The 55,763-nt window shown below is 47.6% G+C and overlaps 1 protein-coding gene, 1 long non-coding RNA gene and 1 other non-coding gene across 3 annotated transcripts; all 3 read left to right on the top strand.

The window, feature by feature from the left end:
* The first annotated feature begins 12,661 nt into the window (after window positions 1-12,661).
* LOC100069758 (cytochrome P450 4F11-like) lies at window positions 12,662-26,726 on the top strand. The gene is made up of 9 exons (XM_070246084.1): window positions 12,662-12,990; window positions 15,029-15,173; window positions 18,543-18,596; window positions 18,687-18,814; window positions 20,652-20,773; window positions 21,581-21,851; window positions 22,853-22,919; window positions 23,101-23,230; window positions 26,546-26,726. The coding sequence occupies exons 1-9, from the start codon at window positions 12,793-12,795 to the stop codon at window positions 26,607-26,609; spliced, it is 1,179 nt and encodes a 392-aa protein (XP_070102185.1). The 5' UTR covers window positions 12,662-12,792; the 3' UTR covers window positions 26,610-26,726.
* Window positions 26,727-35,937: 9,211 nt separating this feature from the next.
* Window positions 35,938-47,999, top strand: LOC138919764 (uncharacterized). The gene is made up of 5 exons (XR_011430290.1): window positions 35,938-36,820; window positions 41,673-41,850; window positions 45,340-45,449; window positions 46,597-46,772; window positions 47,699-47,999. It is a non-coding gene; the product is annotated as an uncharacterized lncRNA (long non-coding RNA).
* On the top strand, window positions 36,763-36,865 carry MIR8959 (microRNA mir-8959). Its single transcript, NR_127962.1, has one exon. It is a non-coding gene; the product is annotated as a microRNA mir-8959 (primary transcript).
* Window positions 48,000-55,763: the final 7,764 nt, after the last annotated feature.

The raw sequence follows: 55,763 nt of genomic DNA, 5'->3' as shown, positions 1-55,763 counted from the left end.
GTCCTTGTGCCCATACTTCCAACTTAATTAGGTTCAATACATTTAGGAGAATCTCTTCCTTCTCACTTTGAATGACCTTTGACTAATGAACCCGGCTGGATATGCACCCTCCAGGAGAGCCAACTGCTCTGGAGATTTTATGACCCCTCCTTGTCTATTTACCTCCCAGCTGTGATAAGACAATAACTTTATTCTTTTGAGTTCCTTAGAAATGTGATGACCTATGAACAGAGAGTCTAACCTGACAGCCATCATCAATGACAACTGAAAGATCTGGTGTGGGGACTCCCAGTCTGTAACACCAGAGGGTCAACATGGTGGTGTATCTTGCAGGAGGGCCACGAGCTCAATTCCCCCACCTTTAGGAACTTGGATCTCTATTTTACCTTCTTCCCAGCTTATTGAGGCCCCTAACTTAGCATGCCCCTACCCAGGAGGGAACAGGACATTCTGATACATATAGAGAAGAATGCTTCAGCGTTTTCATTCTATGTCACTGGTCAAGGTTTCTGGAAATCTTTTCATCTCTTTTTCCTGATACCTTTTTATGTCACACTTTCCTTTAATGTGGCTCCAGTATTGAGCAAAAATTCAGCATGTTCTCCTCCCACTGCCAAGGTAAGCTGAGGCTCCTGGAGCCAACTGGGGAGTTCCATGGCCCCATCACATCTCATCTGTAGTCAAGGGATGTTGGCATGACCCCCTCCTGTTCAATGCCCTCCCTCTCTGGGGACAGTTCAGACAGTCCCACCACCAATGCTGATGCTGGGCAGTGGGCTCGCTCTGCTCACTTTGATCTGAGCCGATGAATCACAATGAGCTAGAGATCAAGAAAGGCAGCTTTAATTCAGTTGCCGGCGTAATTAGGAGGACGGCAGACTAATGTCTCCGAAACACCATCTTCAAGCATTATGGAATCATGAGGCAGTTATATACGGAAAATGGGCAGTAAGAGGGGCTTAGAAATGCCGGCCTTCAGGTATGACACATTCCGGGGTCTTTCATTGTTCTTTTCTTTTGTCAGTCATGATGAGTCTCTGGTAGGTGTGTTTCCTGCCTATGGTCAGCCTCTTCCGAGAGAGAAATTCACAGAAAAAAGTTTTAATTTATCAAGCTATAGGGGAGTACATACATAAGTGGAGGCCATAAATCTGGAGAGCATGTGAATTATTTTGGAGTACATGCAGAGCAGCGAGTGCTCACACAGAGGAGAGGCTGAGGTCATGCAGCCTAACAAGATGACCTCACTTATGTTCACTTACAATGCCCTTCCTGCCAGCAGTATGCACATGGATTAGCCTCAACTTTGTTGGTAGCCTTGTGGTCCATTGGTGGGGGCCGGGGTCACTCAACCATAGCATCTTCCTTTCCCTCAGGTCACCTTAAACAGTCTTGAGGGCCACAGCTAACAGGATGCTATGACTTCTCATCTTGCCTTCTTTTTCATCCTACGTTACATCCCAATTTTTAACACCCCAAAGGAGCCTCTGCTAGCTGTGCAGAATCAGTCTCAGGACCTGTGGCCGACTTGTGGAGTTTCCTAAGGACATCTGGAGCACTCTGAGATATGAAATAGGTATTAAGAATCACTGTACCACCCTGGGTCTCAGGGTATATCACCTGAGCAGTCCCCAGCCTCTAGAAAGAAAGGTGGAGGGGTTTTCCACAGGGCCTTGTTGGACCTCTCTTAATTTAGACCAGTTAATGGAAGGCTGGTTTCCTGTTTGCATGGCTTTCAAAAGCAGACCCTGAAATGTCCTAGGTTTAACAGCACAGCTGACTTTCCCTTGGCTTTGAGGAGGATGGGTAACAGCCTTTGACTATCTGCCCAGGTAGGAGCGTTTGTGGAAAAGCTTTGCTTTGTCAGGCTTATGAATTCCCATGGGTCAGCCCTCCATCTAGTGTGTGCTTTCCACTGTAAATAAAAGGGCTGGAAGGACCCCTGGCTTTACAAGCCTGCATGTACTGCACAGTGCTGACAGCTCTTCCAGCTCTAGCCTGATCTCGGTGTCCAGCCTGCAGAGAAGTGACTGGATGCCGAGCCCCCTCCACTGCCACTCTTGCTGCTCACGTCACTGGGGCTGAGCTGGGCCATGGGGAGTGCAGAGCCCCTGCAGCAGGGCACCTGCCTGGCCTCAGGCTGCCCCTCCCACTGCTGCCACCCCACTACTACTGCAGCTGGGACCCCACTCCCAGCCCTGGCATGATCTGTGCTTCCACCGTGGCTGCAGCGATGGGGCAGGGGGGCACCAGGCCACCTGGTGCTGCATCCTGGATGCTTTCCCTCTGTGCCACCACCTACGAGGGCTGTGTCAGAGATTGTCTGTAGAAGGGCGGAAAGAGCTATGGAGAGCCCCCACCCCCCATATGCTGGGGTCTTTTCTTTTCTTTTTTTTTTTTTAAAGATTTTATTTTTTCCTTTTTCTCCCCAAAGCCCCCCAGTACATAGTTGTCTATTCTTCATTGTGGGTCCTTCTGGTTGTGGCATGTGGGACGCTGCCTCAGCGTGGTCTGACGAGCAGTGCCATGTCCGCGCCCAGGATTCGAACCAACGAAACACTGGGCCGCCTGCAGCGGAGCGCGCGAACTTAACCACTCGGCCATGGGGCCAGCCCCTGGGGTCTTTTCTTATGGTCCTGTTCCAACCTCCCAGGAGCAGCTTATAATGGTTAGTGGTGATGGAGATGCTACCAAATTTTGCTAATAGGAGGTTTAGCACTGTAGTATCCTGAAAGCAGACCCAAGCCAAGTAACAAAATCCTTAAATGGAAAAGAAAAGTGATAGAAGCTGGGTTTTACCCAGGGACTACCCATAAAGAGGACAAGGAAAAGAGGGGAACATAGCAGTTTGGAAAGCCAGACACAAAAAAACTAGATCAACATCAGGCATCCCCAAACTCAAAGACAGACTCAACTACTCGAGAGGGAGTTTAACCCCACCTAAGAGGACCCCTCCTCCTGTCACAGACATAACACAAGAGGGACTTGACCTCATGCTCAGTGATTACACAAACTCAGCAGTTCCAAGCGGCCTCAAGCCCACATAAGACAGACTCAGAGTCTCCAGGGGCACCTCGAATCCACACCTCATCACTCCAGAGGGGACTCAACCTCTAGAGGGGACTCAAACCCTACTAATGACTCATCAAGGGTTAGATTGCTCCCATTTTGCCAGATCCCAAGTACTGGGCCTCTCCAATGACCGGGTCGTGCAATCCCTCAATTACTTCAGAGGAGACTCGAACCCCGAAAAGACAGCCAGAGTGGACTTGAACCCCGCAAAGACAGAGCCAGTATTGGTAACGCCCATAACAGAACACCTAAGGATAAATTCCCTTTCCTGGACATCAGCGTCATGTAGACCTGCTAATTTGCAACTGAAAATCTACTTGAAACTTTGATGAATATGTATTCTGGGCATGTTTCATGTATGTTCTTTGTTCTAAAAATGTATAAAACTATACTGAAAACCATGTTTCTCTGGAACACTTTCTTTATCGAGACTGCCTTCCTGGATTATAGTCCTCAGCCTGGGTCAAGTAAATGTCACCTTATCTCTCTTATCTGTAGAATGGTCATTGGTTATTTGCAGTGACACCAAGCTGTAGTAGATTTTCTTGAACAATGTTTCATTTGTCTCTAGGACCATTTCCAGAGATCTAAAATGGATTTGCATTTATAATTTTCACTCTGCTCACAAGAGAATAGGTACACAGAGTTCTTCATGCTATCATGCCAGAGGTCAACCTTTATGTCTGATATTTTTAAAACCAGGTTTCACATATTGCTAAATTAAAATGAATATGAAATCTAAGGTTATGGAAAAGAGGAAGGAAGTCAATTAAAACAGAAAGTGTGAAAAAAAAAAACAGCCCAGAAAAGTGGTAGATCAAGTTATCTCCCAATGAAACGAAATTGAGTAACACCTGCAGTGTGTCATAATAGGACATCTAGCATTTCCACCCTAGAGAGAAGGCAGAGGGCAGCAGGGTCTTGATCAGCCCAGTAAAGGCTGCTATGGGACTTCTCCTATGGGAATTCAAATAGGAAACTCAGACTCAATACGTCTAAACTGAACTCCTAATTTCCACCCAAGACTTGCCCCTCTGCTGGTTCCAAAATGATTCCATTGACCTATTTTCCAGTCATGCATATTTTTGAAGTTTGTTGTTATTTTTCAATATACTTCATTGCAGTCAGAGTATAGGTACTATGGTATGGATCCTTTGGGATCTGTTGAGTGATTCTTTGGCCTCATACAGGAATACTACTTTCAAAGAGTCAATATATATTAAATATGAATAAACATTTATGAAATACTCATAATTAAAAAATTTAAAATAAATATGTATTATAAATAGTGATATAAAATTTATATGCATTATAAAATTTATACAGTTTTATTAAAACTATATACATTTAGTATAAAAATATACTTTTTAAATGTTTCTATTTTTTTTAAGAAAATTGTTTTATTGAGGTCATATTGGTTCATAATATTGTGCACATTTCAGGTACACATTATTATGTTTCAGTTTCCGTATAGACCGCATTGTGTTCACGACCAAGAGTCTAGTTTTTACCCATCAGCCAGCGTGTGTGTCCCTTTACCCCTTTCATCCTCCCCCTCCCCCTTCCACTCTGGTAACCACTAACCTGTTCTCATCTATGTGTTTGTTTATCTTCTAATATATGAGTGAATTCATACCGTATTTGTCTTTCTCTGTCTGACTTATTTCACTTAGCATAATACCTTCAAGGTCCATTGATATTGTCATAAACAGCACAATTTTGCCTTTTATGGCTAGTAGTACACCATTGTGTGTATACATGTATACACACCTTCTTTATCCATTCATCCATTGATGGGAGATTGGGTTGCTTTCACATCTTGACTATTGTGAATAATGCTGTGATGAACATAGGGGTGCATAAATATTCTTGAATTATTGATTTCGTGTTCTTTGGTTATTCAGTAGTGGAATAGTTGGATCATATGGTATTTTAATTTTTAATTTTTTGATAAATTTCCATACTGTTTTCCATAGTGGCTGCACCAGTTTGCATTCCCACCAGCAGTGTATGAGAGCTCCCTTTTCCCCACATCCTCTCCAACACTTGTTATTTCCTGTCTTGTTAATTATAGCCATTCTGACAGTTGTGAGGTGACATCTCATTTGTAGTTTTGAATTGCCTTTCCCTAATAATTATTGATGTTGAATATCTTTTCACTTGTTTGTTGGCCATCTGTATATCTTCTTAGAGAAGTGTTCATATCCTCCACTCTTTTTTTGATTGAGTTCTTTTTTTTTGAGATGTGTATGTACTGGAGATTATATATTTTGAAAATTAATCCCTTGTCCCATATAAGATTTGCAAATATTCTCTCCCATTTGGTGAACTTTCTTTTCATTCTGCTAATGGTTTCCTTTCCCTTGCAGAAGGTTTTTAGTCTGATCTAGTCCCATTTGTTTACTTTTCCTTCAGTTTCCCTTGCCTGAGTAGACATGGTATTTGAAAACTTACTGCTAATTCTGACAGCAAAAAGTGAACTGCCTGTGTTATCTTTCTTTCTTTTTTTCTTATGTTTTCAGGTCTTACATTCAAGTCTTTAATTCATTTTGAGTTAATTTTTGTGTATGGTGTAAGATAATGGTCTGCTTTCATTATTTTGCACGTGGCTGTCCAGTTTTCTCAACACCATATTGAAGAGACTTTCTTTTCTCCATTATTTGTCCTCGATTCCTTTGTGAAGGATGAACTGACTGTAGATGTGTGATTTTATTTCTGGGTTCTCAATTCTTCCATTGATCTGCATGTCTGTTTTTCTGCCAGTACCATGATGTTTTTTTGACTACCATAGCTTTGCAGCATATTTTGAATTCAGGAAGTGTGATATCTCCAACATTGTTCTTTTTTCTCAGGATTGCTTTGTCTATTCAGGGTCTTTTGCTGTTCCATTAGAGTTTTAAGATTCTTTGTTCTATTTCTGTGAAGAAGGTCATTGGGATTCTGACTGGAATTGCACTGAATCTGTAGTTTGCTTTAGGTGATATGGACATTTTAACTTATGTTTGCTCTTCCAGTCCATGAGCATGGAACATCCTTCTGCTTCTTGATGTCTTCTTTGATTTCTTTCAATCGTATCTTATATTTTTCAGTGTATAGGTCTTTCACCTCCTTGGTTAAACTTATTCCTAGGGATTTTATTCTTTTTGTTGTGATTGTAAATGGGATTGTATTCTTGAGTTCCCTTTCTACAAGTCTGTCGTTAGTGTATAGAAACAGAACTGATTTTTGTATGTTGATTTTGTACCAAGCAACTTTACTGTATTCATTGCTTATTTCTAAAAGTTTTTCTGGTGAATTCTTTAGGAGTTTCTATATATAGAATTCTGTCATCCATAAATAGTGCCAGTTTTCCTTCTTCTTTTCCAATTTGGATCTCTTTTATTTCTTTTTCTTGCCTAATTGCTCTGGCTAGGACTTCTATTACTTGTTAAATAAACGTGGCAAGAGTGGACATGCTTACCTTTCCCCTCATTTTAAAGGAACAGCTTTCACTTTTTCACCATGGAGTATGATGTTGGCTGTGAGTTTTTCATATATGGCCTTTATTATGTTCAGGCATTTTCCTTCTATACCCAGTTTATCAAGAGTTTGTATCGTAAATGGTTATTTGATCTTGTCAAATGCTTTCACTACGTCTGTTGAGATGATCATGTGATTTTTATTCTTCATTTTGCTAATGTGGTGTATCACATAGATTGATTTGCAGATGTTGCACCCCCGTTGCATCCCTAGAATAAATCCCAGTTGATTGTGGTGTATGATCCTTTTAATGTATGGTCGTATTCAATTTGATTATATTATGTTGAGGCTTTTTGCATATATGTCCATTAGCTATATTGGCCAGTAATTTTCCTTCTTTGTGTTGTCCTTGTCTGGTTTTAGTATCCAGGTAATGTTGGCTTTGTAAAATGAGGTAGGAAGCATCCTCTCCTCTTTAATTTTTTGAATGGTTTGAGTAGAACAGATGCTAAACCTTATTTGAATGTTTGGTGGAATTCACTAGAGAAGGTATCTGGCCCAGGACTTTTATTTTTTTGGAGGTTTTTGATGACGGTTTCAGTCTCTTTACTTGTGATTGGCCTATTCAGAGTCTCGATTTCTTCTTGATTTAGTTTTGGGAGATTGTATGATGATAAGAATTTATCCAATTCTTTTAGGTTATCCAATTTGTTGGCATATAGGTTTTCATAATATTTTCTTTTATAATCCTTTGTATTTCTGTGGTGTCCATTGTGATTTCTCCTCTTCATTTCTGATTTTATTTATTTGAGTCTTTTCTCTTTGTTTCTTAGGGAGTCTTGCTAAAGGTTTGTCAATTTTGTGTATCGTCTCGAAGAACCAGCTCTTAGTTTCATTGATCCTTTCTACTGTATTTTTGGTCTGTATTTCATTAATTTCTGCTCATATTTTTATTATTTCCTTCCTTCTACTGACTTTGGGCTTCATTTGTTCTTCTTTTTCTAGTTCTTTTAGGTACGGTGTAAGATTTTTTTATTTGCGATGTTTCTTGTTTCTTGATGGAGGCCTGTATTGGTATAAACTTCCCACTTCGTAGCACTTTTGCTGCATCTCTTAAGTTTTGGCATGCTGTGTTTTCATCTTCATAGATCCAACAGTTGTTAAGTAGCACGTTGCTTAGTCTCCACTTATTTGTGACTTTTTCAGCTTTTTTCTTGTCATTGATTTCTACTTTCATAGCATTGTGGTTGAAAAAGATGCTTTATATGATTTCAATCTTCTTAAATTTATTGAGGCTTGGCTTGTTTCCCAACATATGGTCTATCTTTGAGAATGTTCCATGTGCACTTGAGAAGAATGTGTTTTCTGCTCTTTTTGGATGGAATGTTTTATATGTGTATCTATTAAGTCTTTCTGGTCTAGTGTTTCATTTAAGGCCACTGTTTCCTTGTTGACTTTCTGTCTGGATGATCTATCCATTGACATAAGTGGGGTCTTAGGATCCCCTACTACTATTGTGTTGCTGTCAACTTCTCCCTTTAGGTCTGCTAATATTTGCTTTATACTTTGGTGCTCCCGTGTTAGGTACATATATATTAATAAGTGTTATGTCTTCTTTGTGGAATGTCCCTTTTATAATTATATAATGCTCAACTTTGTCTCTTGTCATCTTTTTTATCTTAAAGTTTGCTTTGTCTGATGTAAATGTGGCAACACTTGCTTTCTTTTGCTTGCCGTTTGCCCTGAGTAGCATCTTCCATCTCTTCACTTTGAGCCTGTGTTTGTCTTTAGAGCTGAGATGTGTTTCCCGGATGCAGCATGTTGTTGGTTCTTGTTTTTCAGTCCATCTACTCCTCTGTGTCGTTTGATTGGCGCATTCAACCTGTTTATATTTAGAATGATTATTGATTTGTGCAGGCTTAATACTGCTATTTTATCGTTTATTTTCTGGTTGTTCTATATTTCCACTGTTTGTTTTCCCTTGTATTTCTGTCAGCCATTTCAGTTTTGTGTTTTTTTGTGATGTTTTTCTCAGTTTCCTCTTTACTTATGATTTGTGACTCTGCTCTGATTTTTTGCTTTCTGGTTACCATGAAGATCGTATACAGATCTCATAGATGGGATAGTCCATTTTCTGACAGCTTCTTATCTCCATCAGCCTAGCTGGTTCCTTTACATTCCTCTTCACCTTCTTTGTTTTTGTTGTCACAAATCATTCTTTTTCTGTTGATGCTTTGTGACCAAATTGAGGTGGCTATATTTATTTTTGATGCTTTCTTTCCCTTTATCCTTTATTTTATAATTAAATCTTTGCTAACCTATTCTGACATACAGCTGCACTTTTCTGATTTTTTGTGTCTATTCATCTCCTTGCTCAATGCTTTGTAAACATTTGCCTTTCTGTTTCAGGTGGGAGGGCATCCTTCATCATTTCTTTTAAAGCAGGACTAATGGCAATTAACTCCCTCAGCTTTTGTTTATCTGTGAAAGATTTTATTTCTCTGTCATATTTGGAGGATAATTTCACTGGATAGATTATTCTTCGCTGATAGTTTCCGTCTTTCAGTATTTTGAATATATCATTCCACTGTCTTCTCACCTTCAAGGTTTCTGCTGAGAAATCTACTGAGAGCCTGATAGGTGTTCCTTGGTAGGTTATTTTCTTCTCTCTTGCTGCCCTCAATATTTTTTCTTTGTCATTGACTTTTGGCAGTTTTAATATTAAATGCCTTGGAGAAGGCCTATTTGCATTGATTTAATTAGGAGTTCTATTGGCTTTGTGTACTTGTAATTTCACCCCAGGTGTGGGAAGTTCTCAGCTTTTATTTTCTTGAATACATTCTCTGCTCCTTTCTCCTTCTCATCTTCCTCTAGGATGCCTATAATCCTTATGTCATGTTTCCTAATTGGGTTGGTATTTCACAAAGAATTTCTTCCTTTTTTAAAAGTCTTAGTTCTCTCTCCCTTTCCACTTGGATCATTTGTAGGTTTCCATCCTCTAGCTCACTGGTTCTCTCCTCCATAATGTCTGCATCATTGTTTATGCCTTCTACATCATTTTATTCCTCATAATTGTCTTCTTCATATCCAGAATTTCTGTTTGGCTTCTTTTTAGAGTTTCAAACTCTTTGTTGAAGTGTTCCTTCTGTTCACTAATTTTATTCCTGAGCTCATTGAAGTGTCTATCTGACTTTTCTTGTAACTCATCGAGTTTCTTTATGACAGCTATTTTGAATTCTCTTGAGGTAGATTATAATCGTCTTTGACTTCAATTTTATTTTTTTAGGAACTGTTGTTCTTCTTTCTGCAGTTTTACTGTAGTTTCTTCATGGTGTTGATGAATAGGTCCTCTGCCTGTGCATTTGTCCTAGTAACCATCTTTCTTATTTGGGCATGGCTGTGGTTGCTTTGGATCTAAGCTGTTCTGGTTGTATTTCAGAGTCTGCACTTTCCACCTTCCACTGCCTCTACTAGAATGCTGGTGGTGGCCACCATTCCTGCTCTAGGCTGCCTGCATATTCCTGGCACACAGTAGGTCCACAGTGAGCTGAAGACGTCTGGGCACTGGGGGCTCTTTCTGCTGTGTGTCCCAGGACTCTGCCTGGTTTATCATCGTCTGACCTTGTCCCCCTGATCCTGACATGGATGGACCTGCCAGCAAGTGGTCTGCCCCAGTGAGGGGGAGGATATTCTGGGGGCGATGGCACACCCCACTGCACTGAGGGCTCTAGGACCTGAATACCCCAGCCAGTGGGAGGGGAAGAAGGAGGTTTGGGGTCTCCCCAACATGCCACCAGTGTCAGGAAGACTGTCTTTCCCCCACTCTCCTGCTCAGTAGCTATGCCAGGAGCCCCATCCTTCAAGCTCCTCACCTGAGACCATCCCACAGGGCCATTCTGGACAGGATCGGGCAGGCCCAAGAGGGGAGAACTAGATCCTTTGGGTGGTGCCTCCTGGATGTGGGAGGGTGATCCGCGGGGTGACACAAGGTCCTCAAGATATCCCCTCTGGGGTCACCACATTGCCTGAGATTCCACCATCACAATGTCCCTGGGTTAATAGGGCATTGTTCCTTATGAGTGGGAGTGGAGCAGCACGGAAGAGGGAAAGGTTTGGACTTGGGGGCATGACCAGCCATGCAACTTGGGCTTGAGGCTTGCCCCCTCTGTGCCTCCATTCACTCTTCAGTTAAATAGGCATCTTCACTCCTGCAGATGCATCGCCTGGGTCTCTCTGCCTGATCCCAGGGGGCTGGCCCAGAGATTGAGGGGAGGGTGATGCTTTATCCTGCTGGCAGGACATCTGGCACACAGTAGGTTTACCTTATGTAGATCACCTGAAACACAGGAGGAGCATTTCACATATAGTACCCTGCACACAGTAGGCACACAATGTAGTATACCTGGTCCTCAATAGGCATGCTATATGTAGAACACCTGGCATGCAGTAGACAGGATTTATGTACAGTACTTGGCACATAGTTGGTACACTTTTGAAGAGTACTTGACACACAGTAGGCATGCTTTACATAATTTGAACAGAGTAGGTTTACTTTCTTTAGAGTACCTAACACAGATAATAGGCATACTTTACAGAGAGCATGCAACACCCAGTGGGGATGCTTTATGTTGAACACCTGGAATACAGTTGGCAGGATTTATGTAGCACACTTGGCACACAGTAGACACACTTTTTGGAGAGTACTTGGCACACAGTACATGCACTTTATATAGTATACCTGCCACACAGTAGGCATGCCTTATGTAGAGCTCCTGACTGGCTGTAGGGATGCTTTTTGAGGTACCCAGCACATGGTAGGCATCCTTTACATACTGTCCTCTGCACAGAGTAGGTCTACTTTATGTGGAGTATTGGCACACAGCAGCACAAGACTAGTTACTGGCCCTTTCCCTTCATTCTGTCTTTTTGGGGCCCCTGATCCTTCTCACCTTCCTGTGGAACCCTCCTCTGCCTCCCTCAGGCACTCATCTGACATCCCATTTTGCAGATGGAACCCTGAGCCCAGAGAGGGCCAGCACAGCCCACGGTCAGAGTGAGGATGAGCAGGACTCCACCCAGGCTCTCTCAGCTCTGCCCTCTGCTGTCTGCACCCAGTGCTTTCATGGCCCCCTGCAGCCTCACCTCACACTCCTCCATGTGACCTCGCCTGATGGGACTCCTTACCCCAGAGTCTGGTGTGAGTGATCCCCACGAGGCTGGTGTCTTTGTTCCTGCTCCCAGCACTCACGTCTCAGCCCAGGCCCTGGGCTGCCTGGAGGAAGGTCTTGAACTCCTGCCAGGCTGTGCTGTCCTGGGACCAGAGCCTCCCTGTCTCTGAGCTTCCCGATTCTGCTCCAAGAAACGGTGCATGACACCCACCTGGCCCCTCACGTGGACAAGAGCCCAGGAGATGTGTGGGGACAAGGCTTGGCCTGGCCTTGCTCACCTGGCACCTGAACTCTCAATTGCAACCTTTTACCTCCCACACCCTGGACTGGGAAGGCCAGGGGCAGCTGTAAACTTGGGGCCCAGAGTCACCTTTGCCCGCCCCGCAAGTTGCCCACTCCACCCCACAATGAAGGTGCTCAGTTCTGAGGATCCAGCATCCACACTGTGTGACCCTGAGCTGGTTCATAAGCCTCTCTTGCCAACACTGGCTCCCTTCCCCCACCTCCCTCTGGGCCTCCTGCCAGGTGGGGAGGAGGTAAGCAGACAGGTGGAGATAGGCTAGCCCAGCCTGGCCCTGCCAGCCTCCCAAGGTCAGGGCCCAGGGGCTGAGACTTCCCAGGAACAGGGGAGAGAAGGCTGTGTGCAGCTGCAGACAGGAGGTGCGGGCTGGGGTCCAGGGAAGGAGGTACTGGCTTGGAGTGGGGAGGGCACTGCCCATGACAGTCCAGAGCAAGCAGCCCTGGACTTCCTGTAACTGGAGGCTCTGGCGGCCTCCCACTGATTCCCTTTGGGCCTTTCCTCCTTTGTCTCTCTTCCTCTTTATCTCTTCTCCTCTGTCAGTCTCTGTGTCTCTGTCTGTCTGTCTTTCTGTTTGTCTCTCTCTCTCCCTCTGGATTTCCATGGACCCCCTCCCCTCTCTGAGCCCTTCTCTGAGCCCTCCCTGCCCTGGCCCCAGCCCACACCATTCCTGCCCCTCCCTCACACCCTTGGTCCTCGCCCTCTTTATGAGCTGTCTGTCTCTGCCTCGAGCTCACCAATACTCACTTTTCCTGGGCCCCAGGAGCTCGCCCTCCACCCTGTGTGCACGGCAGGATGCCACAGCTGAGCCTGTCCTGGCTGGGGCTCGGGCCTGTGGCAGCCTCCCCGTGGCTGCTCCTGCTGCTGGTCGGGGCCTCCTGGCTCCTGGCCCGCATCCGGGCCTGGACCTACACCTTCTATGACAACCTTCGTCACCTCCAATGTTTCCCGCAGCCCCCCAAACAGAACTGGTTTTGGGGTCACCTGGGCCTGGTGAGTGTGGCAGCAGGAGGGGTCTGGGGCATCAGGGTGTGTGGACTTCCTGAGGGGTTGGGAATGGGGGTTGGGGTTGGGCTGGGATCTAGGAGAGTGGAAGTGAGAGCGAGGATCAGGTGACCCCTCCTTGCTCCCTCACTCGTTCCTCTGCTCTGCCATCACACGCCTTTCCCATGTCCTTGTGCCCCACCCCAAACCTGCTCTGGATCCATCAATGCAGCTCTGAGGGGCTCCCAGGGCGGGCTGCACAGAGCTAGACCCCCTGTCATCCCCAGTCTCCACCAGTGAGCTTGAGATGGCCTTTGGGGCACTGTTCAGGGTCCGCTCTGCCTGGCCCGTTTCCTTGAGTCTGCTAACGCTGGGCTGCAGTTTCCCCACAGAAATTAGCTATGGCCTCCCCACCCCCACCCACTGGGCACAGCTCCCCACCCCTTCCTGGGACCCCTTCCTCTCATCTGACTCTTCCCCCCAAGGTGTCCCATTGGGCCCCGTTGTCCAACCTGGAGGAACTAGGCCACTCACTTCCCCTTTCAGAGGCCTGTTCCACTGTCTGCCCACACCCAGGCCTTGATGTTTACTTGGCCCTGCTCATGCTTAATTAAACGTTAATTGTCCAAGTACTTATTATCTATCTCTCCACCTTGATGGCAGCTCTGGGAGCAGACATGGCAGGGCCAGCCCAAGGGTGAGAGGACAGGGGGCGCTCACAACAAGCATTGACGACGTGAGTGGAGAACATGCCTTCGCCCCTCTCTGTCACGGCCACAGAGCTGACCGCCTACTCCTCCTGTCCTCTGGACCAGCTGAGGGATGAGCACAGCTTTCCTTCCCTCCCGGGGCGAGAGCTGCAGCTCAGTGGAGCACTTCCTGTGATTTCACTGTTCTCGTGACAAAGTTCAGAACGGGGATGTTCCAAAGCTCATCGTGAGGCATTCCTGGGATTCTGGGTCTTGGGATGTTCTCTGGGCCCTGGGGGCAGTGGGAATGCCGTGGTCCCTGCAAGTCTGCCTCCTGCTCTGAGGGCTAAGCTGTGAGGGCTCATCATGGACACTCTTCCCACCTCCAGCCCCTCTCTCTATGTTACCTTGGCTGAGTGACTATTCCTCTCTGGGTCAATTTGTTGAAATGCTTTGAGTCTTTGTCTCAGCATCCTTGGGAGCAGGGAGGGGTCACAGGTGAAAAGTTCAACTGCCTGGAGCACCGGGGGTATTTGTCAGGCTTGGGAATCCTGAAGGACTGGAGAGGACAATTTACCAGGAGCCAACCCTCCACTAGTTCGCATTTTAGAGGATATAGTCTCAGTTTTTTCACTTGTAAAGAGCACTATTTATGTGTGTGTCTACTGTTGAAAAGAGACAGTCAGGAGGCAAGGTGAGAAACAGAGACAGACAGGACCCACTGTGAGAGACAGAGAGACAGACAGGACCTACTGTGAGAGATAGAGAGACAGACAGGATGCACTGTGAGAGATGGAGAGACAGGACGCTCTGTGAGAGACAGAGAGACAGGCGCGAAGCTGTATGCACAGAGCCTGGCCATCAGAAGGGGTGGGAGATGCCCTCTGATTGATGGGCAGGTCTCAAGTGTGTTCCCTGGGGTCTGCCTGGCCTGGTACATCCTTTGTCTGCAAACCCATCACCACTGGGGCAACCAGAGACCCCCTAGGCATGTCAGGACTTGAAAAGGATGTGAGAATGAGCCCCTGGGTCTAGTCCTGAGTTCACTCTCCTGCCCACAAACCTCCCCCGTAATCACCTCCCGCTGTGGCCGCCCCGGGGCTGCAACCTCTCCCAGGATGAGGGAAATCCATCTTCTGGAGGCAAGGTCGGCCTCTGTGTGCAGAGCGTGTCTTCTCCCTGTGCCCTGGTTGCACCCTTGGGACTTGGAGAGGCCTCAGGAACCCTCCTGCCCTAAGAGGAAAGGAGCAGGAAGAAGCAGGGATTCCTCCATCCCTGCAGAATCTGGACACAGCAGAGGCGGCAGGGGGACAGGCAGTGGCTGCTTCTGGGGAGTGACGGCCCCTCCTTGCTTGCAGGTCACCTCCACTGAGCAAGGCATGGGAGTCGTTACTCAGCTGGTGGCCAACTACCCTCAGGGATTTGTGAACTGGATGGGCCCCGTCATGCCCCTTGTCACTCTCTGCCACCCCGACATGGTCCGGACTGTCCTCAGTGCCTCAGGTACCCATGCAGAGCTTGTGGTGGTGGCGCCGTGGTGCATCCGAGGGCTTCTAGCTGCTCCCTGCAAGCTTCTGTGTGGCCCCTCCAGGACCCCGGCCCTCTGCCCCTCTCCTCTCAGTTGTCTTCCTCTTTCCTTCCTGTTTTCACCAACCCCCATCTCACCAATCCTCCCTCCACTGCTGGTTGCCCCCTGTCCTGCTGTCCTGGGCACCCCTGGGGCCCCAAGAGGCCTGAATCCAAGGCCTTGTTCTAGGGGAATCCCCACTTGTAGAAGACAGATCTAGGCAGAGAGATCCCCGACCTCGAGTGGTGAGGAATGGGCTGGAAGGAGAGGAGTGAGGCAACCCAGAGGAGAAGCAAGGTCTCTGCTGGGCCAGGCTGGAAGGTTTCCTGGAGGAGGGGTTTCTGGAACTGGGTCTGAAACAATGAGCAGAAATTTTCTAAAGCAGAGGGCAGAGGGGTGCAGTGGGCAAGATAGCATCTGAGGCCCCCTGCCAGTCCTGGCCTCGGCCCCGCCCACCCCCAGGCCAGAGCTTGAGGGCTTGAGGCTGGTGCAGGATCTGGGCTGCTATTTTCATGGCGTCCGCCTTTGATGGGTTGATTCCTTCTACCCTCTCCTGTGGCTTGTCCTCTTAAAGCTCAACTCCCTCCTGCTCTAGGCCCCAGGAATCACCCCAAGCAGACCCCACCCCAGCCAGGCTCCCTTCTGCTGCCCTCCGCCTTTCTCGCTTCCAGATGGACCAGGCTGAACAGGGGAACAGGCAGCAGCCAACAGGGACCTTGGCTCCAACACTGAAATACTGGGTGACTCTGGGCAGGTCCCCAGCTCTCTGGCTGCCAGGGTCTCTTTCAGCTGTGAGTGGTGGAACGTCTACCCTGTATGGTCTAAGTAAAGAAAGGGAATTTACTGACTGTTCAGGCCAGGGATCTTGTCTTCAGGCATGGCTGGATCCAGGTCTCAGACAGTGTCATCAGGAGTCGGTCTTCGTCTGTTAGTTCTGTGTCCCTCTGTGCTGGCTTCACTCTCATGCTGGTCAAGATGAATCCCAGAAACGCAGCTCCCATGGAAACACAAGCTTATTCCCAACAGTTCCAGGAAGAGCTGCAGGACTCACTTTAGTTTGCCTGCTTAGGTCACAGGACCAGTTCCTCATGCAGTCACTGTGACTCCGATTGCCTGGATCGGCAGGCATAGGGTTCTCAGAGCTATTGTTCTGGGGTTCAAGGCAGTTCGATGGGTAAGAACTCAGGCCCTGGATTCAGACAGACCTGGGCTCAGGTCTCAGGCACACCACTTACGACCTGGAAGGCTGTGGGCAAGTGACTTCATATCGTTCAGAGCCTCAGTCTCCTTATCTGGAAAATGGGGATAGGAGAGAATTCAGGTGAACACGGATTCGGGATTCAAATGGGGAAGGACCCTTTCTGTCCCTGTAACTGAGGGACCTCAGTTGTCGTGTATGGAAGGTGTAGGGAGGGACCCCCAGAGCAGGATGAGCTGCTGGGTGGGATTCGCGGGGCTCAGGTCTGGGTCTGCCCTGCAGGTCCTTCCCTCTGGCCACCTGGAAGAGTAGTTCTGTTCCTCTTTGTTCCTCTCCAGATTCGGAGCTCGGAGGAAGGTCTCCTGTACACAGGGCCTGGTGAGGACTTATGGGGACGTGTGCTGCTGGTGGGTGGGGCCCTGGCATGCGGACATCAGCATCTCTCACCCCACCTGCATCAAGCCAGTGCTCTTTGTTTCCAGTAGACACCCTGCTGACCACAGCTTGCCTGCTGCTGAGGTCTCTGTGCCGCCCCCAGCTGGGCAGGTGACCCGGCGCAGACAGGAGAGGCTGTGGTGGAGATGACACTGCCTCTGTCTTACCTGGATCCCCACTTGCCTGACACCTGGTTGTGTCTGCTCACGCTGAGGCTGTGTCTGTGTGATGTCTGCTGTATGGCCATGCCTGGTCACATTTGAGTTTCCACCTGGGTCCTAGTTACAGCTGGTATATGTTACACTTATTACAGCTGGTGCATGTTACACTTGGTTACGGCTGGTGCGTGTTACACTTGATTATGGCTGGTGCGTGTTACACTTGGTTACGGCTGGTATATGTTATACTTGGTTACGGCTGGTGCATGTTACACTTGGTTATGGCTGGTGCATGTTACACTTGGTTATGGCTGGTGCATGTTGCATTTGGTTACGGCTGGTGCACCTTAAACTTTGTTACGACTGGTGCGTGTTACACTTTGTTACGGCTTGTATATGTTACACTTGGTTACACAGTTACAGATGGTATATGTTATGCTTGGTTACAGCTGGTGTATGTTACACTTGGTTACACCAGGTATGTGTTACACTTGGTTACAGCTGGTCTATGTTACCCTTGGTTACACCTGGTATATGTTACACTTGGTTACACAGTTACAGCTGGTGTATGTCACACTTGGTTACACCTGGTATGTGTTACACTTGGTCACAGCTGATCTATGCTACCCTTGGTTACACCTGGTGTATGTTACACTTTGTTATGGCTGGTATATGTTACACTTGGTTACAGTGGGTATATGTTTACTCCTCAGATCACATGGTGATGGTCTGAGTCACATCTTGGGCTTGGCTGTAGCCAAGGACATTCGAGGCATAGTGGAGTCTGTCTGGGTCTTGTCTGATGCCACCCGAGATTGTCTGGTTCTCCTGCTGGTCATGTCTGGGCCACATTTGGGGTTTGTCTGATCTCTGAGACCTGGGTCCTTCTGAGAAATGCCTGAGACCTTATGTGAGTCTTGTCTGAGGCAGGTCTTAGCATATTTCTGGGTCATGTCTGGTCCACCTCTGTAACATTAATGGGACTGCATTTCAGTCCTATCTGTGAGATACACTGAGGTTATCTTCAGGTCCATGTCAGAGCATGTTGTGTGATGTGAGGGTGTGTCATGCATGTTGTTTCATGTCAGGACATGTTAATGCATGGTGGGGTCATGTCAGATGTCCCAGGAGATCTGAGAGAGTGTTGGGCAGACACAGTGTCCTAGTTCCCTGTGAAGGCGTTTTGTAGAGTGCTGGGCTGTGCTCGGGTGTTTAGAACATGTTGGACCCTGTAGGAGCCATTCTGAGCCATACTGGGGCATGTTGTGCCATGTTGGGGTGCATCTAAGCACGTAGGGGTGTGTCTGTGGGCTCTGCCTTTGCTCGACTGTGTGCTTCTGCCTGGTCTTGGCCCCCTTTGCCTCGCCGCTCGTCCCAGCTTTGTCTGCCCTTGCCCCACTTCTGCTATGCTGCTCCTGGAGGGGGAGTGCAGACCCCTGGCTGAGGCTCCACCTTGCCTCAAAAGTCCCTCCCCTCCCCCTCTCCATGGCCCCTGATGGCTTATCTCTCGTCAGCTGCCATTGCACCCAAGGACATGATCCTCTCCAGATTCCTGAAGCCCTGGCTGGGTGAGTAACTGCGTGTGAGGGGATTGGGGACAACCTTGGGGGCCAGTGGAAGGCCCTCCCTTGCTCACTCTCTGTGGCTGCCCCTACCAGGGGATGGGCTCCTGCTGAGTGGCGGTGACAAGTGGAGCAGGCACCGCCGCATGCTGACACCCGCCTTCCACTTCAACATCCTGAAGTCCTACGTGAGGATTTTCAATGACAGTGTGAACATCATGCATGTGAGTCTCTTGAACCCAAGGTCCTACCTGGAGCCTTGGGAGCAATGGGGGCTCAGAGACATCTTGTCTGGAATTCTGGTTCTTCTGGGTAGCTTTGGGGCGATTGCTTCTCCTTTCTGAACCTCGGTTTCCTCAGCTGTAAACTGGGGATAATGAGCCTCACTTTACAGGGTGATCAAGATGATGTAATGGACTCATGTCCCTGGCACACAGTAGGTGCTCATGTGCTAGTTTCTATGTTTCCCTCTCAGAAGCCTTGGAATCCTGAGACACTGTTGATGATAGTGATGAATATTGCATGTTGAATACTGAATATGGAGTAACAAACCACTTTTCAATATATAAGGTTTTATTATTGCTAACAAGTCTACAAGTCAGTGAGCTGCTTCTTCTGGACGTGGATGGGGTCACTCATGTATCTGTGACCAGCTGTGGGTCAGGTACTTTGCTGTTCTGGGCTCAGTCCTCTCATGTGTTTGGGGCTTGGTTGGCTGCAGGCTGGTCTAGGATGCTCTCAGCTGGGACAATCCTCTCATGTGGTTCCCTCCCTCCAGAAGTCATTTCAGGCTGTTCACATAGCACAGGCCAGGTTCCAAGAGGCTGAGAGGAAGCTGCAATGCCTCTTGAACTCAAGGTTTAGGATGATCACTCATCATTTTTACCACATTGGCCAAAGCAAGTCCAAAGGCCAGCCCAGAATGAAAGGGTGATGAAATGGGCTCCTCCTGCTCATGGAAGCTCACAGACTCGTTGCAAAGGGTGGATGTAGGGAGGTGAAGCATTGGAGGTGGGGGTTTTGTGAAGTGCCTGGGACTTTTCCACACTTGCAAGCTGACAAGTAAGCTCATTACTGTTTTGTGGATCCTGCCAGAAGACATGAGACTCCTGAACCAGAGACAAAGGACAGTTTATTACTGATGGCTCGGCAAGCGGCATGTGCCCATTGTTGGTTTGCATTCTTTCTCCAAGTCACCAAATCCCATGAGGATGAAACAGGTGGGCTTCCACGGATGCCTGCTCATGCAGTATGTTGCAATGCACAGGAGGAGCACTAGGTTTAGGAGCTGTGTGAGTTTCATAGCAATTGGAAGCAAGCCTGATATGTGCCCAGGAGGAGACATTTCCTCTTCCCTCAATGTTGTTTGCTGCAAACACAACTCTGAGAAATGGCCCAGGTAAAGAACATCAGGGCCTTGTGTTTTTGGCATACCCAGCAAGAATGTGCAGGGTGCTCATGGCCCATGGAGGACTACCGCTACAAGCATAGGGGAGAGTATCCTAGCCAATTTATAACAATAGGATGATGAAAGCTGGCATTTATTGAGCACTTTCTATATGCCAGAAGTTACATGGCAATTCCATGACGTGTATTGTCTAATTTAATTTTCACGTCCCTATGAGGTGGATATCCTTTTTCCCCATTACAGATGGTGAAACTGAGGCTGAGAGAGGTTAGGGTGTTGCTCAAGTTCACACGGCAAGTGAGCTAACAAGTGGAGCTGGGATTCCAACCTGGTTTGTCTGAAACAGAAGCAGGTCATCCGACCTGTCACTGAGGATTTGACAAGTGGAGCCCAGAGGTGGGCCATGAGCTGGCCAAGGGCACACAGAGTGTAGCAGGTGGAGCCAGGACTAGAATGGAGGTCGCCTGACTCCCAGCCGTGGGGTCTTCATGTCCTCACAGTAACAGTGTCCACTTCCGCTCATGCCTGTTCCTCCATAGGACAGGTGCCTGGGGCCAAGAGGCTGGGTCTGGGGTGCCCCATCCTGGTGTTGGGTTGGGGCCGGGCTCAGGGGAGGCCCATCCCAGCCCCGGCTCAGCCACTTCTCTGTCCAGGCCAAGTGGAAGCGCCTGACCTCGGAGGGCAGTGCCTATCTGGACATGTTTGAGCACATCAGCCTCATGACCCTTGACAGTCTGCAGAAATGTGTCTTCAGTTTTGACAGCAACTGCCAGGAGTGAGTCCTTGCCCAGGGGCTTGGAACAAGGGCCATAGATGCAAGGGAATAGACAGAGGGAGGACTTACCACGACAATCAGAAGGGTCTTCCTGGAGGAGAAGGGTCTGAGCTGGACACCAAAGTGCAGGGAAGGGGAAAGAGAGAGAGAAATCTTTTCAGGTAGGTAGAAATGTTTGATAGAGGACAGGAGGCTAGGATGAGCAGAGCGTGTGCAGCAATGAGGAGACACCTGGGAAGTGAGGTTGGAGGTGTAGGTGGGGGTAGATCTTAATGACATTCAAAACCCAGGCAAAGGGCTATGACCTTGACCCTGAGATTTCCAGGGAGCCGTGGAAGGTCTTTGAGCAGATGATGGTTGTGGTCAAAGCTGAGCTTGGACATCTGACTCTAGAGAAGACTGACTGTCATGTAGACACGTGTGGTGTTGACAATGGATGCACGGAGACTCAGGAGGGGCTAGGTCCATTGTCAGTTGGGAGAGGACAAAGTCTGAGCTGTGTGGACAGTTTCGGAAGGAGAAGGGGCAGATACTGGTAGGATAGAGGGGAGAGAAGCGTGATGTCTCAGCTGTGCCCTGGGCACCTGGCGCATGGAGGCAGCTCACAGAGACAGGATAGGAAGCAGGGAGAGAAGAAAGACTGGAGAGTCATGTCTCCTGCATCATCCCCACCATCCATCTGTGGGGCCATCTTTTCCTGGAGACTCTGTTTCCCCATTGGAAGTAGGGCCTGGCTTCTGGTGGGAGGTGCTTCCTGGGCTTCAGGTGAGCTAAGTTGTTGCCTCCCTTCATGCGTGCATCCTGCAGGAAGCCTAGTGAATACATTTCTGCTGTCTTGGAGCTCAGTGCCCTTGTGACAAAGCAGCACCAGCAAATCATCCTGCACATGGACTCCCTGTACCACCTCACCACTGACGGACGGTGCTTCCGTAGGATCTGCCGCCTGGTGCACGACTTCACAGATGCCATCATCCAGGAGCGGCGCCGCACCCTTCCCGATCAGGGTCTTGATGGCCTCCTCAAGGCCAAAGCTAAGGTCAAGACTTTGGACTTCATTGATGTGCTCCTGTTGGCCAAGGTGGGCTTCTCTGGGACCTGAATTCAAGAGGGATGATGCACCTTGATTTCAAATGTCAGATAGGAGAACTTGGACTTGATCCAGACGGAACTGGGGAGCCATGGAAGGTGCTTGAGGAAGGGAGGGATGGGTCAGGGTATGTTTTAGAGATGACTATGTTGAATGCAGGCTCCGGGGGACTGCTAAGTCTGAAACTGATGCTGGGCAGGGCCTGGGACTTTACTTAATAAGTTAGTCATATACAGATATATAGATGACTAACTTATTAAGTCTAATATAGATACATTAGACTACAGCTATATATACCTCAGAAGCCTGGATCAGAGCAGCCCACTTATTGCTCACAGCAGTAACAGTAGCCAGAGCAGAAGTGTGGCTCTGGTTCCCCATTCCCAAGTTCCAAGAGAGTGACATGATGCTTTTGCCTGTGCGTGCCACCATGCTTGCATCACGAGAGAGGTGTCCCCACAGTATGTATCTTGGAACTTACGAGGGCTGACTCATCTGTCCTTTCTTCCTTATGGTGAGAGAGACAAGGAGAGGAGGAGAGGAAGGATGTTCTGGAATATAAGCAGATCTTCAGTGAGAAGGCAAAGTCTGTAGGTTCTGTAGGGTTATCTCCAGGGGAGATAAGGAATCTCTGGATCTACCATCCAAGAATGTGAGCAAATGGCTCTGGAGCGATGCTCAATCTCTAACTTCCAAGGCAAGTTGCCAGTCAATCATCCTGCAGCCCAGGTTGCCAATATATTTTTCTCAGAAAGCCCTCATCATGTAGAACCATGGAAATATTCATGGATCATTGATTCCTCCCACCAGGGACAAGGGAGGAGGCGAGGATGCCAAGGAGGAGGCCTGTGGGGTGGGGCCTCTGGGGATAGGGACCAAGGGAGGTCCAGGAGTGCAGGGTTGGCTTGGGTTCCTGGGCGGATGATGGAGCTCAGAGATTGCCTCAGGGCCCCTAGGAACTGGTGATTTTGGGGGTCTTGCTTTCTCTCCAGGATGAAGATGGGAAGGAACTGTCAGATGAGGACATCCAAGCTGAAGCTGACACCTTTATGTTTGGGGGTGAGGCTACAGAAGGGGCAGGGGCATCTCTATTCCAGGGACTTGGCTGGTGGTCTCTGGACAACCTCATCGCCCCCCCCCCCATCCTCCCCACTCTCCCTGGGACCTTAATGTCAGTGCATGGTGCACCTTCTGGTGCTGAAGCCTCCCAGAGACCCAAAGCTGTCTGGCTGCCTCTCAGGACATGACACCACAGCCAGCGGCCTCTCCTGGGTCCTGTGCAACCTCGCGAGGCACCCAGAGCACCAGGAGCGCTGCCGGCAGGAGGTACGAGAGCTCCTGAGGGAACGCGAGCCTGAAGAGATTGAGTGGTGAGTGCAGGTGCACATGGTCTGTTCCTGAAACCCTCTCCTTGCCTCTGCTCCCCAGCTGGGAGTGGGAAGTTCTCTTCATTGATTCTGTCATTTTTGCTTAGTGGGAATAGGAGCAGAGCCCAGAGGCAGGGTCAGGTTCCCAGCCGGGATCACAGGGGAAAGGTTTCAGCCTTCTGGGTAGAAGATCTGGGCGGCTGAGAGAATTAGTGCAATGTGTGAGGGCAGATCATGCCCCTCAGGACATGTTCAGAGAGTGAACCTCCCTTCTGCTCCCTTACTTTTCTCTCTGAAATCACATTCTTTCAAACATCTTCACCGCCTGGATGTTTGCTGGGCTCCTAACTCCTACCATATTGTTCAGTCCAGGGTTCACAGGGGACACCTGGGGATTGAAGTCACTCAACTCTTGTCCATGAACACCTCTACCTTCATCCATCCAGTCCCCATTCAGAAAACACTGCCACACTGCCTGCCCATCCCCAATTCTGTGCCGTCCCCAACTCTTCCCAGCCCTATCCTGTGTCCTGGAGACCCGGGAAGCACCCAGACCCGGCCTGTGCCTTCCACGAGCTCCCAGCCTGGTGGGGGATCGTCTCAGGTCAGGACACTCCCTGTCCATGTGGGCAGGACCTGGGTTCAGAGCAGGACAGGCAAGACTGAGGGTGGAGAGAGTTCTCAGCTGAGACCTTGAATGCTGATCAGTAGACATTTGGGTGTAGTTGTGTGCGGTTCTGTCAAGAAGATAGTGTGGGCAAAAGTGGTTCCAGTCTGCACATTAAAAGTGTAACTTTGAACTCTCTACTTTTTTTACAAAAAATGAGTTTTGGAAAAGTAGTTTTGAATGAGATAAACGATGATGAGAACAAGTTCTTATTGCACTAAATGAGACATTACAGAGAAGACTAGGGTTATCCTTGACGCTGTAAGTTTGGTTAACATCCATCACCACACACAGTTACAAACTTTCCTTTCTTGTGATGAGAACTTTTAAGATCACTCTCTCAGTAGCTTTAAATATATAATACAGTATTGTTAACTAAACTCACCGTGTTGTACCTTACATCTGTTTGGGTACTTTTGGATAATTTTGATAAAGTCAAATTTGTGAGAATTTTCTTTTGCAGACATTCCCTTCATCCATACCCTAGGGTTCTGTGGGTTTCCTTTACCACTTTTAGAGTAAGTTTACCAAGTTTCTGAAAAGGTCAGGTGGATTTTCATTTGAATTGGATATATTCTACTGGTTGAGTTGAATGTATGATTGACCTGTGTAAAATGGATTATTGCACAATATTGACACACACTATCCCAGAGTGTGGAATGGATATCCATTTCTGGATATTCAAAATATCTTTAGTCACCTAATAGAGTCTAACATTTTTGCATAGAGATTTTTTGCATATTTTGTTAATTTAACCCTTAGAATCTTTTGTTGCTACAGTGAATCATATCTTCTATTTGGACCGAGAGAAGTTTATAAGTCCATTTGGAATATACAGATTTCACTTTTCTCACTAAGTTTAATCCAGCTTTTATATTATTATTATTATCATGTTTTCTTTTATTATCTTTTCTAACTGGTTGTTATTTCTACATAGAAAAGCCAATCATTTATGCATATAAATTTTGTGCCTACTGAACAGAGTAAATGCCAAAGAGGGAGTCTTGTATCAGCAGGAAAAATCAAGATCATTTAATTAAAGCTCTTGGAACAACTGGGAAGCTAACTGGAAAACAGTTAATTCAACCTGCATCTCACATCTCATAACAAGATAAGATACAGATGAATCAAAGATCAAAAATAAACAATAAAAGAGTCTAAAAGCTCTAGAGGAAACCATGGAAAATTATTTTATAGTTCCAGGGTGGGGCAGGCCCTATTTTTATTTCTGATGAGTGAGATTCTCTCTGAGCTAGCATCTCTTGCCAATCTTCCTCTGTTTTTGCTTGAGGAAGATTAGCCCTGAGATAACCTCTGTGCCAGTCTTCATCTATTTTGTATGTGGCATGCTGCCACAGCATGGCTTGACAAGTAGTGTAGGTCCCTGCCAGGGATCCTGGCCTCTGTCCCAGGGCTGCCAAAGTAGAGGAGGCTGGACTTAACCACTATGCCCCAGGGCTGGCCCAGGAAGGCCGTATTTTTGACACAAATCCCAGGAGACAGACACGAAGAGATTGATATATTGTTAAATGAAAAAGATACAGAGCAGTGTATAATATATAGTATGCTACTATATAATTATTTTAAACTTTTTATTGAGATTATGATAGTTTACAACCTATGTAATTTTTTAAGATGCAAAAATCATAACTCTGGAAGGATACATAAAAAAATAACCTCAGCAAACTGTGAGGAGGGTAATGAGTGCTGGTGGGCCATAGGGACGGTATGTTGTAGTTTTCCAATGCAGAAGCAGTTAACTGTATCAGCTATTAAAAATTCAAATCACTACCCAACAAAAAAGGGGTTAAAGAAATAGAATTCAGCCCCCTTACCAGATTTTCATTGTTTATAAAAGATTTCCAGTGGATTCTCTTCTGTTTTCTAAGCATAAAATCACTCTCTGCCAAAAATGACACATTACCCCCACATTTCAAACTGCATTACATCCGTTTTTCCCCTTGTCTAATTGCATTAGCTCGTATCTCTAGTATGATGATAAATAAGAGGAAAACATTGGATCTGTTTCTTTTGCTTCTTTCTCACTTATCTGCCTTTGATTTTGGTCTCTTGCCATAGAGAATATATTTTTTTATGCCAATTTGTCAACCTTTTTATGGTTGGCATTTGGGTGTTATGTTTTGCTAAGAAAAGCTTTTAAAAATATCTGACTAAATTTTCTCTGTCTGGCACTGTGTAATATTGCTTTTCTTTCTTTTTTTGTCAAACCACTGTATTGAGGTATGATTAATATACAAAAAGCTGTACACATTTAATGTACACAACTTAATGAGTTTGGAGATGTGTGATCCATCTGGAATTTTTTGTTGTTGTAGGGAGAGAGGGTCTAACTGGGCAGGAAGAGGGCTGAGGGGGTCTCTGTTTTGGCTCCCTGGGTAACTGTTGGAGGCTTTCCTTAGGGACGACCTGGCCCAGTTGCCCTTCCTGACCATGTGCATCAAGGAGAGTTTGCGGTTGCATCCCCCCACCATGGGCATTTCCCGCTGCTGCACCCAGGACATTGTGCTCCCAGATGGCCGGGTCATCCCCAAAGGTGCCCTCAACGTCAAGGGCAGGAGCATCCTGGGTAGAAAGAGGGGCCCGTCCTGCATGCGGGGACCTCTTCCTGACTGGCCCCTCCTCTCCCACAGGTGTTATCTGCATCATCAGTATTTTCGGGACCCACCACAACCCATCCGTGTGTCCAGACCCTGAGGTGCTGCCTCCCCCCACCCTCATCCTTGTCCGCTCGCCTAAGGGGACCCAGGGGAGAGTGCAGGGTTCTGACCTGGCAAATCAGACATTACCTCCCCCCAACATACACACGTCTGACTCTCCAAGGCTGGCGGTCCTCGGAGACCCCACCCAGCAGTCCTATCTTGGCGTGGCTCACAGGTCTATGATCCCTTTTGCTTCGACCCAGAAAACATCAAGGAGAGGTGACCTCTTGCCTTTATTCCCTTCTCAGCAGGGCCCAGGTGAGGACGGAAGGCATCTGAGGTGGGGATGTGGTGATGGGGGCAGGGGTCTGGGACTGAGATCCCAACATGACTGTGAGGGCGGGAAAAGGGGAAAACTGAAGATCGGCAGAGTTCCAGCTCTCCTTCCCCCCTGCCCCAGAGGTTATGGGTAATGGTCTGGGGCCTGGGGTCCGTGGTGTGTTTGGAGCCCCTGCCCCCTGTCTGCTGGTCTGAGCTCGGGCTGCAGTCTGGGCCAGGCTCAGGGGATGTGCAAGCCCTCGTGGGGTCCAGGCATCTGTCTGCTTGCGGGCAGGGATGGGGATCCCGGGACAGGTTCCGGCGCGATGGTGCGGAGATGAAGGTCCTGGGCGCCTTCGAGCCCCCACTCCCGCCGCAGGAACTGCATCGGGCAGACTTGCGCCATGACGGAGATGAAGGTGGTCCTGGCGCTCATGCTGCTGCGCTTCCGCGTCCTGCCGGCCGGGGAGGAGCCGCGCCGGAAGCCGGAGCTGATCCTGCGTGCAGAGGGCGGACTGTGGCTGCGGGTGGAGCCTCTGAGCGCGGGCCCCCAGTGACCCGCGGCCTCCGGACCCGGGATCCACCCCGACCCCACACCTCACTGTGCAGATTCCCAGGAATAAATCTGTGCTGTCACCTCTGCCCCAGCCTATAGGGAGCCAGCAGGGGGCGGTGGTGGCTGCGGAGGATGGGGAGGGGATGTGGTGGGTGGAGGCGGGGCTGGTGTTTCTGAGTCCCACAGCCTGACTGCCTCTCCCGCTGACCACAGGGGCCCACGCCGCTCGAGGGTTCTTCTAGAAACCAACGAGGGACTTCATCCTGTGGGCAGTAGGGAGCTGTGGGAGGTGTCTGAGCAGGAGGGGGCCAGGGTGGTGGATGGACGTAAGGGGCACATTTGAGTCTCTGAGCCAGGGAGGAGACCCCATCATGGCAGATTCATTCCTCCGGGCTGCAAGTGCCTCTCAGGACAGAGATCCGCAGCCAACCTAGGACACAGGGGAGGAGGGCCTGCAGGCCGTACCCCGGCAGCCTCCCCAGGTCTCTGAGGTCCCTTTCTGTTCTTGCTAACAGCGCCACTCCTGTGTCTGCCCCTCCCAGTGGGGCCCAATGGTGACCCCCTGTCCCGCCTTGAGGAAGCTCCTTCTCTTTCCCTCTCTGGGACCCCTGTTGCTGCCCAGGCAGCCTGGCCAGCAGATACTGGCTGAGCCCCCACCGTGTGCCTGGTGCTCTCACAGTGTCAGGGGAGGGCTCATGTCCACCCTTTTCCCCCCAGGTTCCTCTTTCATTCCCATCACAGGCCACCCTGGCCCAGCTTGAGCCATCCCATGACTTGAAATTCAAAGCTGGACCACTGGAAACAAAAATCATCTCCCAAGATCTCGCGCTGTGGGGAAGGTTGCTTGGGCTCAAGTCTAGGCTCTGCTGTATGACTTGGGGACATCAACTCCCCTCTCTGCGCCTCAGTTTCCTCAACTATATAATGCAGACAACAGCAGTGCCTACCTCAGGGTTGTCTCAAGGACTCCACATGAAAGACTTAGAGCTGTGCCTGGTGCACAGTAAGTACTCAATAAGTGTGGCCATTACTACTGTTCCTCTCAGAAAGCCTGGCTCTTAAAGCATGTTGTCTTTCAAGACTGCGGTTTCTGTGATGAGTTGGAAGAGTCTGTGTGGAGCTCAAAGGCGAGGATTCTAGTATTTGTGCTCACTGTATCAGCTCCCCCCGCCGTGTGGGCCACGCCTATAGGAGCAACTGCTTCTGAGGTCGTGGGGCACCTGGGAGTGCAAGGAGGCAGGAGAATGAGAACAACCTCAATCAGCGTCTGGAAGCGACGTCCTGCTATGAAGGGACGTTGATCTCCTTCCACAGCCAAGGAGACTCTGCACTGCTGAGCCCCTGCAGAGCCCTAGAACCTCCTCTCCAGCTCATCTCGCCCCTCCCTGCACTTGGTCACCCTGGCCTCCACCCTGACCTCCCATTGTACCCAGTCTTTCCTCTCCTCAGGGCCTTTGCATGGCTGTTCCCTCTGTTGGGATGCTGTTCTCTCAGATCTTCTGTGATTGGGCCTCAACATTCAGGGTCGACTGAAATGTCACCTCCTCATAGAGGTTCTTCCTTCACTGCTGCAGGACATTTAAAATTCTGACGTGGCTGAGAGTTTGGAAAAAGGGCCAAGTATGGACGATTTTGCAAATAGGGCTGGTAAAGCAAGATGATGAATATTTACTAAGTCTACTATGCAGCAGCCGTACAACGTTTTCAGAATAATTGTCTTAAAGAAATTCAGTGAACTACAAGAAAACAGATAGACAACTAAATGAAATTAGGAAAATAATGCATGAAAAAATGAGAAGTTTAACAAAAAAAAATAGAAACCATTCAAAAAATCCAAACAGAAATCCCAAAGTTGAGAAATACAATGACTGAACTGAAGAACTCAGCAGAGTGCTTCAACAGTAGACTCAGCCAAGCAGAAGAAAGACGTAGTGAATCATTCTCGAAAAGAAACAATCTAGGCATCATTGGAGTCCTAGAAGGAGAAGAGAGGGAGAAAGGAGCAGAAAGCTTATTTAAGGAAATAATGCCTGAACTTCTCAAATCTGGGGAAAAATTTGGACATCCAAGTTCATGAAACTAAAGAGTCACTCCCAAATTTTGACACAACCACCTTCTATATATTCTCTCTATATCACGTTATAATAAAACTGTCTAAGATCAAGGACAAAGAGAGAGTCTAGAAAGCAGAAAGAGAAAAATATTTCTCTCATTTGAGAGAACCCCCACAAGGCTATCAGCAGACTTCTGAGCAGAAGCCTTGCAGGTCAGGTTAAGTGGGGTGATGTAGTCAAAGTCCTGAAAGAAAAAAACTGTGAACCAAGGATATGTTTTCTGGAAAAATTGTTTTTCAGTTATGAAAGAGAAATAAAAACTGTTCCAGACAAACAAATCTGAGATAGTTCATCACAGCTAGACCCGCCTTACAAGTCATGCTGAAAGGAGTTCTTCAAGGTGCAATGAAAGGACACTAATTAGTATCATGAAATGTGAAGGTATAAAAGGTTGCTGGCAAAGGTAAGTATATAATCAAATTCAACATATGCTAATACTGTAAGTTGGTGTTATGTTAATCACTTAACTCTGATATAAAGCTTTAAAGGACAATAATTTTTGAATGGATTCACAATATAAAAAGGTAAATTGTGATATCAAAACAAAAAATATGAAGAGGGAGTGAAATGGTAGAGTTTTTGTGTGTGATTGAGTTAAGCTGCTCAGCTTAAAATAGACTGTTATATCTATAATATGTTTTATGGAAGCCTCAGATTAACCACAAAATAAAAACCTACAGTAAATACAGAAATGATAAGGAGAAGGGAATTAAAGCATACCACTATGGAAAACAATCAATTCACAAAGAAATACAATCAAAGAAGAAGAAAGGAACAAGAAGACTAGAAAACAGTGAATAAGATAGCATCCATAAGTTCCTATCAATAATTACTTTAAATGTAAATGGACTAAATTCTCCAATCAAAAGGCATCGAGTGGCTGAATGGATTCAAAAACAAGACCTAGCTGTATGTTGCCCACAAGAGACTCACTGTGGCTTTGAGGACACACCTAGGCTCAAAGTGAAGGGATGGAAAAAGACATTCCACACAAATGGAACCAAATAGAGCAGTGGTAGCATTACAGACAAAATAGAGCAAGTCAAAAGTTGTAACAAGAGACAAAGGAGGTCATTCTATAATGATAAAGGGGTCAATTCATCAAAAGGATATAACAACTGTGAGTATGTATGAACCCAACATCAGATGACCTAAATAAATTAAGCGAATACTAAGAAAACTGAAGGGAGAAATGCATGACAGTACCATAATAGTAGGAGACTTTTATCCCTACTTTCCACAATGGATAGATCAATAAGGAAACACTGCACTTGAATTGTCCCTTAACCAACTGGTCCTGACAGGCATACACAGACCATTCCACCCAACAGCAGAATACCATTCTTCTCATAACCAACTGGACCTAACAGGCATACACAGACCATTCCATCCAACAGCACAATAACATTCTTCTCAAGCACACACAGAACATTCTCTAGCATACATCATATGTTAAGCTACAAAACAAGCCTTAACAAATATATGAAGATTGAAGTTACCAAGTGTCTTTTCAGACCATAATGGTATGAAACTAGAAATCAATAACAAGAGGAAAACTGGAAAATTCACAGATGTGTGGAAACTAAACAACACACTTCCGAGCTAGCAATGGGTCAAAGAAGATGTCCAAAGGGAAATAAAAAAAATCTTGAAACAAAAGAAAATGGAAACATAAAATACCAAAACTTGGGATGCAGCAAAAGTGGTTCTTAAGAGGGAAGTTTACTGTGATAAACACCCACATTAAGAAAAGAGAAAGATCCCAAATAAACAACCTAGCTTTACATCTCAAGGAATTAGAAAAACAAGAACAAACAAAGCCCAAAGTTAGTAGAAGGAAGGAAATAAAAAAGATCAAAGCAGAAATAATTGAAATATAGACTAAAAAAACAATAGAAAAGATCAACAAAATTAAGAGTTGGCCTTTTGAAAAGATAAACAAAATTGACAAAACTTACTAGGAAAAAAAGAGAGAAAACTCAAATAAATAAAATCAGAAGTGAAAGAGGAGACACTAGAACTAATACCACAGAAATAGAAAGGATCATAAGAGACTACTATGAATAATTATACGTCAACATATTGGACAACTTAACAGAAATCACTAATTCCTAGAAACGTAAAATTTACCAAGACTGAGTCATGAAGAAATAGAAAATCTGAACAGACCAATAACAAGTATGAAAATTGAACCAGTAATCAAAAGCCTCACAATGTGGCCCGGCCAAGTGACATAGTGTTAGGTTTGTGTGCTCTGCTTCGGTAGCCCAGGGTTCGCTGGTTTGGATCCTGGGTGTGGACCTAGCACTGCTCGTCAAGCCATGCTGAGGTGGTGACCCACATAGAAGAGCTACAAGGATATACAACTAGGATATACAACTATGTACTGGGGCTTTGGGGAGAAAAAAAAGAGGGAGATTGGCAACAGATCTTAGCTCAGGGCTAATCTTCCTCACCAAAAAAAAAGCACACTGAGAAGAAAAAAAAACAGGCCAGGGATCACTCCACACTATCCAAAAAACCCCAAACCAAACAAACAAAACCCTCACAATGAAGAAAGCCCAGAATCAGAAGGTTTCCTGGGCGAATTCTACCAAACATTTAAAGAATTAATGCCAATGTTTCTCAAACTCTTGCAAAATATTGAAGAGGAGGGAATACTCCCAAACTGATTTTATAAGGCCAGAATTATCCTGATACCAAAGTCAGATAATGACATCACAAGAAAAGAAAAGTACAGCTCAATATCCTTGATGAATATAGATGGAAAAATTCTCAAAAAATATAGGAAAGCAAATGTAAAAGTACACTAAAAGGATCATACACCACGTTCGAGTAGGGTTTATTCCTGTCAAGCTAAGATGGTTCTGCATATGAAAACCAATAAATATGATACACAACATTAATAGAAGGAAGGATAAAATCATACAGTCATCGCAAAAGATGCACAAAAAGCACTTGACAAAATTCAGTATCCTTTCAGGATAAAAATTCTCAGCAAATTGGACATAGAAGGAACATATCTAACAAGCCCACAGCTAACATCACACTCAATGGTGAAAGGCTGAAAGATTTTCCTTTAAGATCAGGAACAAGACAAGGATGCCCACTCTCACCACTTCTATTCCACATAGTACTGGAAGTCCCAGCCAGAGAAATTAGGCAAGAAAAAGTAGTAAAAGGCATTAAATCAGAAAGGAAGAAGTAAAATGGTCTCTGTTTGCAGGTGATTTGATCTTATAGATAGAAATGCCTAAGTTCTCCACCAGAGAACTGTTAGAACTAATAAACAGAGTCAGATCAGTTCCAGGATACAAAATCATTCAAAAAAATCAGTTCCTTTTCTATACTCTAACAATTAAGCATCTGAAAAAGAAAAAAAGAAAACATTCCCAGTCACGATAGCACCAAAAACAATAAAATCCTTAGAAATAAATTCAACCAAGTAAGTGAAAGATCTGTACACTGAAAACTCTGTGTTATTGATGAAAGAAATTGAAGCAGACACAAACAAATGGAAAGTTTCCATGTTCATGGATTGGAAGAATTAATGCTGTTAAAATGTCCATATTACCCAAAGTCACCTATGGAGTCAATGCAATCCCCAGCAAAATTCCTATGGTGTTTTGGAAATAGAAAAACAATCCTAATATTCATACGGAACCATGAAAGAACCAAACAGCCAAAGCAATCCCAAGAAAGCACACAGCCAGAGGCATCACACGTCCCGATTTCAAACTAAAATACAAAGCGATAGTAATCAAAGCAGTCTGGTACTCACATAAAAGCAGACACATAGACCAACGTAAGAGACTCAAGAACCCAGAAATAAACCCACACACATACACTCAACTAATATTTGCCAAGGGAGACAAGAATACTCAACGGAGAAAGGACTGTCTCTCCAAAAAAATGGTGGCGTGAAAACTGGCTATTAACATGGAAAAGAATGAAATTAGACCCCTATCTTACACCAGTCACAAAAATTAACTTGAAGTGGATTACAGACTTAAATTAAGACCTGAAACCATAAAACTCCTAGAAGAAAACATAGAGACAAAGTTCCTTGATCTGATCTTGGCAATGATTTCTTTGGATATGAGACCAAAAGCACAGGTAGCAAAAACAAAAATTAACAAGTGTGACAACATTCTTTTGCTTCTGTAAAGCAAAAGAAACAACTGACAAAGTGAAAAGACAACCTATGAATGGGGGGAAATATTTGCAAACCATATGTTGATAAGGGATTAATATCCAAAATATGTAAGGAACCTAGACAAATCAATAGAAAATCAAATAATCTGATTACAAAATGGGCAAAGGACCTGAGTAGACATTTTTTCAAAGAAGATACTGAATTGGTCAATAGGTTCATGAAAAGATCCTCAACATCACTAATAATCAGGGAAATGCAAACCAAAGCCCCACTGAGATATCACCTCACAGCTGTTAGAATGGCTGTCATTAAAAAGACAAGAGATAACAATTGCTCCCAAAAATGTGGAGAAAAAGGAACCTTTGTGTCTTGTTGGTGGGAATGTAAATGGTACAGACACTTCGGAAAACAGTATGGAGTTTCCCCAAAAGAAAAAAACAGAACTATCATGTGACCTAGCCATGTCACTTCTGGGTATTTATCCAAAGGAATGGAAATCACTATCTCACAGAGATGTCTGCACCCCCATGTTCATTGCAGCATTGTTCACAGTAGCCAAGACACCGAAACAACCTAAACGTCCATCAACGGATGAATGGATAGAGAAAATTTGATGTATACACTCCATGGAATATTATTCACCCACAAAAAGAAGGACATTCTGCCTTTGTGACAACATAGATGGACCTTCAGGGCATTGTACTAAGTGAGATAAGTCAGACAGAGAAAGACTAACACTGTATGATATCACTTACATGTGGAATCTAAAAAAGCCAAAATCATGCAAAGGGTAGATTTGTGGTTTCCAGGGGCTGGGGGGTGCGGGAAATGAGGAGATGTTGGTCAAAGGTTACAAACTGCCAGTTAGAAGAGGAATCACTTCTGGGATCTACTGTACAGCATGGTGATTACAGCCGACAATACTGTATTGAATACTTGAAAGTGGATGAGAGAGTAGATCTCAAATGTTCTCCCCATAACAACAAATGGTAATTCTGCGGGGTAAAGGGAGTGCTAACTAACTTCATTGTGGTGATCACTTTGCATGTCTAAAATCATCACATCGTATACCTTAAGCTTACTCAATGTTATGTGTCAATCACAGGTCAGTCCAGAAGAAAGATCAAGTCTATTTTGTCATAACATGAGCCTAAGCGACCCTGCTGCCTTGGGTTACTATTTGCTTGGAACATCTTTTTCGATCCTTTCACTTTCGACCTATTTGTGTCTTTGATTCTGAAGTCGGTCTTTCATTTATTTATAATTGAGGTCATATTGGCTTATAACATAGTGTAAATTTCAGGTGCACATTGTTACACATCAGTGTCTGTGTAGACGGCATCATGTCCACCACTAGTCTAGCTTTTATCAGTCACCATACATGTGCGCCCCTTTACCCCTCTCACCCCACCCCCCTTCTCCTCTGGTGACCACTAATCTGTTCTCTTTATCTATGTGTCTCTTTGTTCATCTTCCACACATGAGTGAAATCATATGGTGTTTGTCTCTGTCTGGCTTATTTTGCTTAACATAATACCCTCAAGGTCCGTCCACGTGGTTGCAAATGGCAGGATTTCGTCTTTTTTATGGCTGAGTACTATTCCATTGTATACATACACCGCATCTTTATCCCTTCATCATTGAAGGCCCTTGGGCTGCTCCTGTCTCTGGTTACTCGGTTCTGCTCAGCTGGGTCTCGGGCTCCTCCAGTGGCTCTCCGCAGGCTCGGGAGCTGCTGGCCCGGCACCACCTGCACTGCTGCTCCCGGGATGTCCTGGGGTGCTGGCTGCGCCGCTGCCAGCGGAGCTGGTACACAGGTGTCACTGTCACTGTCAGCGGAGACGGCGGACTTACAGCCCCTGCTGCTGGTGGAGCTGGTGTGGGGTTGCCACCACTGGGGGCTGGGTTCCCAGCTGTGCTGAAGTCCCTGTTGCTCCTGGGTGCGGATGCCGCCTTCCACCGCTGGGGGCGGCGAGGGGTCTGTTTCTCCAGTTCCCGCCCCTCCTGCTCCTGTTGGCGCGCGGGGTCAGGCCGCTGGGCGTTCCAGGCCGGGCCACAGCCGCAAGGGTCGCGTCGCCGCCGGGCCGCCGCCTCTCCTGGTCGCGCTGGGCGGGGCGCGGTCCCGCGGCAGGGCAGCCGCCAGTGGGCGCTCCCGCGGCCGCCCCGCCCCCCGAGCCCCGCCCGCCCGCCCTGCGCGGGTCCGCGCCCCCGGCTGCTGCAAGAGGGCCGGCTCCCTGGCTCCCGCCCGCCCGCCCGCGCGCCGCCCTCGGAGGTGCACCTGCGGGGTCCGTCGGCGTCCCCCGCGCGGTGTCGGACGCCTGCTGCTCCACGGGCGTCTGTTTACTTGTCTCTTTGAGGGGAGGGACGGGCGACAGCTGCCTCCACCTTGACGCTCTCCTCACTCCTAAACTAGGGCTCTGGGGAGCAGTATACCGTTGAATCACTTTCCCCATTCTGCCAACGTCTGTCTTCTGATTGGAGCGTTTAAATCGTTATTGTTGGAGGCCTCGCGCTCACGGGGTTACCTGTCCTTACAGGCTTCGTTCCGAAGACTTAACCCCTGAAAGCACTGACGTGTCTCCCACCGATGCCGGAGCCTGTCACTTACAGTCCTTGCCGCTTTCCCCGCAGCTGTCTACAGTATTTGAATTACTGTCTTCTTCGCATTTCTGGTTACTAGTCAACAACTGTTTAATTTCTATCCAAGGATGATTAAATCGACATACACTGAAACAAGAAATATGCACTCACAATACTAAAGGATGACCTGGTCCGTGATACTTTGGTCACTTCCTCTGCTTATTGGTTCGACAAGCCTCCTAGGTCTGGTACGCTGCTCGCTCACACCTACTACTCAACCCTCAACGATTTAGGTGCGGCTTTTCCTCTCTGGGCAGGAGCAGTAATTGCCCGTTTTTGCCATAAATCTAAAGCGTGTGGATGGTGGGAGAGAGAAGCTGCCTTTTCCTCTGTGGGGCCAACCATCTGGAGACATTGGGACGAGACTTGTCTGCACAAAGAGAGAATGACATCAAACTACACCAAACATTTGGAAATTTCGGGGCGAGAGACTTGAGGACGTGATTCGAATCCTGAGGTCGCCTCCCCATGATGTGGGGCAGGTGAGCCGAGGAGTAGAAAGAAAGGTTTCTTGGGGTCTCAAGGTCTGGCAGTAGTGCTCTTCTATTTAGAGAATAGTATGGAACAGCATGGGGACAGGACCCATGGGCAGTCAGAGCTGCTGCTGCAAACATGGGTGGAGAGTAAGGCTAAATTTAAGGCATAGGTATGTGAGTTATCTCTTTACAAGACAAAGGAAAGAATATGTAAAAAAAAGTTGTTAAAATGGTATCAGCGCTGGTAGGGTCTCGTTATTGGGTGGTCCTATAACTATTAGATAAGAATCAAACTGGATTAAGTAAATGGCAGAAGCCACCGCTTAAATATTATCTATAGCTAAAGACAAAGGAGGATGTTGGGGGGGGGGGGGTCAGTTACATGAGGCTACCAGACAGTAAACAACTTAAGTCCTTGCTGTCCCCATTAAGAGTTTCCAGAGATAAGGCCATCCCGCCTTCCTCCTGGTGCAGAGAGAGACACACACCCCCCCACACAGAGACTTCCTTCACAGATGCAAATGTCTCTCATCAAAGGGCAAGCAAATTCCCCTCCTCAGAGTCCACTTCTCATCTGCAGTTTTAAAAGTAACCAGCCTAAACTCCTCATCACCCCAGTCCCTGCATGTCCTAGAACAGGAGCCAGTAAATTCCTAGTTTTTGCCCAAAATTTACACTTCTGTCCCTGACAAGGGAAACAGTCCCCACCAAGTCAGAAAGGAGCTTGGGAGTCTGTCACCCCTCCACATCCCATGGGGGTGGCCTCCCTCTCCCGTGGTGTGACAGCCTCTGTCTGAGCCTCCCGTCCTCCCTGGGGCTCACTTCCTCTTTGGACGCCTCTGATCCTGAGACAACTCCTCTGCTTGTGGAGCCTCTACGTCTCTAACGATCACTCCCCCAGCTGTGGAGGGCGACAGTCTCACACACGTGGGAGGCATTCCGTCTGCTGCCTAGAACACACTATTTTAAAAATCACAGCACGCTTTTCATTTCCTGTAAAACCCTAAAACAAATGTGTAACTCTTGGATCCATTTACTCATATTCCTGTGAATTATTTTGTCTGCACTGTGAGACAAACACCCAGAGGGCAGGGGACCTCATCTTGTTTGCTCTGTGCTTGAATTCCCAGAGCCTGTGCAATAAATGAAATCAAGAAATTAAAAAAAAAAGAAAAGAAAACAGCAAGTCTCCAGAGAATTCAACTGCCGTGTTGTCATGGGGTCTCCTTAGCAGGCAATGAGAGGAATTTGTCTGAACCCGCCCCCTCCAGCCCCACCCCAGCGCTCTCAGCGCCCATCAGTCAGGCCCCAGGCATCCCTGCCTGAGAACACAGATTGGTTAAAGGTGTTATAGTCCTGACTGTCAGTAAAGGGCCCAGGGGATACCCACCCTGTGCAATCTTCCTAACTCCGTTGGCATGATAACCCCTAGAAGCCAGTGCCGAGTTTCACTACAGAACAAGACTCGGGATTTTCAGGATTTTCAGGGACAGCTGGGACCTCATCAAAAGTTGACTCACAGTTCCCCTCCTCCACTTCATTAGTGCAATTAAAGAGCCCTAAGGCTCAGCCACAGAGCAGCAGGCAGATGGGGTCTGATGACACCTCTGGGCTGAGGTGCAGGGAGAGCCTCAGGGTCACCCCCTCTAGAGGCTGGTCCCAGAGAGGTTTCCCGCTTAGGCTCAAGCCCAAACTTGGGCATCTGATCAGCATCCAGAGAGCTAAGTGGGAACTGGAGGTGGCGTTCTCTTCTCCCAAGCCACAAGATTCCCAGAGCTCCAAATAGCCAGCTGCTGCAGAGGCACTGTGGTGCCCTGGGCAGGGGAGCGCACAGCATGCAGCACACCTGGCACGGAGCACGGCCGCTGTGCGCTCCGTGCCGCCTGCGGGCAAAGAGGTGGAGGATTCTGGCCCATGCGTCTGCTTCCCCATAATGCTCCCTGCGCTGCCTTATGGAAATTTCTTGTTCAGCACTCCCTCCTCCCCAACTAGGCTGACAGCCCAGGGGGTAGGCCAGCTGGACCTGCTCACCATTGTGTTTCCTGGCATCTAGAGGGGCTCAATAAATACTTGCTGAGGAAACAGACGAATGACTCTCTCGTTTCCCCAGGGAAAGTCTGTGAGCTGCAAAATCCTTCTGAAATGTCCAGGGCTACTCCCTAACGTGCCTGAAATTCACTTTTCAGCTGTGGTCGACGTCACAGGAAACCCCCTGCCCTTGTGTGTGTGTCATAACCATTGTCCTCTGTGTAAATGAGCGTCATCACATGCTCCTTGGGATTCTGGGGCAATGTCCTTTGAAATCTGATCCTTCCCTATTATTTAAGGCCATTTTAAGCTACTCCCCTCCTTGCTGCCCAAGTGCCTGTCATAGTGACTGTTTTCTGTTCCTTGAATGGGCAATCATCTTCCCACCCAGGTCTCTTACCCATGCTGCCCCTTCTGCCTGGTGCACCCTCTCCTCTCCCTCTGCCCCTGGAGCAGAAAGCCTCAGCTGAAGTGCCACCTTCTCTGTGAACTGCCAGCCTGCCCTACTCGCTGTGGGTTGGGCTGTCGGGCTCTCACAGCCAACGGCCTTTCCGTCCTCACTCCTCCCCCCTCAGCTAGTTCAGTTCTTCATCACCTGCCTTCTCCCCTCACGGCAGTGACCAGAGGGCAGGTTCACGTCAGTCCTGGTCACTGTGGTCTCCCCAGAGATGGACTCTGATGTTCCTGACACGTCTGTCGAGTGATGGTCGCTGGGGCTGGACTTCCTCCGAGCTGGAAGGAAGAGTTATCTCATGCACGGTCTTCAGTGCTGAGGCTGGTCACGCTTATCAAACTGACCAGCTAGTGTGGCCAGTTCTGACTTTACCCACTTGCCAAAGAGCAGATCAAGCATGGGGTTTCCTTCCTGTACTTCCCATCAGACAGCCGCTTATCTCAGTAAAGAGGGGACCTCTTGAGCAAAACGTTGACCAAAGATTTATGGAACCCTTCAACTTGATTCACTGCCCAATTCTTAGTGGGAATTTTATCTTATAAATATTTATATTTTATGATATAGCTAGTTTTTGCTGGAGACAGGAGATGACAGGGACCAGAATTTCACTTCTAAGAGCTCCTGGACAAAGGAGGGAGACAGACTAGTGCACACAGCGTTCAGATACTGGAGGATAAATGCAGGGAAGACGCGACAGACTCCTGGGAAGGGTACAGCCCCTTTAGCTTAAAAAGATCCAAAAAGGAAATCCATTGACAAGAAATTTACCATGAGACTGAGGAGTATCTGCCAGATTCATACATTTGGGATCAGACTGAAGACACGTGGGAAGTTGCCCACACTCCCCAAGTCGAGGGCGCGGGGTGGTGGTGGGAAGTGGGTGCAGAGCACTTTCCTTGACGGAGGGATGGGGTCTGACCCGTCTCTTCATCTGCAGCTGGGAGCACAGGTTCTGGCACAAGCAGGGGCTGAGGAAGGTGTGGGGAGTGAAACGACTTGAGCTGATATTCGCTGATCATCCCCTGGGTTAAACCCAATGGAGATACCCAGAAATTCATGGATTCTGCCTGGAAAAAAGCTACAAGCAGAGCTACAAGGCTGTGGTTCAAAGAGACTCTGGTTGTTCTCATTGTTTCTCCCCTGGCCACACAGGGCTCCTCACGTAGTAGGTGCTCAGCAATTATCTGTGAGACGAATGTAGGAATAACGTCCATAGTTGAGAAAACATTTGAAACGGGGCTGGGGGAGGGGGTCCGTCTCGACCAAGCAGCTACTCTGTGCCAGGTCTTTGCACGCATCGTGTCTCTGATCTGTGTAATTCAGCCCCATTTTACAAAGGAGAAAACGAGGCCCAGAGAGGCCATGTCACTCGTCCAAGGGCACAGGACCCTCCAGGTGAGGCTGCAAGATGCAGCTGCACTGTGACCTTGTGACCTTGGTCTCCTCCACCCCATCCCCTGGCTTAGCACCAACTCCCTTCTGTGACCCTACCCTTGGTTCCTGACTGCTCTGGGCATGCAGAAACAGCAACAAAAGATCTTCCTCCTTAGTCCAGGGTGCTTTTCTTGGTTGAACCTCTGTCCATCTGACAATTAGAGTTGTGCCAAGGAAATCCCACCAAGATTTCCCCCACATTCTGGGTCTTCTGCTGTCCCGGTAGGGTAGAGCTCAGAGGAAAGTCTTGGCTGGAACCTCAGCCCAGGCTGGCATTGCCGTGGCCAAGCCAGCTGCCCTGGCCCCTCCTGGTTCTCCTTCCAGCCCACTCTCCCCCCGGGCTAGAAAGATGGTTCTAAGGTGCCTGCCGTTCCCTTCACATTTTGGCCCTGTTCTGACCTCCCAGCCTGTCCTAACCCCGTCCCAGGCTCTTCCTCACACCTCTGCTCATGCCGGTGCCTCTGCCTGCGATTCCCTCCCTGTCTGTGTGCCAGGGACTGTTGTTCATGCTTCGAAGTTCAGCTCAGATGGTGCCTCCCCTGCTCCCTGCCTGCACTGCAGGGTCTCACCGTAGGGTGCATGGATCATCCATTATTTTCTTCAATGTGCACAGTCGGCCCCCAATCCTCAGGTTCTATGTCCACAGATTCAACCACTGTGGATGGAAAATATTCGAAGAAAATTCCCCAACTCTAAGCAATACAGTGCAGCAGCTATTTACACAGCATTTTCATTGTACTAGTGATTATGAGTGATCAAGAGATGATTTAACATACACAGGAGGATGTGTGCAGGTTACGTGCAGACACTACGTCATTTTCTGTAAGGGACTTGAGCCTCTGTGAGTTTTGGTATCCGCGGGGGATAGATCCCTGTGGATACCAAGGGACGACTGTGTATTTATGAAATATTTTCTGCTCTATTTGATATTTACCATTCTAGGTGCTGGGAACACAGCATGCAACCGGCGAGAGGCCATCTCTGCCCTCAGGAGGTCTTGGAGGGGCCTGGTGGGAGACACAGCTACATAACCAGGAGACGGCAACTCCGGGTGATGAGGACTTCAGGGGAAGCTAGGATTTGGAGAGGCAGACACCTCATCAGGGGTGTGGGAGGCAGGGTGAGCTTCCTGGAGGAGGTGACTTGTGACCTGAAACCGGTTGACTGAGGCAGATGTGTGAGGCATGAGGGATGTGGTGGGACCTGGGGTGAGAGAGAGGCCAGCACATTCAGAAAACCGGAAATGCTCCCATCTCATTTTAGCCTAGCGATACAAAAAGGGGGGCAGGTGTTGGAATTAGAGGAGACGTCTTCAGTTCTCGGCCCTAGGCGAGCCTGCCTCTTCCCCCAAATCCACCTGTGAGGGCTGCCCGATTCCTGGCAGGAGTTTGGGGCCCTTGTTACTACTTGTCCACAGACAGCTCTCCTGGAACCAGGCCCAGGCTTCCTTGTCCAAGACGGGGCCCACGTCGTCACCAACAGCAGTCGAACAGAGCGGGTGAGGGCAGGAGGGACCTTTAGGGCCCTTCGCCAAGTCAGTATGTTTTCGCGTCCTGGCCCCTGCAGGGTTGGCTCCAAACCCGGAGTCCAGCCTTCAGGCCCACAGCTGCTCTCTCCACACACCTAGTGCCCCAGCATGTGGACACGACCTGACCGTGCATTTTCTCACTCTGCTTTTATTGACTTCAGCCCTGTGGCAGGATCTCCCTTCCCCTGTGATCAGCTGAGAGAACTCCTCTTCATCCATTAAGTCCCAGAGGAAACATTCCTTCCGCGTTTCCCCCAGTGACCAGCAGGCGTCTCCCTCACAGGCCTGCACGTTGGGCTGTGGCTGTGGGTCGAAGGTCTGGGACTGGGTCTGCTGTATCTCTGTGTCCCCAGGGCCTGGACAGCGCTGGACACACAGTAGGGACTCAGCGTACGCCTCTTGTGTGGAGTCCAATGGCAGAGGCTGTCCTATTGCCCAGAGTCCAAACTCTCGAGCCTGGGGTTGAGCATCCTGTAATAAATCTCAGACATATGGGTTTTCTGACAGCAGAGTGAGTGCACACGTGAATGTGACCAGCCGTCAGATCCTCTCTGGCAGGAAAGTGCTGTTTTTACTCCCAGTTTGCAGATGGGGAGGCTGAGGTTAGAGGTTTGTGTTAATGTTTTCTGCGGTCCAATGGCGTGTTAGCGATGGAGCTGAGGACCAAACCCTGGGGCCTAAAGATGACGTCGATTGGAAGGGGCCATTGGGGCTGCAGAGCAACAGCATCAGAGACACTTGCAGGAGAGAGGTGTGGCCATCCTTGGTGAGCAGCTGGGGGTGTGGCGCAGGGCCTCTAGCTGACTTGTGGGAGCCACACTGAGGCCAGCAGCACAGGATGCACAGGGACGGGACTCCCACCACCATCCCTGCCCCTCGTGGAAACTATAGGCCAGAGACAGCACCAGGAAATGAGCACACAAAAGCAGACACAAAGGGCCACGCACAACTCAGGCTCTGGGGTTGTTGCTGAGCCATCTGCAGCCCAGACCCCAGAACTCATCCTAGGTCCACGGCAAATGTCCCCCAAGTCAGTGAGTTACCAACATCAGGCTGCCACAGCCCAGTCATATCTACGAAAGAAAGTTCATGCCACCAAACATAGGTGCAAACCTTAGAGCTTCTTGAGACTTCTGGTCAACCCTATGTGTGGGTTTGAGGGTTCAGAGTTCCCCAGTAGAGAGACGTCGGAACCAGGGCTGATCCTGGCAGGTGACAGTCACCAGAGGAGAGTGAAAAAATGGAGACTATTTGTTCCTGTGACGGAGTCCCACTTGAACTCTGTTCACTTGAACTGGTCCTGGGGGCCTGGACTGCTCCTCCTGGAAGCCACTGACAATCCTGTCTGGCCACAGATGGCAGAGGAGGACTTCCCTCGAGGAAAGCCCTTGAAACTGAAGGTCTCTAGATGTTCAGGACCCGGGTAGGCATCCTGCTTGGCCAAGTCTAAGAGTACTGCCATGGCTTTAAAAAGACCCATAGCTGCATTTATTGAGGGCTTATCAACCACCAGACCCACACTCTCAATGCAGAGAGCATCCTTGGGAGGCAGGTCTTATAATTATTTCCATTTTACAAATAGGGAAACTGAGGTTGACAGGTTAGGTGGCATATCTCAGGTGACAGTAAATGAGTAGAAGATCTCGGGCTCAGAATTCTGAGAGTTTTATAAAATCATGAAAGATAATCAAAAGACAGATTGAGGGAACTCAGAGAACCCCTGACTGGGTAAATTCCAGAAAGCATATGCATGCGTGCGCACGCGCGCGCGCGCACACACACACACACAGGTACATCCTAGTCAACCTGAAGAGAATCAAAGGAAAAGAGAAAAACCATAATGGCATTCAGAGGTAAAAGACCATTAAACGACACCACACGTGAAAGCTTCCCAACTGTGGGTGTGATGACTAGAGGCCTCTCCGTCAGCACTGGCTTGTTTCTCCTCCTCCCTGCATCACCGTCTGGCAGATGCTGGACACAAGCAGGACATTACACGGAAGAAATGTTCTAGCCAGTGCAGGCCGTGTGGGCAGGCAACAGCAAGGAGACAGGGGCGGGTATGGGTGGTGCCAGGTGAGAGTCAGGAGAGGGAGAGTGTTCTTTTCAGGCCTGTTGATGGTAGCGGGTCTCATGGCGCAGGAGTGTGTCGGGGTGATTTTAATCAAGCCCCTGTCAAGGTTGATGCTGGCACACAGTCTGAGGCCCCTGCCCTGCGTTACCCTGCCTTCTTCTGACGTCCATCCCTTGAACGGACAAATGGGAAGCTGCTGTGCTCACTTTGGCAAAGTGTCGGGGAGGCACAGCTGGTCCAGTTCCAGTCTTTCACTGGAGGCTCCGTTCAGTGGCCTGTGCAGCTCCCAGCCCAGCAGAGCTGAGCTCTGCCCTCCTCCTCAGAACCCCCTGTGAGCCCTGCCCAAGGACCTGGGCGGCATTTCAGGGCTCCTCCTGCAACTTGTCCACGACGAATTCACCTGCTTCAAAGGCGAGGATCACCGTGTGAGGATGGTGCTCATCTGGTCATCATCAACGGCCAAACAGAGCAGTGGGATGCGTGAGGGGCACTGTCTCTCCCCTCAAGTCATTGCAAGCTCCTGTCCTTGTCCCCTGTAGAATCTGGTGCAAATTCTTCATTCTGCCCTCTTAATACACATCATCCATCTTGGCGGGTAGAGTTGAGCAGCATTCGTGTCCAGCTTCTGAGCAATTCTTCCTGCTGACCCCTCTACCTAGAATGCCCCCGCCTCCTTTTATCTACAGGGACAGCTCCTCCATCAGATCAATTTCACATCAGATCAAACATTTCCCTCAATATCCTTCCCCCTGCCTCTTCCTGAATGCTGGACTGTGCTGCCAGATCATGGGTCCATCTGCCCACACACGAGGGACCCCAAGGCAATGGGCGGATCTGTCTTACCTTTGAGTCCATGGTGCCTGGAGCCACATTGGACACACAGCAGGACCCAATATTTGTCAGTGGAATCCGATTGATTGCCAGTACCATTTCTATGGGGTAGTGCCCAAATTCCTCGCCCTGTCAATCACGCCCTTGAATAATATTCCTTACTGCCTCCTATCCAGTGCTCAACTAGGAACTCTACTGGGCTCTTTTCCCTCACTGAATCTTCAGAGAAATCCTGGAAGCACCTGCCATCGCCATCTCCATTTTACCAACGAGGAGCCTGAGGATCGTAAGTGTTCACAACTTGCTGACCCCATCGTCCACAGCAGTGGTGGAAATGGAGGTCTATCCAGAGCTTTTGGCCAGTGTATTCAACTGCTACATTGGACCGCATCCCTGCCCATGGGGTCCTCTAGGTCTTAGACCCTTTCACGGGCTGCATCCACCACATGCCCACCTCTGGCTGTAGTATTAATTGACCTAATCTGCCTTCTCCCCATGCAGAAATTCCCGAGTTCAGCAGAAGATGTTGTGTCCTGGACTGGCCTTTGGAAACAGTACCCAAAGGGCATCTATCAGTGGAGAGGTGGCTCAGCCCCACCTTCATGTGAATGTTTCTGTTGGAATACCTGAGCCCTAGCTAGTCTGTCTCATTGGATCTTGGAGACATCTTCCCATAGATTCCTGACTGCCTCAAGGTTCTAATTTTGGCCTGAACAAACAGCCTGTCATGTTTCCTGTTGTCATGCTTAGTTGCAGGTGTGTGTGTGTGTGTAAACCACAATTCAACAACATCAAACAAGAAGTTCTTTATTGTAGGAACTCACGTTCCTTTAATACACTAAAGAGAACCTTGCCCTTTAAGGAGGGGAATAGGATGTGTGACGTGCAAGCGTATTAAGCTGCAGAACTCATCTGGGCATATCTGGAGTCTCTCGTGTCCTACAGAACATGCTTGCAGGATCACTGCCTGGAGGATGCAGTCCTAAGCCCTCAGCATATAAGTCAACGATCTCACGCTCTGGTGACCATCTGTCTTTGAACTTTCCTTCATGTCCGCAGCTTTACCAGAACTTCACCCTAAGCATCTTGGGCCATCTTGAGCACATCTGCTTTCCTTCATCCCCTCTGCTTCTCCCTCAGGTCTCAGGAAAATGGCTCTATATCCTGTGTTTAGTCTTCCTCTCATTGACCCATGCTCTAGTCAAGCCCAAGGTGCCATCTTTAAAAATATGTCTGATATGGCTTTAGAAATCATCCAGCTTCTCAATGACACATGGACAAGTCCAGACTCTTTCAGATGGCACCTTTCAATGCCCATGCAGCGGGTACCATTGATCTTCACGTTCTCGTCTCCTACACTCCCAAGTGCTCCCTCCACCTCCTTGCCACAGCTATGTGCCAGATGACTCGTCTTTTTGGACCTTGTCTTGCAGCTCATCTTCCTGCTTTTGTTCCTGCTGTGTCACCCATCTCGAACACATTTTATTGGTTTGGTGAACTGCAATATGTGTGTCGAGCCCAAGATGCTGTGCCTGCCAGAGGAATCCATCCTATGCCCAGCCCGAGTTAACCCAACTCCCTTAATATCCCAGCCACGCACTCTGTGGAGGTTTGTGGTTGTGTTTATTAAGATCTTCCTTTGTCTAAACACGTTTTATCCGCCAGATGAGCTGCTGCTTTAGGGCAGAGAAGGTGTCCTTCACATCTACGTGTCTCCAGTACCCCTACAAGGCTTGAACATGACAGGTGCACAACAAACTCTTTCAGAATGAATGGATGAGTGTTGTGAACATTTTAAGAAGTGTTTAGGAAAGAGGGCATGGGATCGTTTGACAGACTTAGCCCCTATTATATGCCAGACACTCAAATGTCCTCAAACTGAATCTCAGAGATCCAGAGATGTGAAGTCACTTGTCCTCTTGGGACTCATTTATTTCATTTATGAGGCAAGAAGTTGCACCAGAAGATTGTCCTAGGACAGTGGTGCTCAAGAGGAGGTGATTTTCCCCACTAGAGATGCTTGGCACTGTCTGGAATATTTTTGGCCGTCACAACAGAGAATGGGTACTCCTGGCATCTAGTGGGGAGACACCGGGAATGCTGCTCAATATCCCACAATGCACAGGACAGCACCTCACAACAAATAATGATATGGTGCCAAATGTCAATAGTACCCTAGTATATAAACCCTGCTGAAAGGTATGGCTAGGATTTTTTATTTCTTGGGATTTCTCCATATCCCCAAGACTGGCCCCTCAGCTGGTGGCCTGATCCTCTTCGGGGACCTTGTCATCAAGAACCCCAGCTGAGCCTGGCTGAGAGTGCCTTGCGCCAGCACTGTGGTTAAGGGACGTGGCTGATGTTGGTGTGTTTTCACAGCAGCTGGCCTCATGCTGAATCTTACTGCCAGGATTGTGTCTACATGAGGAAGGCTGGCTCCTGGTCCTCTGATGCGTGCTGTGTATATGGGTGCTGTAGTTGGATCTGCGAGAAGCCATGGGTCTGCTGAGCCTGCTCCCTTTCCTCTGTCTCCAGGCTCAGGAGAGATTGTCTTGATCTGTGACCCCATAACAATGCCCTGACTTCTCTGCAGAAAGGACGTCTCCTGAAGGCCCCAGTCCTCGTGGGAGCATCTTCCTCCTCTCTTGCCTCTGCTTCTCAGTTCTGCAGAGGAACATGTAAAGTGACACCACGATGAAACAATGCGAAAAATATATCATGTAGGACTTTCTACAAGACCAGTAATCCAGTTTTTCAAAAAAATAAAGAAATGACATGAATAATGGAGAACGTAGGATTGTTGGCAAATAAAAGTCTAAAGACATAACTAAATTAAGATGTGTACTCTGGATTCTGATTTGAAAAAGTAATTTTTGAGGAAATCACAATATTTGAGTATCTGAGGAAATATTAAGGCATTTACATTTATTTGTTACATGTACTAGAGGCATGATAGCCTATATCTATAGCTATACCTATAGATACCTATAGGGATACAGTTATAGCATTATATGCTAGCAATACATATCAAGTAATAATGTGTAAAGTTATGTACTTTGTGGGATTTTCTTTAAAAATAATAAACCAAATAAGTGGTAGATTTGTATATAAGAAACTCAATTGGTCAAGATTTTACAAGTATTGAAGCTGAGATGTAAGAATTCATTATATATTTCTTCTAATTTTTGTGTAGAGGAGCATTCTACAATAAAAAATTAATCAGGAATTCATTATAACTCATAAAAAGATAAACATGATTTAAGAAGAAACTCAGCAAACTTGTAGAAAAAGGGACATACCTTCACTGTAAAGAGGTATCTACACAGAATCCTACTGAACACTGTGGTGTTGAGAACATTCCATTTTAGCTCAGGAACAACATGTGGGTTTCCATCGTTGTGACTTCTCTTCAACATTATACTGGGGTTCCAGAAGAGACAGTAAAAGAAAAGAAAACAAAAACCCACCAAGAAACGAAAGTATTAAAATTTGGAAAGGAAGATACAAAACCATCATCTTATACAGATGACAATATTGTGTTCACAGAGTCACTAAAGCTTCTACGCACACCTTTAGAGTTTATACGTGTCTACCAAGTTTTCTGCATTCACCGTCAGTATAGAGATTAATCGTAGTTTTATAAAGCAAGAGCAAACTGATAGACAAAGAAGTATTCAGAAAAGATCACATTTATTCTGCACAAAAACATTTCGTGACTTTAATAACTGCAGATGTTTCAGTGTCTTTCAGTGAAAGATTGAAAAGCTGTGTGTGAAGATATATAAGCGTGGACTAGGTTGCAGGCACTATCTTCCTCTTCTCACATCCTCACACTTGTCTGGATTCAGTTATTCATCATCTGCCTTCTCCCCTGCGTGGTCATATGCACGAGAGCAGGCGTCACGTCTGCCCTGGTCACTGGCGCATCCCCAGTGAGGGGCTCAGGGGCAGGTCCAGATGCCTGGTACACATCTGTGCGGTGCACGGCAGCTGGGGCCTGACTTTGTCTGAGCTGGAGGTAAGAGTCATGTCGTGCAGAGTCTCTAGGTGCCGAGGCTGGTCATGCTTATCACACTAACCAGCTAGTGCGGCTGTTCTGACCGCTCCACATTATCAAAGAGCAGATCAAGACGTGAGGGTTCCTTCCTCTTACGGCAGGCAAACACTAATCTCAGGAAGAGGGAATCTCTTCAGCAAGACGCTGACCAAGGAGTGGAAGAGCTCTTCATCTGGACTTAACCTTCCATTCTCTGGTTGGAAATGTATCCTGAAAATATTTATGGCACGTATTTTTTAAAGATTGACACCTGAGCTGACAACTGTTACCAATCTTTTTTGTTTTTTTTCCCTGCTTTTTCTCTCTAAGTCCCCCCAGTACATAGATGTATATTTTAGTTGTGGGTCCTTCTAGTTGTGGCATGTGCGATGCCACCTCAGCGTGGTCTGATGAGCAGTGCCATGTCCGCACCCAGGATCTTAACTAGCGAAACCCTGGGCCGTCAAAGTGGAGCACAACAGCACTTCTACTCTATGCCAAAGAGGAAAGACAACTGGGACCTGCATTCCACCTCTATTGGCTCCTGGACAAGGGAGGGTCGAGCACACTGGTCGTCCAGATACTGGGAGGTAAATGCAACCAAGGTGCGACCGACTCCTGGGGTGGTTACAGCCTCTTTCTCTTCCTTGAAACCCTTCGAGGTAAACAGATCCAAAAAGGAAATCCACCTACAGTGAAATGACCATAAAAACTAAAGAGTATGTGCCAGATTTCATATATTTGATATCAAATTGAAGGAACAAGGAAAGTTGCCACACGCTCCCTAACTCAAGGGTGTGAGCAGTGGGGGGATTGGGTGGAGAACATTACTTTGAGGGAGCAGTGGGTTCTGACCCATCTCCTAGTCTGCAGTCATGAGCACAGGTTCTGGCACACAGCAGGGGCTGACGAATGTTTGGGGAATGAAACGACTTGAATTAATATTTGTTGATCATCCCCTCAGTCAAATACAATGTAAAGACCCAGAAATGCACGCGTCTTGCTTGGCAGAAAAGCTGAGCAAAGCTACAGGGCTGTGGTTCAGAGGAACTTTGTTTCTTCATCCTTGTTTCTCCAGTGGCCATGGGCTGCTGGTTATACAGTAGGTGCCTCCTTACCAACTTGCATCATGGACACACCTGAGCTGATGTTCAGGGCAGCTCCAGGACGAGCAGGAAAGGAGAGTTGGGGTCAGCACATGTCCTGTTTCCCACAGAGGCACTGGGGATCCTAAACCCTCTTGACTCATCCTGCTGAGGGGTTTGCCAGGGCAGATGCACAGCAAGAGGGGGCACTTATTTTAAAAATATGTGTACACTCTAGAATATATAAAGGACTCTTAGAACTCAAGAAGAAGACAAACAACCCAATTTAAAAAGTGGGCAAAGAGTTGGATCAACGTGTCTCCAAAGGAGACATACAAAGGATCATGAAAAGATGCTCAGCACCATTAGTCATCAGGAAAGTGCAAATGAAAACCACAGTGAGTCACCACTTCAAACCCACCAGGAGGGTGTAATGAAAATGGAAAGAAAAGTTGGTGAAGATTGGAGAAAGTGGATCCTTGTACATAGTAGCGGGATGTAAAATTGTTCAGCATTCAGGAAAACAGTTTGACAGTTCCTCAAAAGGTTAAACATAGAATTAGCAAGGGACCCGGCAACTCCACTTTTAGGTATATATGCCAAAAGACTGACAACAGAGACTCAAACAAACCTGTGACCGGCACGTTCACAGCAGCGTTGTGTTCAGTAGCCAAAAGGCCACATTGAGAAACAACCCAAATGTCCATCAAAGGTTGACAAAGTGTGGCAGATCCACACAGTGGAATATGCATCAACCTGGTAAATGGATGAAGCTGTGATGCCTGCTACAATGGGAACGGATCTGGAAAATGCTAGGAGACGGAAGTCAGACACAGCAGGCCACATCACGGCATGATTCCATCTACATGAATGTCCAGACTGGGTGAATGCAGAGAGGAAGACAGCAGATTAGCGGTTCCACAGGTTCGAAGTACAGGGAGCGGAGGTGACTGCTTACTGGGAACAGGGGCTCGTTTTGAGGTGACGGAAATGTTCTGGAAGTTGATAGAGGTGATGTTGGACAACACTGTGAATGTACTAAATGCCACCGAACTTGTTCACTTTAAAGTGGTTAATTTTATGTTCTATTAATTTCGCCTCAGTTAAAAAAATTGTATGTTTAAGAAGGAAATATTTGAACCAATTTGTGGCCCAGAGAGAGTACAGAACAGGGCAGAGAGGGCAGCCAGGCCCCCAGATGCAGGCATCTCGGCTGGGAAATGGGAGCCACAGCAGTGTGGGGACTCAGGGGCACTGAAACAGGTGGGCAGGGGATTCAGAACAACATTGCGGGATCGCCGTGTGACGGGGACCAGGGAAGAAGGGCTCAGTCTGGCGTGAGATGGTGACTCTATAGCAGTTTCTTGGTGCCTCTTTTGTGAAGTAGGAATTCGGCAGGCAACGACAGCAACAATAATCATAAGCATCATCTGCCAAGCACTTTTCTAACTGTATCTCCTACTTCCTATCAGCCAAGCTTGGCTACAACCCTGGGAGATAGGGACACAAATCATCCTGTTTCACCAAAGAGAAACAAGGCTCAACGAAGAGAGTGGACCTAGGAATTGAAGCCAGGTGCACTTGACTCCCCAGTCTCTGCCCTTTGCCGTCCTCTGGGCTGTGTGCGGCATGCAGAGAAGGGAGCAGCGGTTCCACTTGAAGGTTGTACCTACAGGGTTGTTGGGCCTCACAAGTCAGGCAGAAACCGACATGATGTGATGGTAAGAAGGGCAGAGAGAAGAGACTGTCAAAAGCTTGGAAGCAGGACTGGTGGCTAGCAAGAATTTAAGCTCTTATCACAGGCCTGGCCTGTCTGGTTCTGTGCTAAGCAGCTGACATCTAGGATCTCGTGAAATCCTCATAGGGGCCCCTATGAGTTCCCTGTGGCTGCCATAACAAGCTGGTGACATAAAAGTACAAAAACTTATTCTCCCAGTTCTGGAGGCCAGAAGTCTGATATCCAGGTGTGGGCTGGGCCGTGGTTCCTCTGAAGGCTCTAGGGGAGGGTCCTTCCTGCCTCTTCCAGCTTCTGGTGGTTGCTGGTGATCCATGGCATTTCTTGGCTTGTGGATGCATCGTTCCAATGTCTGCCTCTGTCTTCACATGACCTTCTCCACTGATTGTCTCTTTTTCCAAATTTCCCTCTTTTTCTAAGGACACCAGTCATTGGGTCAGGGCCCACCTTGATGACTTCACCTTAACTTGATCATATGTGCAAAGATCCTATTTCCAGAGAGGGCTGTACTCACAGGCCTCATGGTCTAGAACTTCAACACGTCTTGTTTGGGGGACACAAGTCAACCCACAACGGGCCCTAAAGAGTGGTGGGTGTTGTCATTTACACCAAGGTCATTGTGGTGGTCATTGTGCACTATGGCTTTGCTTCTGTCATTTATCTCAAGCCCAAGGTTAGTCAGGAAGGCAACATCCTGATGGGCATCACCTACATGGTCCTCACACCCTTCCTCAGCCCATCATCACAGCCTCAGGAAAAAGGAGGTCGAGGATGCCATGAAGAAGACCTTTCTTAGCAAATTCTATCCTTCAAAAGCTGAGGGACTGTTGTGGAGGTGGTGCTGGAACATGGCACAGAGATAACCCTTCTCCTTCTGTAAATCAGGTTGATGATGCCACCTTGCGGGACTGGTGTAAGGATGCAAGCATGGGAAAAATACCCCACATGCAGAAGGTGCTCAATTAATGCTCTTGGCTTCTTTCCCTTCCTCCTATCCTGGACTTGGCCTCGCTTTTCTTGGGCTCAGTCACAGCTGATTTGACACTGACCTCATGTGTGGTGAAGTATCCCCCACCCCAACTCCCGATTACCCATGCCTGTGATGCTTCAGCGTCGGTGCAGTCAGCATGTGCCTGTATCTGGGAAGTTAAGTGCATGGTTCGCCTTGTTAATTTAAATAAAAGGAGACTCTCAATCTTTATTGAAATTGAAATTTGAGTCTTATGCTTCCAGTTTTTCCTTCATGTTGGTGGGACAAGAGGATAACACCCTTCTAATTTATTGAGAAAAATGAGAACACTATTACCAGGACAGCAAGTCACCCAGCAAGAGAGCCAATCCTGAGAAAATAATTTCTAGGACTTGAATTGTCATAAGACCCCTGTATTACTCAGAGTTTTCCAGAGAAACCGAGCCAATAGGAGATATGTATTTACTATAAGAATTTGCTTATGTACTTATGGGGGCTGAGAAGTCTTACCACCTGCCATCTGCAGCTGGAGACCTGGGACTGCCAGTGGGTAGTTCACTCCCAGTCAGAAGACCTGAGAACCAGGGGCCGCTGGTGCTAAGTCCTGGAATCTGGAGTCCCGAGAACCAGGAGCTACAATGTCCTAGGGCTGGAGAAGATGGACAGTCCAGCTGAAAAGAGAGAGAATTCGCCTTTTCTTTGCCTGTTTGTTTTACTCATGCCCTCAATGGATTGGGTGATGCACATTTTCTTTACTCAGTCTGCTGATTCAAACACTAACCTCTTCCAGAAACATATCCCCAGGAACACCCAGAAATACTTTGCCAGCGATGTGGGCAGTCCCTTAGCCCAGGCAAGTTGACACAAAATTAACCATCACAATCCCTTTGCTCAAATTATACTTTCAAGGAGGGTTTTATGTTGAAAGCAAAAGCAAGTTGAATATTCACACAAATCTCCATATTGGACCTGAAACTAATCGACACTCTTATGATTATTCCCAGTTTAGTCTGTTGTCCGATCAAAGTTTCTAGACTAGACTTACGGTGCTGAAAGTCTTTCTCTATCATGTTGCATCAAATATAGAATGCTCCTCTCACTTCTTTCTGAAACTCCTTTCATTATTTATGAAAACTTGTCATTTTTAAAGCCAACTTTGGAGTTTTCTTCGTTTACATTAAGAGGAAAAGCAGCCCCATGGAGCTCAATTGACTGACAGAAATGGAGAAAGGGATGGAGAAGATATTACAGTACAGTGAGATGAGGAGCTTATAGCTTCATCTCCTATTCACTTCATTAATGGGGTGAATGAATATTTCCCCACTAAAAGTGAGCGCAGTGCAGAGGGAATTTTGAAGACCTACCAACACATTCCAACTTGGACGAATGGTGACTAGGGGGTAAGAGGGGCCATGGGAAACATGGGGAGCACCCTCACGTGGGCTCCATTCGCCATCTTGGTTTGCTTCACTGCGGAGGTAGATCTCTAAGGTTGCCCTCTGGTGTGTATACCCTGTCGAATCCTCTCCCCTTCAGAGTGGGCAGGAACCGTGAATATGATGATATCACCCCTGTGATTAGGTTATGCTACTGTGGCAAAGTGGATTTTTCAAATGTAGTCAGGTGGCTTTCATCACAACGGATATTATCCCGGGGTGTCTGACCTGATCAAGTGAATACTTTGAAAGAGGACCTAAAGATCAGAGACTCAAAGCAGCAGAGAGTTCCTCCTGCTGGTCTTGAAGAAACAAGTCCCCATAAGTTGAACAGCTACAGGCAAATTTATTCTGCCAACACTGACGTGAGCCTCAGATGAGACCAAAGCCCCGGCTAACACGTTGACGCCTTGTGAGAACCCGAACAGAGACCCAGTTAACCCGGCCCAGATTCCTGACCCACCAACCATGAGACAACAAACCTGTGCTGTTTTGACCCACTAAATCTGTCGTCGTTTCCTTCAAACTGAACGGAGCTACAGCCAGACACTTGACAAATGCAGAGCATGAACAGCATTTCCAGTGGGCACCTGCCAAATACTACATTTTTGTCTCCACATTCATCAGGAAACTTGACTGCACAATCTGAGCTTTCTGACTCAAATCTGAGGGAAAAGTCAATGGTGCTGAGATATTTAGGATGAGGGGGGAAGGAGATGACACCATCACTAAGTTTTGGTCAAGAGCACATCCTATAATGAAAGGTTCCTAAATTAAAGATAAAGAGGGAGAAAAAAATCACAATACAGTAATTATCCAGGAAAGGAGCAGGTAAGGCTTACAAAAGAGGGATGAAGAGCCTAGTTTTAAGAATTCTTCTGTCTCCTGGAATAATTCTTCTAGACAACTCCTCCATATATTTAAGAAAATTAAAGAAAATCTTATGTCTCTGGCATGAAAAAGTGACAGTGTGATGCAAAATAATCTGGCGGAGTGATTGCGGTTGAATTGTGTCCCCCAGTGATATTTGAAAGTGCTCATCCTCAGTATCTCAGGACGTGACCTTATTTGGAAACACACTTGTTCACATCTACTCAGCTAAGATGAGGTCAAACTGGAGCAGGGTGGGCTCCTAACCCAACATGACTAGTGTCTCTCTAAGAAGAGGGAAATTTGGAGACGGAAGCACACCCACAGGGAGAACGCCATGTGACGGTGAGGGCAGAGACTGGAGCTGGGCAGCTGCAAGTCAAGGAAGGCTTAAGGTTGCCGGTGAATCACCAGAAGCCAGGCAGAGGCAAGGAAGCATTGCCCTGCAGGTTTCGGGGGGCTGTGGTC

This window comes from Equus caballus, chromosome 21, assembly GCF_041296265.1.
Source record: "Equus caballus isolate H_3958 breed thoroughbred chromosome 21, TB-T2T, whole genome shotgun sequence".
In the NCBI taxonomy this organism is placed as follows: domain Eukaryota; kingdom Metazoa; phylum Chordata; class Mammalia; order Perissodactyla; family Equidae; genus Equus; species Equus caballus.
Note: the sequence above shows the minus strand (reverse complement) of the source record. Positions and strands in the feature narration are given on the sequence as shown.

What these genes read in the sequence shown, in the direction of transcription:
- LOC100069758 (XM_070246084.1), top strand. Translation starts at nt 12,793, where the DNA reads ATGCCACAGCTGAGCCTGTCCTGGCTGGGGCTCGGGCCTGTGGCAGCC. An exon ending in TTTGACAGCAACTGCCAGGA is followed by an intron (nt 20,774 to 21,580) that starts GTGAGTCCTTGC and finishes TGCATCCTGCAG; the next exon opens with GAAGCCTAGTGAATACATTT. An exon ending in ATGTGCTCCTGTTGGCCAAG is followed by an intron (nt 21,852 to 22,852) that starts GTGGGCTTCTCT and finishes CTTTCTCTCCAG; the next exon opens with GATGAAGATGGGAAGGAACT.